A 63,359-nucleotide genomic window follows, 5' to 3' on the forward strand; every position below is an offset into this window, starting at 1 on the left:
TGTTCAACATGGTATACAACATAAGGCAGAGTTTCCCAAAGTAAAACTGAGAAATAAATAAATGTCATGATCTCAAAAAGAACTTTTGAATCGATGCTGGAAAAAATCAAAAGGCAAGCTTATAACGAATGCGACACAGAATATAAAAAAGAAATTGCCACATGGCCATAACATTAAGTGCAAAGAACAAGGGTAGTTCAGCATTTATAAAGAATAGAGGAATAGATCCTCTATGATAAAGTTAAGGGATTAAACAAAGAGGACAGATCAGATATGGGGCAAGATTCTAACGTAATCCCACTGCTACAAAAGCTCCTAATTAAATAAGCCGATACACTCCTATGCTAGGCACTGTGTAGGCAACAAGGCACCCAGACACGTCTGACGCGACTAATTGACTTACATGTCTAGGTGCCCAGATCAGTTTAGTCAAAAACTGGGGAAAAAAGGGAGGGAGGGAGAAGGGGGACAACAAGAAGAAGAAAAGTGAACGGAGGGACAAGAATAAAAAATTGGAAAAAGGCTGGAACTGAAATCAGTACAAGGGATGGGAAATATTTTCCTAAAATATGGTGTTCGACTTGGTTTCCTAAGCACCTGGCAACTGCCATGGCTCACCTTGGCGCCATGACAACTATGATGTACAAAAAGAAAATCTCTTTGCAATGGAAGGAAGAATCCCACTTTTAATTAAATCAAATCAAATCAAAATTTACTTCCTAGATACTAGTGAATTAACTGAACTCTATGATTAACCCAGGAGGCCAGGGCAACTGTAGGACAGCTAGCAATTAAATGGCTTGTACAGCAAATGAACCCATAGAAGTCAATGGTATACCTAATAGAGGCCCATTTTACGCTTTCTGGGAGCCAATTGCATCCAAAAGACCAAGAAAATACTCCCATTATGTAAAAATGATCTCATTTGGCCTCCAAAGTTATTCTGGCGGAGGCTTGCGACTATTTTTACAGGTGAGGTTAAAAGGGTAATATTTTTTTGGGAAGCAGTTCTCTGTCCGGGAGTGTGGCCTACGCCAGCACTCCCATGTGTCTATCTCTCTCCTCCTTAAAACAAGGGGGCAGCGGTGTCTTTTCACATGGGGAGGAGAGAGATAGACTCATGGGAGTGCTGGTGTAGGCCACACTCCCCGACAGAGAACTTTTTCCCTATTTTTTTTATATTTTTCAAGTTAGAGGATTTCAGCTCAGCACAAAATAGGTTAATAAGCATGTTATATATTAGTGTTGGATATAAATGATATTGATTGATTATAGAAGACCAGATGGTTCTAGATAGGAGTATGCAATGAAGGTGTAAAATTGGCTTTATGAAAGTAGTTCAACCTTGGAGAAGAATGAGAAATAAGTGCAAATAACACTGATTATAGCCACAAAATCAAATCTGTTAAAATGATGCACTTCTAACAGCCAGCTTATTCCCAAAGTCCTCACAGGTTTTGGTAGAGAATCTTTCCCTGCTACATTTATGCGAATCCCACATATTGAGTCAAGGGTATACTTACTTTATGTCAATATTTATTGGGGCAAGATTCTAGGAGTGTTATCATTTCTTCTCACAGAAGAATATCACACCAAACATGGACCTTCCCACTAGCTTTTATATCTTTTGATCTTCATGTCATAAATCCTTAAGGAATAAAATAGGGACCCTTTCAATGTTTCTCTAGTTCCATGGAAATGGTTTCGGTTTATCACTTCAAAAGCTACATACCCTTTAAAAACTGAACAAGTGTGTTACATGACACTATGATCCCAATAGAAAAGCATCATTGCCTAAGAGCTTTTCATATATAACAATATATCTTTATACTAACATTTATTTAATTACATAAATGAGACTCCCCCCCCCCCCCTCCCCCAGTTACGAAAAGTTCTATGCAGAGTACAAATTCATCCAAATGATATAGTTAGTTACAAGTAATTGGTCAATCATATATGCAACTCAAATTTTATCTCATAGTGTCCTATGTCCATATTATTACATTAGAAAAAAAAAAAAAAAAAAAACAACCTGAATCCATATAGGTCTTCAGAAAGAGAAATAATCCCCGTTTGGTATCATTATTTCATGAGTTCAACATGTTACCTGAACTAAAAGAATCTGACCATGATATGCTTACAATATCAGAGGAACAACACAAAATTTTCAAGGCTCATATAGATTTCTTTGGGGTCTTGGGGAAGTTGTTGAGAAGCTCGCTATGAAGTAAGTTGCTGTTTAAAATTTTAAAAAAAGATAAATATTTGCCTAATTGAATCATTTTTTAGTGTCCTAGACATCAATATCCTATAGATGCATATTTAATTTCTTCTTTCTAATAAGGCCTTATCACTAGTCATGACATGAAATTTTCAACTTCACTAGGGGGATAGGAGCCATAAACAGAAGAAGGGAAAAGAGGAGTAAAATAAAACAGAAGGCAACTAACAAATATAAGCAAGCATAAGTACATTCCCATTGAAATTAATTTCTTCTTTCTAATAAGACTCTTTTTTTTTTTCTCTCTATTAAGCCCTTATCACTAGTTATGACATGAAATTTTCAACTTCACTAAGGGGATAGGAGTCAGAAAAAGAAGAAGGGAAAAGAGGAGTAAAATAAAACAGAAGGCAACTAACAAATATAAGCAAGCATAAGTACATTCCTATTGAAATTAATTTCTTCTTTCTAATAAGGCCTTATCACTAGTCATGACATGAAATTTTCAACTTCACTAGGGGGATAAGAGCCATAAAAAGAAGAAGGAAAAAGAAGAGTAAAATAAAACAGAAGGCAACTAACAAATATAAGCAAGCATAAGTATATTCCCATTGAAATTAATTTCTTCTTTCTAATAAGACTTTTTTTTTTCTTTCTTTCTATTAAGGCCTTATCACTAGTTATGACATGAAATTTTCAACTTCACCAAGGGGATAGGAGCCAGAAAAAGAAGAAGGGAAAAGAGGTGTAAAATAAAACAAAAGACAAATAACAAATATAAGCAAGCATAAGTACATTCCTATTGAAATTAATTTCTTCTTTCTAATAAGGCCTTATCACTAGTCATGACATGAAATTTTCAACTTCACTAGGGGGATAGGAGCCATAAAAAGAAGAAGGAAAAAGATGAGTAAAATAAAACAGAAGGCAACTAACAAATATAAGCAAGCATAAGTATATTCTGTTGGATTTTTAATTATTTTAAAATTAAAGATTCAAAGTACGATTTTGTTGGAGGGTTGAGTGCTTTCCTAATAGACACCTAAATAGCCAATAGGTGCCTATTGGAAGACTTGTTTGAGTGACTAACAAACAAGCCTTATGGGAAAAGACATGAGTTGGGACATATCTCTTGGAGACATCCCTTAGTGGTGTCTCTTCCTCTCCTATATAAAGAGAGGGGGTCTTGCTCATTCTCTAACAATTGTTTTTGAAAATACTTTTAGAAGTATTTTTAGTTCTTTTCCACTATAATTGATCAGTGTCGATGAGTTAGTGAATATAGCCTTTGGACACCCTTTGTAATCACATTTGGAACTGCAAGCTATGTGATTAGAAAGTTGTTTCATCTTGGAGGTATAGATGCATGGTCAACCCGGATTGCAGAATTGGGGCATCTAAAAACCTTAAGGAGAGCATCGTTTGATGCGACTCAACTCTACCATTTATTATTCGGATTACACAAGAGGATGTGTATTGTTGATGCAGTGCGATACTATCTGCCATACCAATCAGATAAGTTTTGTATTTACTATTTGTTTATTGTATTTCTAGTCTTATACTTGATGCCCATGATGTTTTAATCCTACAATCTTAAGGATTTTAGAATGGTATAAGACTCTTGAATTTCTTAGTTATTTGAAATTCTGATTTCCTATTTGACGAATCGTATGGGGTTTATTGTTATTGCAAGAGCAAGTGTCTCTCTTACGTACTCTGTACATGTATACGTATTGGTATACCTTATCCATTGAACAATGAAATTAGGATTTCATGTGCTTTAATCAATGATGAACAGAGAGAAAGAGGGTGTCTTCCTTGATATTGTTCATGTAGAAGAGTCCGTGAAATGGGCTATTGGGAACAGTAGTTTTAAACTTTTTTACTATGCTCTCCTCTTCTCATGGGAATTGGGTGCTAGCTGCACTCACTTCATTAATAATGCCACAATCGATTGCACTCGCCTAGATTATGTTTATGTCATAATCTTGTGAACCGTTTCATACTCCTGAAATTGTTGCTTCTCATTTATCATCATTCTGTCTTACATTTAATTGAAGTGGGTAGACTGGAAAATGAGGGGTGGGACCAGCTCCTATCAAAGGATGGCTTCACCATCGCCTGCGGCAGGCCAACTTACTTTTTGCAAGGGACAGGTGCTAGCTCTGTCATACCGGTCCATTGTGGGTCGCTTCTCTCCATATTTTACTGCCACCGTTGTGTGAAGATGGCCATATATCGTTTAGAGAGTTGGCACTGGTTCACCGTTCATGGCACGGGCATTGGCACCATTTTATTTACATTAATCTGGTCAGATGGGCTTTGGCCTTAGAGGTATCTCAAGAGAAGAGATCCCTCGGATGGAAGCATCAAAGGTATTTAACCGAATGATTTTCTTCAAATGGTGTTTGCTTCAGAATTATGAAACGGTCTGAGAAGGGGTCTATACTCTTAAGAGGCACATGGCATGGTTTTTAGTTCATAAAAATCGGATACAAAGTTCAAGAAGGCAATTGTATTGGTTGAATGGGTTTTACATGGGTTGTGGTGAGTTATATTATATAATGTTGGTTTTGATTGTTAGGAAATGTGAATCAATGTGTCTTTACACTTGGTCTTAAATAGATTGACTGAGTTACTCTCGGTTCATGAGAACCTCGAAGGAGATCTTTCAATAGCATGGACATCTTGTATAATAAGATGGGTGGTTTCAATAGCATGTATGACTTTTAGTGGTTGTGCTTGACCGTAAGATGAAACGGTTGGACTAAGAGTTGGATATTTTCAAAAGAAGCATTTTTGTGAATCGTTGCAATGTTTCTCTTAATTCATTTTGTTGAGTTAAGATTTTTGGCTAATAAAAGATATTTTCTTTCTTAGTGCCGATGGTTGCACCACAGTTTGTTTTTATGACATTACATTGTATTGTTTATCTACTGTTTTGGTATTTTTCAAGAGACACCACCTCTTGAATTGGGTCATATTCATTATTACCATGGGATATGTCTCCCAGTTTCTATTTTGGAAACTAGTGGACATCATAGCCCATTATTGTTGGTTCATTCTATTTCAGTCCATATGTGGTTTATGTGTTTTCATACTTTATATGAATGGTGGTACATGTTTTAAACACATGTTTATGATGTAAGGTGTTTAAGATATTTTCATATAATCATCATATGTTTGAATGCTTGATTGATCACGTCTAATATTTGGGCATTTATTTTGATTGGGTTATGATAAATCCAAGTACTGACAAGTAAAGCCAGGTGACTGTATTTGTTGATCAAATTGGTTGTTGATAGAGACAAGTGACATTGTATACATATTGGTTGGGTGCTTATTCTATCATTATTTGTGCATAGATTTATGTACATATTTACTTGGGAGCATGAGTTTTATTTGAATGTTATGCTATATTTGATATGCAAGTAAAATTGTATGGGCAAATTAGTATGTAAGTGTGGGGGGTCACAGTTTTCTCACAAAGACATTCTCATTTTGTATTGGCTTATATCTCTGAATGTGAAAAACCCAAAATGTGGGGGTTATTATGAGAATGTGTATATTTACATGTTGACTCTTTTTTAAGAGATATATAAAGTCAAATAGAATGATAATCTCTACTTGGAAATTGAATCTAATAGATATGTTTAGATTCTGATATGTAAATATTTGGAAGGTTACCTTGGTTCAAAGGTAGCATGTAAAAACATGTGTTGGTGGGGGTGATTCATGGAATCAGTAATATAAGCCTAAGTTGTGATTCATGGAATCGATAGTATAAGCTTAAGTTATAGGTTCCACCATGGTTTTATTTTTATGGTTTCATAAGAAAGCCGGATTTGGAGCCATAAAGCTATAACTATAAATGATAGATATATGGTGATGACCAACGCCAAATTGTGTCACGAAATACAAAGGGGATGGTCAATAGAGAAATAAAGACTAATATGTCTTGATTACATATATCTGGTGAGGCTAAGGAAAGTAGTGGTATCAGCTCAGTATAGTTGGGACAAGAATGACTAATACTATTACATAGCCTCTGACCATTATTTTGGTATACATTTAAGGAATGAGTTTAAAGCCTGTGTCATAGGTCATGTGATGGACACCCAACCTATGTGAAGAGGTTTAACTCCTGAATTAGGTTCAAAGGGTACACACGAAGTCACCGATGACCTGACTAGTACTACTAAAATTTACTCATTCTGATTACATCGAAAAGTAGTACCACCACAATGAAATGAGGATGAGTTAGATACTCTTAATCAAGCCAAATCCTACGAAATGTGGGGGTGTGTTAACTGTTGTGCGCATTGGCTGACCTTAGTGGATGTAGGAGGTGAGGCTGCCTACTGATGAGAGTTTTAAAGGCGAACTTTTTAAACGTCCATGAGACCAAGATAGGGGACAAGGCCGGTTAAAAATGTCCAATTTTGTCATGAACGGGTTAAGTCATGTAAGGTCGACTGGTAGGATATGGATGGTGAGCTTGCCGGCTACGCTAATAAGGAAAGGTTCAAGAAGTCTGACTTCACCCGTACTCTGTAGCGAAGTTCATCAAACCTAGTGTAGGTTCAAGTCCGAAAGACACCTGCAACGATGTGTCCTACTATGTCTAATATATTCACTAATTCAGTGTTTTGTTTTATCGGTATTTTGAATCTGTGGGGGATTGTTGGATTTTTAATTGTTTTAAAATTAAAGATTCAAAATACGTTTGTTGGAGGGTTGAGTGCTTTCCTAATAGACACCTAAATAGCCAATAGGTGCCTATTGGAAGACTTGTTTGAGTGGCTAACAAACAAGCCTTATGGGAAAAGACATGAGTTGGGACATTTCTCTTGGAGACATCCCTTAGTGGTGTCTCTTCCTCTCCTATATAAAGAGAGGGGGTCTTGCTCATTCTCTAACAATTGCTTTTGAAAATAGTTTTAGAAGTATTTTTAGTTCTTTTCCACTGTAATCGATCAGTGTCGATGAGTTAGTGAGTATAGCCTTTGGACACCTTTTGTAATCACATTTGGAACTGCAACCTATGTGATTAGAGAGTTGTTTCATCTTGGAGGTATAGATGCATGGTCAACCCGGATTGCAGAATTGGGGCATCTAAAAACCTTAAGGAGAGCATCGTTTGATGCGACTCAACTCTACCATCTATTATTCGGATTACACAAGAGGATGTGTATTATTGATGCAGTGCGATACTATCTGCCATACCAATCAGATAAGTTTTGTATTTACTATTTGTTTATTGTATTTCTAGTCTTATACTTGATGCCCATGATGTTTTACTCCTACACATTCCCATTGAAATTAGTTTCTTCTTTCTAATAAGACTCTTTTTTTTTTTCCTCTCTTTATTAAGGCCTCATCACTAGTTATGACATGAAATTTTCAACTTCACCAAGGGGATAGGAGCCAGAAAAAGAAGAAGGGAAAAGAGGAGTAAAATAAAACAGAAGGCAAATAACAAATATAAGCAAGCATAAGTACATTTCTATTGAAATTAATTTCTTCTTTCTAATAAGGCCTTATCACTAGTCATGACATGAAATTTTCAACTTCACTATGGGGATAGGAGCCATAAAAAGAAGGAAAAAGAGGAGTAAAATAAAACAGAAGGCAACTAACAAATATAAGCAAGCATAAGTACATTCCCATTGAAATTAATTTCTTCTTTCTAATAAGACTTTTTTTTTTCTCTCTATTAAGGCCTTATCACTAGTTATGACATGAAATTTTCAACTTCACCAAGGGGATAGGAGCCAGAAAAAGAAGAAGGGAAAGAGGAGTAAAATAAAACAGAAGGCAAATAACAAATATAAGCAAGCATAAGTATATTCCTATTGAAATTAATTTCTTCTTTCTAATAAGGCCTTATCACTAGTCATGACATGAAATTTTCAACTTCACTAGCGGGATAGGGGCCAGAAAAACAAGAAGGGAATAGAAGAGTAAAATAAAACAGAAGGCAATTAACAAATATAAGCAAGTATAAGTACATTTCCATTGAAATTAATTTCTTCTATCTAATAAGGCCGTATCATTAGTCATGACATGAAATTTTCAACTTCACTAAGGGGATAGGAGCCAGAAAAAGAAGAAGAGAGGAGTAAAATAAAATAGAAGGCAAATAACAAATATAAGCAAGCATGAGCACATTCCCATTGAAATTAAAATCCAGAAAACAAAAAAAATATCAAGGGAAAACTCAGTGTTAATTCAATCCACATGAAGAACAAAGGGAATAATGTGTATTTCCAAGTAAAAATTCAATTCAAAGGACCACAATAGGACTAGCAAAACGCCGAAAATGTTGTATATTTGTAAGTATTTTCCTATTGAGCTCTTGCCAGAACCATTACCTTACCTACCAAGAGGAAAGAACAATTACTTGTATCTTAGTTTCTTGATCCTTGCTAGTCTTTGTAGTTTCTCCAGAGCCAGCAAAAGGTATTAATTTTTGGAGCCCCAATGATGATTTACAGGAATGGTTGGAGAATGATATGTGGAAAGGTCTTACACGTCTTGGGTTCAAAGATAAAGATAAACGTTTTGGGATTTCCAAGGGTGTGGAGTCATGGGCCAAGGGAAGGACGAGGAATGCTGGAGTTCTGATGATTGTGGCCATTCGGAATTTGGGAGAGATGCATGATAGAGTTGAAGAAAATAATTAGAACCTTTATATACGAAGTACTTTTTTGGTACGAAGTAAAGGAAAACTGGAAATGAAACTCACTTCAGAATTATCAATTAGAAGTGATCGGAATGTTCTGGATGGTGGAGAAACATTTGCGTAAAAGCACTTGATTTCACTTGGGTGCATCATGGTTCGTAATCTTGGCATCGGATTGGGTCAGGATCATTCAAACTCGAATCAAATATGACACTTTTGCCCCTTTTTATTTTTAAACCCTTGTCCAGGAAACGTGTGATTTAGACGATCACTTTCCAACCCGGTACTTGGGTGTTGAGATTTTTAAAGGTGGGGTAACAAAGCAACATGTCTTACCTCTCATTGATAAAATTCGATCAAAGCTAAGAAAGTGGAAGGAACGATTTTTATCCATGGTTGGTTGTGTTTTTTTGGTTAAGTCGGTTATAGCAAATATCCTAATCCACTACTTCTCTATGTATTGGTGACCGTCTTCTTTTATTCATTTGGTCAGGAGATCCTTTGCAATCTAAAGCTCTGATGACTAAGTAGGATGACTTGTGTAAACCTATTCAAGAAGTTGGGTGAGGTTTGTTGTCTTCGTGATGTGGATTTTTTTTTTTTTTTTTTTGATGAAACAACAAAGTGTAATCACACAAACCACACAACAATCTCAAAAGGTTAATCGTGATGTGGACATTGTTGTACTTTGCAAACTCTAGGGTCGATGAGGCAGCATCTGCAATCGTCACCATATGGTTGGGAATTTGTAAGGTTTGGCATTATATTATTTCTATTGAGCAGTGAATTATTGGAAATGGGCAATCAATATCCTTCTGGAGTGATAAGTGGCTTTAGTGATGAATCCATTTAGGGGAGTTTACATCTGGATCCGATAATCACCTCCTCTTGAATGCCTTAGTTGTTAATTTTATAGTGTGTTAGTGTGGGGTCAATGGAAGTGTGCTCAGAAGCATCAATATAAACAAGATTTCAAGTTTTCAATCATTTCATGCATTCATGGGGAGGACACAGTCATTTTAGCCCTATCTTGTGTCTAGGAGCAGAGCAGAGCAGAGCGACGGTCCCAGACAGAATCCTTTTTCCCAAGAAATACCTGAGAAATACATTAGAGAAATCGACATTCCACGAATCCACGCCAAGATTCAAGCCAAGGCTTCGTAATTTATTTCAGTGTAACTCGAGCGGGATCATTCTCTTCCTTCTCCATTTCCTGTTGGAGCTTAAAAAGGCAAAAAAAAATGTCGGTTTTGCCGGACGAAATCTGGAGAAGAATTTTGGAGATGGGAATTGAGAACTCGAAACTCGACTACAAAGACCTCTGCTGCATTTCCATCTCTTGCAGACGCCTGAGTAGATTATCCGGCGAAGATGCGTTATGGTCAACTTTGATTTCCCTTGATTTCCCCCAAAGAACAGATGGTGCTTCCCGATCCATGTCTCTCTATTCTAATTCAAAAACCCTGTACAAATCCAGGTAATTAAATCTCTCTTTCTCTCTCTCTCTCTAGCTCTCGCACATGTGGGTTTGGGGAATTGGGAGACTGATGTGAGTCTGAAGCTACTTGACTCAGTTTCGAGAAGGACAAAGCAAGAAAGCTCGCAGCTCATCGTCGTGCTCTTCTAAGATTGGAGAGCCAAGTTTCTGTTTATGCGAAGGGTCTTAAGGACATTCGTCTGCGATTGATGGAGGAGAGTGAGAGAATGAAGGCAGCGGTACAAGAATTATCCAATTCAGAGAAGGTCAGGTACGTACACACTAGGTCACCCCAAAAACCTAAGAAAGATTGCAAATTTATCTATATGGTTATTTTATACTAGTCTTGGTGAATGGAATCCTGTCATGAATAAACACGGCGAGTTGTGATTTCTTAAGTTGTATAGCTCTGAATTGTGAAATGGGATCCTCTAAAGGGAATATGGTAGTATTGATAATGGATATCTTTAGCCTTTCGAATGCTGGTCCAAATTTTGTTTATCAGTTAGGTCTATAGCCAGTTCTCTAATGCACTGACATTTACACTATTCAAAAATAAATGACAGTGAAGTAGTAATCCCTGCTCCTTTTTTCTTGCCGTTTAATTCCAGTTGCCAGAATATCTTTTCAATTAAAAAATTTACCGCTAATTGAGAATCGCTTGCAGTCAAATTAGGCGACTTCTGGTTAGAAGTGGAGGGAAGGGAAATGAAAATAAAACTAATGTAAAATGGAAACTTTTCTAATCATTACCAATATCAGTTGTGTAACTAAAATTTAATAAATTTAGTAGTTAAATATTATTTCAGTTTTCAGCCAAATTACTTGGATTTGAATAGGAAAATATGTTAGGTCTGATTAACCTATTCGAGAATTTGTCCTTTACACAATTGTGATAAAAAGTTTTCATTTTTATTTTTAATATAATTTCATTTCCCTATACTATAAACTAGACAGAGCCTTATTGTCTTTTGCTTTGTATTTCATACAATCTCCCAATGGGTATTGCATCTATGAGACAGTTTATGCAGTAGTACTCATTGAGGATGATTGGATAAAATCTGAAGTCTATTCTCACTAATGGGATGCTGTAACTGCTTTTGGATCTCCAGGCAAGCTTCAGTGGCCTTGAATGTGTGGCAGCCAGAAATTATCCGGGGTAAGCAGAAACAGATAGTTGAACAATGTGGTGTTCCTGTTAATTCTCGTATAGCTGCTCTAAAGATGGAACTTAAGCTTTGTAAGCAACAGATATCTGCTCTTGAGAAGGCCTATGTAAGTGTTGAGCTTGTACCATTTTTTTGTATTTTATTGAATTCAGTAGATTTTGGTGAAGATCTTTATTGCTAATGCTTCTGGCAGAAAGATCAGCAGCGGAGACTTGATGTTTCAAAGGAAGAGTTGAGTTCTTTGAAGTATCATCCCTTACGAGATTATAAGTTGACAGGACCTAGGAGGGATGGATGTAACATTAAACGGAAGAAGTTGAAGGGATGTTAGCAATTGTAAGGTTCTTAACCATTAATACTTGGGTTCTGTTGTAGGTTTCACATGGTAAGGTTGTTGCCGGTCACGGGTTTGAGTTTGGAAACAGCCTCTTTGCAAAAGCAGGGGTAAGGTTGTGTACATTGTGACCCTCCCCAGACTCCACAGTGGTGGGAGTGCAAGCCATCTATTGTTGGTGTCTTGTCAGTTTTGTACACAAATTGATGTCTTTCGTTCTCAGGTAATGTTTCGATGTCAAGAAAAGGAAAAGAAAAAAAGAAAAAAACATAATATGACATGTTGACACAATGATTGATTTATGTGTCTATCTCTCTCCTCAAATTCAAATTTTTTTTTTGAACTTTTTTCTTTTCTTTTCTTGACATCCAAACGTAGCCTTTTAGGTTTTCTTTTCTTTGAAGTTATTGCCTTTGCCCTCCCCCCTTCGTGTTCTGATTTTAAGATTATTGTTGTGAATTGTGATTAATGTGGATGATCCACCAAATAAGCTTGTTTTATTAGGAATAAGTCTAGGGATGGTTCTATACATGTTGGGCCTTTGATCCCATGGATTTTCAATGTAATAGGCCACTTTTATGGACCTAAAATGTATGGGTAATAGTGTTGCATATGGGATTAGCTGTTTTAGTTCCATACTTTGTTTTTATTTTGATGTAATAGGTCATGTGACTACTTAAGTGGTCACATGACCCTTTTTTAATTGAATTAGTTTTTAGTAGTCATGTGACTACTTGAATTAGTCACATGACCTTTTAATTGTTGGTTTTGTAATAGGAATCGGCTAGAGGATTTTTAGTCTCCTAGGCTGAATAGGAGTATGGCCTTTGGCCTTATAAATAAAAGCTAATTTTGTGGGGGCCTTCTTTACCACACAATGTTGAAGTTCTGCTCTAAGCTGTTGCTACAACTTGTCTTCTCCAAGGAGAATTGTCTTGTGTTTGATCAAGGATGGTGGGAGTGGTGTTTGATTCAATCGACACCTTGTGGTGTGAAGCTTGGGTGGTTCGTTTAAGCTCTCTTTGTTCTCCATTGGTGTTCTACATTCAAGTTCTGGTTTTTATTCAAGGATCTTCATTCAAGCAAGCTGCTGTCCAAGAAAGTCTGCAACAACAGTAAGTTTGAATCATCCCAAACCCGAGCCATTCTTCTTCTAATCCTCTAAACAACCAGACCCTATAATCCCCTCCATCTTTTTAATCCTTTTTCACACTCCATTCACTGCACAGACCAATCCAGCCATAGAAATAGCCCCATTCTTTGATCGAATCTCTCTCTCACCCATTGGGAAACTCTATCCAAGTTTGGATAATTCTTCCCATCAAGACCCTAGTATTTCCATTCCCCTTTGTTTCTCAAAACCCTAACCCTAACCACAAAACCTTGCTGCCAAGAACCTTCACTGGAAGAATCCTACTTGCTACCTAGACCAAACCCTACCATCAAACCGTAACCCCCATTAAACCCAAAATCACCTATTTTGACCTAGCCGAACTACCTGTTCAAATCAGATCCTGGTTATTGATTCCTAGTTTGATTATTCAAACCTAGAACTACATTAAAGTCTTACTATTATTTTGTGTCTCTAAAACTATCATTTTTGTCCTTCCATTGTTTGCTCACTAGAAAATATTTGAATCATGCTTGTTTTTATTTTTCAAAACAAAATCTATGTATGATTAACGATCATGGAGCATCTTTTGTTGCATCTATTTGTTTTGAAGATGATCTTGAAAGGAAGCTCTTTAGATTGTTGTTGGCTAGATTCAAATCCCTGGAGATGCTCAGGTGATTAGATAGCATGTGTTTTTGCATTCAGCTGAAAATCTTTGATGGATGCTGTGGGTAAATACAGATTTTTCTTTCCTTTTGTTTGTTTTTTTAATTGATCAGCAATAACTTGTATTTTGACAGTTGGTTGTATTTTGGAATAGGCTGGGCACGACGCCAGGGTGCTCAACATGTGTCATCCTCTTTCCTCCCCTTTTGGAGAAGACCCCCTTGCCATCATGTGTCCAGCCTTGTGATTGGTGTATGCTGCTAGTTTATCGAAAACTGGCGGCCAACCCTCTCCCGTTTCCAACTTGATTTCGGAGATAGAGGAGAGAGGAGTCCCATTAAGGGCATGCAGTAAATTGATGAGGTTGAAGTTTTGCCTAGCTTTTAAGGATCGGTGAAAGTAGGCAGTATTGGAGTCTCTGAGATCCAACCGCGGGATTTTTGATGCAAGAGACTTTCCTCGAGGGAGGAGAGAGAGGAGAGTTCCTTAGAGAGGCGTTTCTCCTCAAGGGTGAGCTCAGGGTTGAGAGAGTCCAACTGGAGCCTAGATTGGACAAAGGAAAGACTGGGCCGACAAGAAGAAAGGCGGGAAGGGATGTTGAAAAGTGGATAGATTCCAACTTTGGAGGGCAAACTTGGTATGGCGAAGTTTCCTAGCTAAGGCGATGAGAGGAAGGGAGGGGGAGGAGACAGGAATATGTCAGGCTTTCAGGATGGTAGGGAGACAGAGAGGATGGGAGGTCCACCTGTCAAAGAATTTGAAAGGTTTGGGACCAAAGGAGGAATAAGGCTGAATAAGGATGTGGCAAGGACAATGGTCGGACAAGCCCTGGAGAAGGAAAGTAGCATGGGAATGGAGAAAAGAGGATAGCCAGACTTCGTTTGTGAGGAATCTATCAAGCTTGTAAGCAATGCGATCAGGCCCCACTAGACGATTGTGCCAAGTGAGGGGGGGAACCTGACCATCTAAGATCATCAATACCAAGATCCTCAATACAATCGTTGAAGGCATTAACAAAAGTAGGATCAATGGGTCTACCTCCAATTTTCTTTGATTGAGACCTCACCACATTGAAGTCACCCCCAACACCCCAGGGAAGGGAATCCAACCCAGATTTAAGGAGAGAGAGATCAGTCCAAAGGGACATGCGGTCGGCAGCGTGGTTACAAGCATAGATCACAGAGAAGAAGGGAATAGGGGAATTAGCAATGGAGAAACGGAGATGGAGGAGTTGGGAAGGGGAGTGTGAAATGGAAATGTGAATTTTAGTGGGGTCCCAAAGGATCCATATACGATCATTAGGGGAATGGTTGTAATTGGAGAGGAGAGACCAGGAGGGAGCTATGGAGGCAGCAATTCGGGCAGCATTCCCCTGGAGAACACAAGTTTCAAGAAGAGCATAGAATGAGGAGTGGGAGGACTTAATGAGGGATCTAATATCCAGTTGCTTAGCCAGGAAATTAAGGCCCCTGACATTCCAAATAAAACCGACGACATGGGGAGCTAGAGGGAGAGGGGTAGGGATCTCCGAGGGGGGTTCTCTTGTACCTTCTACGGAAATAGGCAATGGCCGGGCTGCGACCTAAAGGTCGATGAGGGGGGAGAGGTAGAACCGAACTAGGGAGGGAGGGGTGGACTGTAGCGGATAAGGATGGACAACCAAGAGGTGGGGAGGGGGGCACAAAAATTTTAAGGGGGAGATCGGGGGGTATCCAAGAGGGAAGGAATAAAAGGGTCAGAAATGGATCTAGTATGGGTAGGGGTAGGGGTAGGGGTAGGGGTGGGGGTGGGTGGGTTGGGGTAAGACTTTTGGTAGAGGTGGGGCTGGGGTTTTAGAAAATGGATCTAGTAAGGGTAGGGATGGGGTGAGCGGGTTGGGGTAAGACTTTTGGTAGAGGTAGGCTGGGGTTTGGGAAATGGGGAGGTTATAGGCGAAAAGGGATTGGGGATGGGAAGTGTTTGGATGGGCCAGGTTTAGACGAGGGTGAGCCTGATGGATGGGCCTGGCGATGGAAGAGGGGTTATGGGAAAAGGAATCAGGGAGAGGGGAGTCGTGGGCTGAGTGTGTGGGCCCAAAGGGGGGTTGAAAGGGAGGGGGCTTCAGGCATAGAGAAGGCCATGTGGCAAGGGAGGGTGAAGGGAGAGTTAACTAGGGTGGATTAGGTAAAAAGGGGGAAAAAACAGAAAGGGAGAAGATAAAGGGGGAGGGGGGGAAACTGAAATAGGTAAAAGGGGAGCAAAACTTCACGTAGGAGATAAGACCTTAGCACGAGAATGGCAACTGGAGGCCAAGCATGCCTGGGCTTCTACTGAGACATCGACTGGAGGAGCCAGTGGTTTGAGCAACCTATAAGATAACGTATTAGGGGATGGGGAAGGCAAAACGGGTCTTCCAACCTCAGAGCAAGCATCAACGATCGTCTGCAAGGGCAACAGCTGATCCCTAGCAGAGGTAGTAGGCAGAGCAGTACGATCACCAATAGGATCTTCATGGCTCAAAAAGTCAAACTCAGACATCAGGGGAGCTGACGAAGAAGGAGCTAGAGTAGCAGGTGCAAGGGGAACCTCGGGAGTATAGATCGAGAGCTACACCGTGTGAGGAGGGGAGTTGGAGGCGAGACGATTTTTACGACGGCGACTATGTTAACGGTTACGATTGTGAAGACGATGACCAGTGGCTCTTCCTCGACTTGGGGATCTGGGGGGGGGCCAGAAAAAATGGAGGAAGCTCTGGAGTGAGAAGCATCGGAATGCGACTCATTTCTGGTGGCAGACCGAGGACAAGAGGAATCTGATGAGGGTGAAACTTGAACTAGCGAGTGAAAAGCCAAAGTAGTTGTGGGATCTTCTATAGTCGGAGGAGAGACGAGACCATCGGGGGAAGCCTTAGAAGCTCCAAGCGCTGTGATGGATAAGGGACAAGAGGCAACACAGTCCTTCATGTGATGACTGAATGTTTTACAGAGATTGCAGTGAGGTGGAATCCACTTGTATATGACTGGTTACACAAAGTTGAAGCCATCTTCCTCTATGATGGTAATGTCAGATGGGGGAGGTCCATTGGTAGAGACATCCACATAAAGGCGGGCGTAAGAGAGACGATCCATCTTGAGAGTGTAAGCGTCAGTGTGCAACGGGAAGCCTATAACAGAGCCTAAACGACTAAGGCATTCTTGGCTCCAGTATTGCAGAGGTAGACCAGGGAGGGTGATCCACAAGGGAATAGTGTTGAGGTCGACCTTGTGGAGCCAGAGATGGGGACTCCATTGGCGGAGGAAGATTGGTTTGGATTCAAGTATCCAAGGAGCACCATCAAGAGCACAAGACTTAATCTCATCTGAGAAGAACCTGAAGATGAACACCCTGTTGTCGAGGAGGAAGGTGTCCAGAGAGCTAGAAGCTTTGCATTGCTTGGAGAGGGAGGCTTTGATGATGTTGAAAGAGGGTCTTGAACCAAGGAAATGACCCACTAAACAAGACTGTCATTTAGAGATTTCAGGTAAGAGGAGTGAGTTGGGGCAGAGGGCGAAGGGTGAACCATTTTCAGAGGCTGGTTTGATGTAATGGAGGTTGGTGCCGGCGGAGGAGGAAGGAGATGACAGAGGAAAGAGGGAGGACCACGATTTAGGTCCAGCAGGGGTGGGGAGGGTGGTGGTGGATGGGGGAGGGGGGTTGGAGAAAGTGGCGGTGGAATGGGATGTTGGCGGACTGGTGGAGCTGGAGGTGGTAAGATTGTTGGAGGTCACCGGAGGTAGAGAAGGAGGCGGAGGGGCAGGGGGAGGGGGCGGAGGATTCATGTCATCCAAAATTTATTATAACTAAAATTCTGGAGACAATTCAATGTTGGTCCAATCTCTGTTTTTTGTTGAAAGGATAAGTTGGAAACAATATCCACAATTGCTGGGACAAGCTTAGTACCGTTTAGGAAGCATTACTTCCCTAGTTCTTCCCTGTCAGAGGGAACAGATCAGAATTCCTGATGTTGGTTGTGTTCCATTAGATTCACTAGTTGATCTGGTATTGTGGGCTTCCATCTCTATTATGTGCAGTGCTGATTTGATGGTTGAAGTCAACTAACCTGTAATCATTTTCGCTGATGGGGGAGAGCGATGGAATGGTCGGTTTTATCTTTTTGCCAGATGGGAGTGGGAGATGGAGGACAGACACTGGATGCTGGACAGGACATGACCAAGAGGGTATTGGATGGCCAGATAGACCTTTTTGTTGTTCTTATACTTTGGTTGAGGTTGTGTTGCCTTAGCTCCCCCCCGCCTTTGTACTATTATGTTTTAGTTAACGAACTTTCATTATTCATAGATAGGAACTTGTTAATTTTGTTGATCCTAAAGCTAATAAACTTACATTTAATGTCTGGCAAAATAAAAGTGGGTCAAATTAATTACTAGTCAACTCGGGGGACTGATTCGGTGATACTGATTGGTATCTGCGTCAGTATTTTATGGACGAAAAGATGAGAAGCCCTCAACACTGTACAGGTGATGTAGGACAGGTTTGGGAAACCACATCAAACCACAAACCAGTCCTATTCTAGCCACAAGTATGATTTATTGGGGTTTACGGCCTGCTGTAGTTGAAAAAACAAGTGGAATGCTCTTAGGAAATGAAAATGGAAGTTGGGAGCAATATGATGGAATAAACAACAATGGATTTGGGGGGATCAAACACGGATGATTGGATGGTTTGCTGTAGATATAGAGTTTGAAAGGGAGAAGTGGATAGACAAGAAAGAATATCATCTCGGTTTCACAGACAAGAAGATCATCTTGGTTTCACACCATCTTGGATTCACTCCACGAATTGCATAGAATCACTAAGGAAGTGTTTGGTTCAGTTATTCTGAAGAATTAGATTCTGATTCTGGATCAGATTCCCTGAAATCAGTTTCTGTGGATTCATAACTTTGAAATTTAACTGTTTGGTGACCCTAATTCTGTAACATGAATCTCCCTGAATAACTGTTTGGTTACCCTGATTCTGTGTCTTGATTCTTCCTGAAAAACTGTTTGGTTACCCTGAGTCTGTCAGGTGGATTCATCTGGAATCCGATTTAAAAACTGTTTGGTTCCCATGTTTCTGTCATTTGTTAACTCTTTTTCCAGCCCAACATATGCAAGAAAAAAGAGTTTTTCCAGACTAATTTCCTCCTCCCATACAAACTAATTGCCATTACCTTGCTAATGACACTACCCCACTACTTATGTAATTGTGCCGTTACTTTGCAATCCAACATAAGTAAAAAAAATGTGAACAGTCCACCACAATCACTAAATTCTTACTTCTAATAATGATAAATGTCATTACCCAAAGACGCAACTAAAAAACAAAACGAAAACTGTAATCCACGGAATGAGTAGTTAGTATAGTCCAACTACCAAGTTGTTAAATTAAGTATAGAGAAAGCCGAACACATCAGAAAGCCCACACATGGTTTCAAATACCTCCTTTGTTGAAGTCAAGCTTTTGAACAATGTCAATGACAACTTTTTGTGATCCATATATTCCAAAGAAAGAAATTGATGTGAGAGAAATAAAAGATAATGGAAAACACCACTTGAAATTTTGTAGATTATTGCCATAACTAACTATGCTATGAACAGTTGAATAAAAAGGGCCTCGGTGGATTCGAACCACCAAGTGCTCTACCAATTTGAGCTAAAGACCATCAAGTGGAGCTTGGAATTTACAAATAACCATGAGACCTTACCACAAAACCTTGGCATTCATGATGTTGGGAAGACAGTCCTAAAGTTATAGAATCCAATATATACAATCAGGTATAGTTCAACGGAGTGTAATTTATGAACCAAGTAATATATGGGAAATAGTAACAACCAGTTCCATGACTAAACATTTTGATGCTTTTGACATGAGGGGCTTGATAATATTAATTATAGTAAAATAGTGATTTAATATCACTTCTAACTTCTAAGGGGTCCCCTCACTTGAAGACTTTGTGGGATGGTGTAGATTAAACTGCTATCATTGTAGTCTATTGACTTGAATGCTAGCTGGACGCATCTGACTAGTTTTTATGTAGTAGAAGTAGGTTTACCTAAAATAAACTTAAGCATACTTATATTAATGGCTTTCACTGCCATATGAACTTGTAATAACTTAAATATTTTAGATGTTTATTAACTGGAATAAGATTATTGATAGGGGAACAAAAGACGATTAGACTAAAGCAGTGTATCAAAGCTGAAACCCAATGGATGCATGCAAAGCTGGTCATGCATGTGGGTCCATGCATGCAAAGCTGGACAGAGATAAGGATCATGTTGAGACATGTGCCAGGGATATTGAGAGTCAATCATCTTCAATTTCTATATATTCTTTACGCAAAATCTCCTTCCATTTATTACTCTTGCCAACTTTGTATTTCCTCACATTGATAAACAGAAGCTTTATCCATCAAGAAGATGATCAATGGCTCATCAATTTGTTCTTAATATAACTATATGGGTAAAACTATGTATTGCTACCCAAATACATAGAATACATATTTTGTAGGATCCTCTATGTATTGCACAATAAAAATAGTGACCAATCTTTCAATCCAATAGTCTTTTTTATGTAATTGGAGCTCAACATACAGATTCGAAGATTAGAAACACACGCACCAAAAAAAAAGAAGAAGTTGTCAATAGAATAGGTCAGACCTTCATTCTTGGCCATCTAGTAAAGGGCTCTTCTCATTCAATTTTAAAATTTCCTTTTGGATGTACAGCTTACGGGTGAAGTTTGGGGAAAGAAGGCTGAATATGGATAAGGTACAAGCATATCACAATAGAAAATAGGAAAAACAAGAAGTGGAAGAAGAATATAAAAGGGATAACTAGATAAGCTATCATTACCTTTGTTACTGCAAGATACAACAAGCACTAAAACAAAGCAGTGAGACACAACAACTGAACCTCAACTGAAGAAGCAAATAGCAATCGAATTATCCAACTTCTATTTACCCCAAAAAAAGAACTAATAACAATGCAGGTGGGGATGTATTAATTTTAGTATTAGATGAAAACAGAGGAAACAAGTTTGGTTTGGTAGTTGGAATGTTCAATTTTCTAGTTTGAACAAAGCCATAGACATGCTAAAAAGGTTGGTGCTTTTAATTTTCTGTTGGCATGGAAGCATGGAGGTAGATAACCCATTTTGATAGATGAATGCTTATGGAAGTTTAATCTACCGACCAATAATCCTTGTGTGGTCAGGTTCCACTTCAGATTTTTTTTTTGTTTGAGTGAGTTTTACTGGTTCTCAACAGTAGATGAAGAACCAAATCAGAAAATTATCAATGGCCATAGATGAATTTCAAACTCCAGAAACTGCAACCGTGGAGCAAGAACACCTCCAGAAAGTCCAGTCGCAGAACAAGAAAGCAATGCTAATTAAAAACCCAAATTACTCTATATCCAAACTGCAGCCGTGGAGCAAGAACACCTCCAGAAAGTGCAATCGCAGATCAATAAAGCAATGCTAATTAAAAACCCCAAATTTAGCCTTTTTTCCTTTTAGAAAGACGACGATATTAAGACTGATTGGAATTGAATCGGTACCCAGCAGTTGAGCAAAACCAACTTTGGGGCTTTTTCTTTTTAGAAAAAAAAAAAGGTGATGAAGACGAAGAAAGAAGTTACCTGAAGGCGATCTGGCGGGCTAGAGGTTGAAGAAAGGGCTTCAATTCGCAGGTGACCTTGAACACAGAGGAGGTTGCAGACGAGATGGCGTGTTGGAGGTTGAAAGCGATGCGTACTGGAGGTAGAAAGCGATCGAGTTCCTCTTTGTTCGACTTGCAATCTTGATTTTTTGGAAATAGGGTAGCGATTTGGAGATTTAGGGTTGGAATCAGCCAACTTTCCGATTTATATACGAGGTACCTCAAAAGTGAGTTTCCCGTTGGAATTCACCTCACGAGGTGAATTCTTCTGCGAGTCAATTTTACGTTGAAATGTAGAATCATGTAGATTCCGTAGAATCTTAGTCTGAATCAACCTAACTGTCTTTGTTTGTAAGAATCAAAATTCCGTAGACCTCTAATTCTTTAAAATAATGGAACTAAACACTTCCTAATACCTTCATTCCTTCCTTGCTTCCTTCCATCTCCAAATACAGTCTTTTTAAACCCAAAATGAAAAAAGAAGGAATATAACTCCCTTATAACTACTTTTCCAGCAATAACTACTCCCTAATAACTACTTCTCCATCAATAACTCCCTAATAACTCCCTTACAACAACAACAACAAACTCAGCCTTATCCCAACTTAATGGGGTCGGCTACATGGATCCAATCAAACGAAGTAGGTAAAAATTGCGAAGTGAAAGAGAAGAATGGGAAAATGATATGAGAAGTGAAAAAAGAAAAATGACAAATGAACAAAGGAAAATACAAGAAAAGTGAAAGAGGAAAGAGGCACAAACAAGCAAGTTAGGAGAATCAAAGCTAAATAGGGTCTACTACATGAATCCTTGCCCTCCAATTGGCTCTATCCGAGGTCATACACGACACGAGACATAGACTATGCATGTCCTTTCTCACAATTTCTCCTATGGTCATTTTAGGCCTTCCCCTGCTCTTTTAGCTCCATCAATTGGAATCATATCACTCCTTACTAGGGCGTCCCTAGGCCTCTGTTGAACTTGACCAAACTACCTCAGACGACTCTCTCAGAGCTTGTCATTGATCAGAGCAACTCCCAAGTCAGCTCTGATATGATCATTCCTTACTTTATGCTTTCTTGGTTTTCCACACATCCATCTTAACATTCTCATCTCTGCCACAAAAAGTTTCTCAATATGACACTTCTTAACAGCCCAACATTTTGCCCCATACATCATATCCGGGTGAACAACGGTCCTATAGAACTTTCCTTTAAGCTTTAAGGGAATACGTCGATCACATAGCACTCCGGACGCACCTCTCCACTTCAACCATCCCACTTTAATTCTTTGTGAGACATCATCTTCTATGTCACCTTCCTTATATATGATTGACCCCAAATATCTAAAATAATCACTTTGCGGTATCTCTCTTTCCTCAATTCGCACCATGTCAGTATCCATCATAGTTTAACTAAAATTACACATCAAATACTCTATCTTTGTTCTACTAATCTTAAAACCTCTTGTTTCCAGGGTTGATCTCCATAGTTCTATCTTAGCTTTAACCCTTTCTTTTGTCTCATCTACCGAAATGATATCATCGGCAAAGAGCATACACCATGGGACCTTGTCTTGAATGCTCTTGGTTAGGTCGTCCATGATAAGCGCAAAAATATAAGGGATTACGACTGATCCCTGATGGAGCCCAATCGTAATTGGGAATTCTTTGCCCTGACCTCCCATAGATCTCACACTAGTCACAACGTCCTCATACATATCCTTTATTATATCCATATATTTACTTGATACCCCTGTCTTCGCTAGAACTTGACGGATTAAGTCTCTAGGGACTCGGTCATGAGCTTTTTCCAGATCAATAAAGACCATAATAACTCCCTTACAACATTAGTACATAACAATTCTGGCCCCAAATAAAAATTCAACAAAATAATAAAAGGAACTATACATAATGCTGATCATTTGGTTATAATGAAGTGACATGTGGCTGCATAAATCCCTGAGTGATGTCCTCATCAATTCTCCCCAGGTGGGAAGAATTCACCTCTGGTGAAAATAGGCTCTGATATTTCTCTAATAAATCAGGTTTAAATCAATAGGTGCCTACAGTACACATGTTACCATTTGGAGGGTAATCCGGTTTCTTCTAATGTCTGAGCCTCTGAGCAGTGGTGTTTCTAAATTCCTTGCAAAGTGAAGCCCAAAGATAGCTTTCTTTTTAGACCCTTCTAGGAACTTGCAATGATGGCTCATGAATTTTCATAGCATCTTGATGCAGTAGTGTTAGACTGGTTTTATCAATTTGATGTAGTGTGGAAGCCAAAACCAAGTGATCCAGTCTAAAGCCCAAGTCAATGGACTCAATACTCGGCTCATATAGAGGCCTGTGGTGTGTGATTTTCTACTTTATTCGTAGGGTTAATTCTGTAATTTTTGTTTTTAAAAATTAGTTGCTATTTAAGTAGGGTTGGCGTCCAAGATTAGAGAATTGTTGGGTAGTTGAGATTATTAGTAGTTTCTAATTTTTGGAAGATGTCAAAATTAGAAAGTGTCATGTGTTTTAGCTGAGGTAGTCAACTATATTGGTTTATATATATATATATTTATATATGTAAACTCAGTCAATTCTATAAACTCATTGAATAGAATTGAATGAGAATACAATTTTCGAAAGTGAATATGTGCATGGTGGCACCAAGGAAACCCTGACCTAATCCAGGCTTTTTGGGCTCAATGTGCTGGTGGCTAAGAAGGAAAATTAGGGGTTTGTTTGGGGTTTGAAATGTGGAACTAAGACTATTTAATGAAGATAAACTGTGAAGTCAGAATTAGTGCTGAACAAAGAGAATAGAATTAGAACGAGGACTCAAACTAGTGCTCGGTTGGAGAAAATGGACCTCTCACAAACCAGAGCTTAGATGGAGGTAATACTCAGGTCGAGTTGAGGTGCTGGGGTGGATTGATGGTTGAAATTTCAAGGGATTCTTTCAACTCTAAGGAGGTGCAATGGGATCTGTGTAAGTGTGCTGCAGAGCTACAGAAATAGGGAGGGAGATCAAAAGAGGGGCTATTGCTGCCGTATGCTCTACTCTTACCATTGCTGTTGCAACCACTGCAATTTTGTTCTGCTGCAAGGTTGGTCATGAGAACTCAGTTGAGATGGGAGGTAAAAAGATTAAAGAAGAGGAATGGTTCAACTTGAACGAGGTATAACAGATGGATAAGTTTATCCCTATCATTAAAGACTTTTGAATTTTTAACAAGGGGTAAACCAGGTCTTGTGAGATTTTGTGGAGTCACAAACCTTGTTTGTCACAAACTGAACAATGTTTTGCCTTAAAACAATATAATATGTGTATATATATATATAATACAATGTAATATAATATAATATAATATAATATAATATAAAGATCATTAGAGGGCGGGATAAAGATCATTGACTATGGATCATAGTTTTATATATGGTATACATTTTTTATTTTTTTATGCTAGCTATTCATTTATGTAAGTAAATATAGCTTAATAAAGTGTAACTTACAACATGGAACATGTAAAAAATAAGCCCCGGCCTGGCCCAGACTGAGCCATAGAGTTTTAAGTTTCATTATGAGACCCAGCATGTCCAGGCTTGGGCAGGGCAGGCCTGGGTTGAGGATTGAGGACCCTGGGCTGCGCTGGGTTATCAAAATCCTGGCCCAGTCTGGTCCCATCGCACCCCTAGATGGTCCTATTTTTAATAAGGTTTTGGTATTACGATATATATTTTTTAATTAATTGGTCGGTCTTGGTCCAAATCGATTAACGTGATAGATCAACCAATAACTAACCACATCGATAACCGACCGGTTAGAGGTTTGAAACTTGGCTGAACTAATGACCCGAACCAAGTTTAAAACCATTTAGCCCATGAATAACCAAGTTTGGAGCTCTAAACCATCTCTCCCTCTCATTTATAGACTCTCCTTCCCTTCTCTTCTTAAATTTCCAATTTGGGACTAAAAATTAATGTGGTCTCTTCTCTTAGTAGTTAGTCCTTTCTCCTCGCTTGGACCAAAAGGTTTGTTATTTTAGTCATATGTGACTTAATTTTTTATGTTTTTAAAAAAAAACTTATCTTTATTTTTTTTGGGGGGGGGGGGGAATCTTCAACTGAGTTTTATTCTGTAATGAGGGTTCTCTTTGTTAAACATTGCTGTCCTGCATGTGGTTGTAGCTTATTTCTTCTTGGTGAATTAGATGGGATGATTTACTGTATGCTGCACAGCAGGTATTGGCTACGAGAGCTATGATCCCTTTTTCTCCATTATTTATCCTTGTTACCATATCAAAACCCTTGTAACCAGATTAGAGAGAGAGAAGAGAAGAGAAAGAGAGAAGAAGAGAAGAAGGAGAAAAAAAGCTGTCCAAAGAGGAGAGGACAGCCTGTGGCAAGAATAGAATAACTTTCTGAAGGACTGCTCCCTCATATATATTATTTAATCATAAAATAAACAAAGTACGAAGGACAGAACTACCTCTGTACCCCACGAAACTGTTCATGTCACTGTTCATGTTAACAGTGTCACAGCCCATAAGACCAATTTACCCCTGGAAACTCAACACTCCCCCTCAAGCTGGAGCATATATATCACCCATGCTCAGCTTGTTACAACAATGATGAAATTAGAAGCAAACGAGGACTTAGTGAACACGTCAGCAAGCTGATCTGATGAAGAAACAAAGGGAGTCTCAATCAGTTTCTTCAATACTGCACTCCGAACAAAGTGACAATCCACTTCAATATGCTTGATCCACTCATGAAAGACAGGGTTACTAGCAATGTAGAAGGCTGCTTGGTTGTCATAGTACATCTTCATAGGTGTGGGCACGGGAAATCCCATCTCAAGAAGTAAAGACCAAATCCACATTAACTCACTAGTATAAGCCATGGCTCTGTTCTCTGCCCCAGCAGTGAACCTGTCAATAGTGGTCTGCTTCTTGCTACACCACATAATCAGGTTACCTCCAACAAAGGTACAATACCCCGTAGTAGAGCGACGATCACTAGCTAAACCAGGAGCACCCTTCAAGTACCGAAGGAACTGAATAGCAACATCCCAATGAGCTTTACAAGGGGAATGCATGAATTGACCAAGAATACCAACAACAAAGGATATGTTCGGTCTAGTGACAGTCAGATATATCAACTTCCCAATCAGGCTTCTGTAAGAGTACACATCTTTGAGAAGTTCACCATCATTAACCCCAAACTTCTAATGAGGGTCCATAGAAATATCCACTGGTTTTGATGTAAGCATGGCCAGTTTTAGACAAGAGATCCAAAACGTATTTCCTTTGAGATAGGCTGATTCCCTTTTTTACTTCTAATAACTTCAATCCCAAGAAAGTAGTGGAGATGACCTAAATCTTTGGTCTGAAAATGCTGTTGTAAATACCTTTTCACCTTAGCTACATCATCCTCTTCATTACCAGAGACAATAATATCATCTCCTGTACGACAAACAAACACTGAATGATCTGAAAAACACTGAGAAGCCATATTTGGTCACAGTTGCACTAACTTCTCGAACCAAGCTCAAGGAGACTGCTTCAGCCCATAAATTGCCTTACGCAACCTACATACACGTCCAACATTCTCCTCCTGAGAAACATACCCTGGAGGTTACTCCATATAAACCTCTTCGAGCAAGTCACCATAAAGGAAGGGGTTTTTTTATGTCCAACTGAAACAACGACCAATTAAAATTAACAACCAAAGAGATAAGAAGGCGAACAAAATTCAGCCGGGCAACCGGAGAAAAGGTCTTAAAGTAAGCAGCACCATAGATCTGGGTATACCCTTTGGCAACCAGACGGGCTTTCAGCCGCTCAACAGAACCATCAGAGTGGTACTTAATAGTGTAAACCCACCTACACGGCTACACTTCACCAGGTCCTTACCAGGGAATCCACCAAACTCCAACTATTATGGCTCAAGAGAGCATCCATTTCCACTCAGGAACAGTAAGAGCCTCAGTTTGACTCCGAGGAATAGTATAAGAGGACAAGGATAGAGCAAAACAATTATACGAAGATGGAAGATGGGACAAGGAGACAAATTTGTCAATAGGGTACACAACTAACTACTTTTGAGTGCAAGAGCGTGTACCTTTATGAAGAGCAACAGGTAAGTCATCAATAACAACAGGTAATTTAGTAGGTACAAGAGGACTAGGATCTGCATCAGAGGTGGACGACGGTTCAGGTAGTGATGGAGGTGGAGCAGACATTTGTATTGGGCTGCCCCAATGTCTTCTTGCCCCGATGAACCTGCAATAGTGGTGTAGGGATAGGAACAATGGAAGGAATGGGCAGAGGTTCAGGATCAGCCCACGTGTCCCCAGATAAGGTGGGCTGAGTAGAAAAGTAGGAGGTGCCCTCAAAGAAAGTCACATCAGCGCTAACAAACTATTTGGATAATTGGGTTATAGCAGCGGTACCCTTTCTGAGTCCGAGAGTAACCTAATAGGCTAAAACAACACACTTAGTAGACCGAGGTTCCAATATACCATTCGGGGATGAAGATTGTGAACAAAACAAACGCAACCAAAAACCCAGGGAGGTGAGTGGAAGGGAGGCAAACTAGGAAACAAAACCAAAAAAGGAGACTTATTGGCAAGCACAGAGGATGGCATACGATTAATCAAGAAACAAGCAGTGAGAACTACATCACACCAAAAATACTTAGGAACTTGCATATGAAACATAATCGACCTCAAGTCAATGTCTATTTTTCCATTCTGCTACTCCATTAGCCCATAAGACCAATTTACCCTGGAAACTCAACAATCTTCACACAAATAACGATAGATTTTGGGTTGCTGAGAAGATAAGGGAGAGTCCAACTTTTTACTATTGTCTTGGACGTTCAGGATCCATTTTTATATTCAGGACCAATGTGATGCCAAAAGTTAGTAAAAATATGTGTTTAATGCTTCAGATACTAGAGTTGAAACAATTTACTTCTGCCAGATGCCTCACAAAACATAAGTCGGTCGAATTGATTCAAGTTTATGCCTAGTCATCTCTTGCTGATACCAACTGAATTGTACCAGAGTTTGTTTTTCAGGGTGCCAAAATGGCCGCCCAACAAGACTCATTGTCTAGTCAATCTTTTATTACGTGGCTAGCCAAATGATACTGGAGGCTGTAGCTGTTGGTGTGAGATTCTAAAAGTGTGGTGTGTGTGTGTGTGTGTGTGAGAGAGAGATAAGTCAGTCGAATTGATTCAAGTTTATGCCTAGTCGTCTCTGGATGACCAACTTGCTGATACCAACTGAATTGTACCAGAGTCCGTTGTTCAGGGTGCCAAAATGGCTGCCAAACAAGACTCATTGACTAGTCAATCTTTTATTACGTAGCTAGTCAATGATACTGGAGGCTGTAGCTGTTGATGTTAACTTACGTTTTTCTTTTTTTGCTGGTCTTCGTTGAGATGTTTAATTTGTCCTTAATGCTTCTCTATGTAAAACAATGTTATCATAGATTGTAGCTTTTCACTTGGTGTATTGGATGGGATGATTTTTAAGTATGCTGTTTAACATATATTAGACAGAAAGTGAAAGAACTTATTAAAGAAATTGCATGTTTGATGGGATGCTTCTTATAGTATGTCAGTGACTGGTGAAAGAATTGGTTAAAGAAATTGCATGTTTGATGGATGCTTCTTATAGTATGTCAGTGACTGAGAGCAGGGATGGCAATGATTCCAGTTCAAGGTCAGTGTTGCTGATGCTATTTGTGATCCCATTAGTAACCTGTGTTGCCTGTGTAACATACAGCTCAAAGAAACCAACCCAACCCAGGATGGGGCTGTTGGGGAGTTTTGCATACCAAACCTGACCATAACCCCTTGAGGGTCATACCAGCCTATAGGGGTGGCAAAGTGCCCCAGTTTGACCAGGCTTATTGTCATCCCTAATCAATGGAAATATGTTTCTTGATGTCTCTGGACATGAGCTGCATTTTACGAAGCATCATTTTGACCACCTGGCATTGAACTAAGAGAATGACAACAGAGTTTCTCTACTGCAAGTGGATATGGAATTCTTAGATCATTAGATTTTCTTTCATCATTAGGTTATTCGCTTTTGTGTTCATGTTCTTATGCTTTGCTGTCCTTATTTTCCCATTTCAGTGTGGATGAGCTTATTCAGTTGATTTTTTTTTTCAATTTTGTAGGAGAAAGGTTTTCAGAGCATAGTCCGAAACCTCGCGAGATCTCGCCGAGATTCTCAGTTTTTTCATTTACCGAGTCGAGATGGCCTATGAAACCAAAAAGTGCACTTTCTCACCGAGATCTTGGCGAGATCTCTCCTAGATTTGAGATCTCGGTTTGACATAGGAAAATGCCAATGTAGGTCCTTTATATGAGTGCCAGATCTTGAGATCTTGCTGGAAATTCTTGGTGTACATACACCTATCTAGGCCAGGAACCAAGACAGACACTTAGGCACACACCTATCTATGCCAGGAACCAAGACAGACACTTATTTATGCCTAATATGGCGAGATCTCGGTTTGACATAGGAAAATGCCGATGTAAGTCCTTTATATGAGTGCCAGATCTTGAGATCTTGCTGGAAATTCTTGGTATACATACAGCTATCCATGCCAGAAACCAAGACAGACACTTAGGCACACACCTATCTATGCCAGGAACCAAGACAGACACTTATTTTTTGTATTTGTATTTCATTTACTTAAGATGTTATTCATAAATAAGCAAATACCCCCCCATTTGAATCCAATAACAAGCTAATGCCAGATGCCTAGAAAGAAATTAAAAATACTTCTGTATGTTGAAAGAGATTCAGGATCGTCTTGTCCATTGCCCTCACTTCTAACCCAAAACCTTTACCTCTCAAACAATCGATGAACATTATAAAAAAATCTTGTATTTTACTGCTAATAGACTGATTTACAAGAAATTTTGCATGACGAAGCTCTCAAGTAAGATGGTGCAAATAATAGTGGCATTATTGACATGGAAGAAAAACCAGCTTCTGCTGTCATAGCATTGCTGCAAGCATATTAGGAAGCAGTATCAAGTAGCGACGAGTCCAAGGTTAGAATATTTCCTCCAATCCCTTGAAGATGAGAAAATATCTCTTGCAAACAAAGTAGCCACTTCATCAGTAGAACTATCAGTGCAGAGAGATCTGATTCTTAGGATCAGTGTAGACTTCGATAATTTTCGAAAGAGGACAGAAAGAGAACGGCTTTCTTTGGTGACAAATGCTCAGGTGGAAGTGGTGGAAAGTCTGTTGTCAGTGTTGGATAACTTTGAGAGAGTTAAAGCCCAAATTAAAGTTGAGTCTCAGAGAGAGGAGAAGATCAATAATAGATATCAAAGCAGCATATATAAACAGTTTGTTGAGATTTTGGGATCACTTAGCATTGTTCCTCTGGAGACAGTTGGGAGGCCCTTTGACCCGTTGGTAAGTTCATTCTTTCTGTTTTCTTGAAGTTGAAAAGGAGTGCTTTGTACATTGATATGACATACTTTTGCACCATAGATGTGAAGCATGTGATTCAAGTCAATGGCTTCTACCTAGCCAATCTCCTTGCTGGGATTGGAAACGTATTATGATCAGGTTACTATAAATTCATAACCATGTAGAATAGGATCTTTGTCTGGACAGTTCCCTAGCCATTAACCCCCACCCCAATGGACAAGATGAGGAATGTGGTAGATTAGGTGTGGAATGTTGCTTATATGATGAATCAACAAATCTTGAGAGATAAAAATGTGTTGTATGCCATAGGATGGGTTCCCATGGATCTTGCCATCTTAGAATGGGCACTTTAATGCTCTTTTGATGATGTAGATATATCATTCGATTGGGCTCTGAGGTGGGATGTACTGGCCCATATCCAGGGTTTCTTCAAACCCATATCAAGCCAACATAGTATGAGGAGATCGACATACATATATTATGGGTCCCACGTCCAGCTAGCTTAGAGATTAAGATGAAGTTTAATAACCAATTGCGTGGAGGATTATTTGGCTTAGTTGTAGTTAAATTTTTTTTTTCTATTTCAATTATGATTTGTAATAGCTTTCATAGTTAGAGTAGGACTATTTTAGTTTTCTATAAATAGAATCGTCATAGTCCGAAATCTCGCGAAATCTTGCCGAGATTCTCGGTTTTTTCATTTACCGAGTTGAGATGGCCTACGAAACCAAAAAGTGCACTTTCTCGCCGAGATCTCTCCGAGATCTGAGATCTCGGTTTGACATAGGAAAATGCCCATGTAGGTCCTTTATATGAGTGCCAGATCTTGAGATCTTGCTGGAAATTCTTGATATACATACACCTATCTATGCCAGGAACCAAGATAGATACTTAGGCACACACCTATCTATGCCAGGAACCAAGACAGACACTTATTTATGCCTAATATCATTTTCATTTACTTAAGATATTATTCATAAATAAGAAAATACCCCCCATTTGAATCCAATAAAAATAGTTAAAAAATAAAATTCCAAAAGGAAAAAAAGTCAACCCCCCAGTTCAAGGACAAAAACTGGATTTTCGGCGGTAGGTGCAATTTTCAACTTTCTAATGCTGGGGTTTTATAAATCTTAATATGGTAAAACATTGCTAAAAACCAAAAGTGCGGAAAAATATTCATTTGTTTTGATGTCCAAAAGATTATTTTCATTGAGCGATTTTGGAGATTTGCACACAATTAAGTTGACGACATAACTCTTTCAATATAAATCAGATTTTAGCAATCTTGGACTTGTTATTTGTTTTGATGTCAAAGATTATTTATATTGAGTTGCAAAGAATTAAGTTGAGTACATACTCTTTCAAATAAATCAGATTTTAGCAATCTTGGACTTGTACACAAGTCCAAGATTGCTAAAATCTGATTTATATGAAAGAGTTATGTCGTAACTTATTGTAAATCTGCAAAATCGCTCTGAATGAAAATAATCTTTTGGACATCAAAACAAATGAATATTTTTCCGCACTTTTGGTTTTTAGCAATGTTTTACCATATTAAGATTTATGGAATTTTTAGATTTGAGAAAAACCCCAACATTAGAAAGTTGAAAATTGCACCTACCGCGAAAATCCATTTTTTGTTCTTGAACTGGGGGGTTGACTTTTTTTCCTTTTGGAATTTTATTTTTTAACTATTTTTACTAGATTCAAATAAAGGGGTATTTGCTTATTTATGAATAATATCTTAAGTAAATGAAATACAAATACAAAAGCATTTACTTAAAAGACATTAGGCATAAATAAGACTGTTTGTCCTGTGTCTATCCTGGTTTTTAGCATAAGTGTCTGTCTTGCTTTCTCACTAACTGAAACTCCTATTTGGACTTTGTTTATGCAAAATCTGATAGTGCTATTGTGTTTAAATGGCCTAAAATAGGCTAAATACCAACTTTCAGACCCAAAAGAGGTCTAAAACCCACTGAGATGGGCTTCCGAGTCGGAAAAAAAAAAAAGTGCACAAACTCGGCGAGATCTCGGCCCAACTCGGTTTTGTGCTGGGCCGAGATGGCTCCGAGACCCGAGTTTTCGAACCTTGTTTTAGAGGGGTGATTTTCTGGTGCTGTGAGAGGTAATTATGTCATTCCAAACCTTGCTTTTCCACCTTGGAAGGCAAATGCCTGCTCGTCATTTGGTTTTTTTTTTTTTGTATAGTTGATCTAAAACCTTCATAAACTGTGTCCTTGAATTTGGTTAGTGTTGGAGGATGTTATTTGAATAGAAAACACTTTGAGGATGGATTAGAACTGGCTGAAAGAGCTAATTGCTAGCTTTAAAACTCAACGTCTTGATGCTCTGAAGTCATAATGTGGTTTCTGTGGCTGGGATGTTGGTTTATTATTTTATATTTTATTGTATGGATTATTTACCTATTATTTTAATGATGATTGTATTATATTATTATTATTATTTTATTGCTACTTGGTTTATTTTAATGTTGGGTTGACCCTGTTCTATTAGTGAGATTTTGTATGATTGAATGGCTTAATTTGATTATGCAATGTATTCCTTTTGGTTCAATTTTAGAGGTTGGGGATTTATATTGGTTCATCGGGTTTATTGGTCCTATGTATGTGTTTCGTTTGGTTCTTGTGATTTTGGTTCAAGGTTGGTTCACTTGGTAGCAAGGTAAATGTGAAATTAATAGAAGGGTATCTTAGGAAGTAAGTCTTTGGATATTGGTTAGATTGGTAGTGGACAAGGAAACTTTCAAGGGCATTATTGGAAGATGGCTTTGGGCAAGGAGGAATTACAATTTCTGCCATGAGACTTTTGTGTATAGCATACTTATAAAGCGTCACTGTGGCATCTAGGCGGAAATCTGGGGGTATGGCGATGGGGCGCCTTATGGTATGTAAGAAAGGCGGTTACCAAGGGGTCTCCTAGGTGACCAAGGTGACGCCTTGCGATGCCTTGTGAGCAAGACGGTCGCTTTTTGGTGTTTTTTTTATATTTTTGTTTTTTAAACTTTTTTTATGTACTTTAAGTTATTCTAATTAAAAATATGTTATTAGTTGTACATTTTTTGTTCCATGCTGTGAGAAGCATGGAATCATATGTTAAACTTTTAAAAATATAAAATAAAAAACCTAAATACCAATGCCAAACTCGATTCACCTAATCACCTTCGCGGGACATACTAAAATCAAAAAGAAAAAAACGAAAGAGAAAAGAAGCACCGCAACGGCGACTTGTAGTGACTCCGACAGAGCTCAGCTCATACCTCAGTCCTTCTAGGCTTTGACTCGTTCTCAATCCTCCCTCTCAGTCCCCATCCTCCACAGGCGTCCGGCGAGGCTAATTGTAAGTATCTTGTTTTTTTTTCCCTTTTTCCTTCTAAAATCTAAACCTCTTTCCCCTTTTTAAGTTCTAGCTTCTAACCTCTCCTCTCCACCGACACCCCCATCTCCAGCATCCACCCCCACCGGCGAGAGAAGCAACCTCCACCTCCACCGGCGACATCTCCAGCAATCCAGCTTCCACGATCCCTCTCAGTTCCAGAAGGTTCCCACCGGCGTCCGGTGAGGCACCGACATCTCCAGCCTTGTAAGTATTGTGCTTTTTTTTTCCTTCCAAGCCTAAACCCCTTCTAACCTCTCCACTCTCCAGCGACATCTCCAGCGGTCCAGCCTTAACCTCCACGGGCATCCGGCGAGGCGGCGACATCTCCAGCCTTGTAAGTATTGTGCTTTTTTTTTTTTTCTTCTTTTTTCCTTCTAAACCTAAACCCCTTATAACCTCTGCACTCTCCATCGACATCTCCAGCCTTGTATGTTCTTTTGTTTGTTTCTAAAGAGGACTGTGGACTGTGGAGTAACAAACAGTACCCAAACTAGTAATTATTGAGCTCATACTTGAGTGGGAGTGTTCTTGATTGAGAATTTGAACCTTGGATGAGCTGGGTTTGTGTCTCTCCAAGGGATTTGTGGCTTTCCCAAAGAAGCTCATGAGACTGGAATTGAAGAGATTGAAGAAGGATTTAAAATTCCACAGTTGTGGCTTAAGAATTGCTAGTAAGCTCTATAGATCATGATGATAGGTGGTTTCAGTTTTATTTTTGGGTTTTAAATGGTCCATTGAGGTTTTGCAATCACTAATTTAAAGAGGATTCTCAATGCATGTTGCTGAACACAAAAATGGAGGAAAGAATTTTGAAGAGGATTTGAGCTAAGAAAGTGGGTACCTACAAGTCTTGGATTGAGCAGTGAAATCAAGGGTAAGATATTTCAATTCCTTACTTGATGTTGATTTTAGTCAATTTGATGTTAATGTGTATGTTCTAGTAAGCTCAGTTGTGAGCATTGATGTTGGGGTTCACGAATTAGTCTAGAATGGGGTAGAAACCCCAGGGTGTTCCCTACAAATCCATGGAGGAACTACTCTTACGAGCAGAATTTTGCAGGAACCGGTCGACCAGTTTGTGGAGGCAGTCGATCGGATGCTGCTGAACCCAGAGGGGGTCGGTGGGCCTGTGCTTGGTTGCTCTTTGTGAGCAAAATTTCTGAAAACAGAAAGTTAGGCTGCTTCAACTGGTTGGAGGTGGTTGACCGGACCTTTGTAAGCCATTTGTTAAGGAGGATTTTTTTCTCCAGAGAATTAATAGAAGTTAGAAGAGTTTCCATGGAGCTGTGCAATTCAGTAATCTTGGGTGAGAAGCCTTGGGTGTTATGCCTTGGACAGTGAGTGTCTAAACCATCGGTGAGATACTGTTGGTGGAAAAATATCCAACACTCACAAGATGACGCAGGTTGTGGTGGATGCGGGGCGTGCCAAAACCTTTGACGCAGGTTCAAACGGACTGGGATTGCCGCCTATCTAACTGCCAACCAAGGAGTGTAGGGTTCTCTTGTGCCTGAGTTACCTCCAAGGACCTTTGAGTTAGACTGTATAGGCAATGGTCTCAATGGGATCTACCAAAAGCTTATAAAATCGACCAAGGAAATAGATTGACTCTTGTACACAATGAAATGACTAAATTAATATTGAGAAAAGTACACTAACCAATTACAATTGAAACCAAACCTGTAGGGATGAACGCTCTTCCTGATTCTCCCTCCCAATGATTGGCCCGTTGGGATTGTAAGTACACCCTCTCAAGAAGAAGTACACTAAAGCAAGGCACTAGTAAACAAATGAAAGAACAATAAAGATAATGCCAAGAGCTGGATTGTGTGTGTTGTGTTCTTCTGCGACAACCCATGCCCCTTTTATAGCAATCCCTATCTGGATGGTGGCGGCTACCTCTCTTGGCTTCAAACCCTATTTCCTGTCTCCATGTGGCCCCCTTCTGCGGCCGATTCCGTTATGCTCTCCTGGGCCCACCGTTGTGGTGGTAGTGACCCTCTTCTCTCCCTCCTTAGAAGCAAGAGACGCCTCCTTTGTGGGAGTGACCCTCTTAACCAACTTTGATGGGGTCCACCCCTCTCCCTTTAAACCTGCTGACGTGGCTTATCACCCAACGACCTCCTTGCTGGTGTGGGACCCATCCAAAAAACGGCGCTAACAATTGCCCCTCACAACTTCTTGAGGCGGTGCCACGTGGCCTACCTAGCCTTAGGAGGTTGTGCGCCCTTTGTGCCGCCCTTCCAAGTTCCCAACGCTTCAATCATGATGTCGTTTCCCCTCGCCCTGGGTAAACGTTCCTTTAACCAGTGTATCAGCGTCGTCGGCCTTTGTATCAGCGACCGAAACAAACACGCCTCTTTTAAATTTGAATTTCTATAGGCTAGCGCCACAAACTCCCTTCGTTTTTGCCCTTTTAAAAGCACCAACCTCTCTGGCCTTCCAATCTTCGTTCTCATTCCTCTCCGATCGCCTACCTCTTCAACCTGCGCCATGGACAACCTTACTCCTTACCCTGTGATTTCTCAAAGGGATCGAGAGCTGGAGAAGACCCTGAAGACGAAACAAGCTCAGCTTCCACCTTCCTCCCTTTTTGAGGTACTCATTCCTTCTCCTGACCCCCTATTTCGCGTTAGGTCTTGCTCAGCCCTTCATATCGGCTCCAATCCCCAACTTTCCTCAACACAAGGAGGAGGCTATTCTCATCTGTTCTTCTACCTCGTTTAGCATCAAGCCCAAGCCTTTTAGCCGTTTTTGGCCATCTTTCCTTCTGGATTGGGAGGTGTAGGTAGACCGCGTCGTGGAGGCACATCGCAAGCGCCTTTTGACTTTAGGAATCCTGGATGCCCTAGAAATGTCCAGCACCGCCGCCCCTCCTGACGTTCCCCTCCTACAAGTCGCCTTGCGCTTTTGGTCTAGCTCCAGTAATGTCTTCCTCTTCCCCTGCGGTCCCATGAGCCCTACCCTTCTCGATGTTGGGGCTCTGACCGGCCTCAAAGCCACCGGCCCTGAATTTTATGGGGCATCCCTTGGATCCCTGGAGTCCCGGAACGTCGAGGAGCAGCATGGCCTGGACTTCACTAAAAAAGCCAGTTATAATATGTACTTGTCTTTCGTCCATCAGACTAAGGGCCCTGTCTCTGAGGCCGAATTCGTGGCCTTTCTCCTCTTGGATTTGTCGCTATTTGGCCTGCGTTAAGTCCAACAAAATTGCCAAGACCTATCTGCGTTTGGCCAATGCCCTACCCCAAGGGCATCCTGTCGACCTTGCTTCTCTCGTCCTGGCTTCCCTTTACAGGGGCTGCAGTACCATAGTCGGTTCGAACTTTGATTCTGGTGGTGGCCCCTTCTGGCTGCTCCAAATTTGGTTGCGCGCCTACTTTCCTTCCTTCTACACCCCGTCTCCCATTCTTGAGTGCCACATCATCGGCCTTTACTTTATGCAAGAGCTGGCAGAAGAACGGCCTTCTCTGCAGTACTACCACACCTTCTTCCTTGGGCTTGAGGAGTCCCGTTCTGCTGTGCTGTTCATGCCCTTTCACCTACACCAGGACCTTCCCCCCTGGCTGTCAGCCACCTTACTCAACTCTTGGTCTACCCCTGAGTTGTGGCGCAAGTTCCTGGTCTGTCGGGACCTGCACTTTGGAGTTACCTTGGAGCCCTCTGGGAATAATATGTGCGGGGTCGAAGTATACAACGCCCAGTGTTGCGCCAGCCAATTCGGCCTACGGCAGTCCGTCCCCCTCCCATGATATTTCTCTGAGAACAAAGGCGGGCCAGCCCGACCTGTCTTGAGAGTAACGGGCCAGATCGAGATTGCCGCCAGCATGGGTGACCTCGTTATGTCTCGCTTCTTCCCTGAGCCTTTTGACCCAGAACCCTTTCCTACGCTAAAATTCACAGCCTGGTGGTCCACCTTCTTCGCTACCCTGTCCGTTGAAGCGCTTCCTCCAATTACTGATGAGGCTAACTCTGACTCCGAACTGCAGATGGAGGACGTCCCCGGCAAAGGCAAGGCCCCAGTCCCTCATGCTCTAAGTAAGTCGCTCCTGAACTCAATCCTTCGATACGAAGAGGCCTTTGGTGTCAAGTACCACCCCGACCGCACTATCATGCAGAGACGCCATGACCTGGCTGTAGACCGAATCTGTCGCGAAATGCGTTAAGCATTCTTAGCCCAGCCTGCAAATGCCCGCAAAGTAGCTAGGAGAGCCTATGTGGATATGAGCAGCTTTGACCGCTCATTCAAAGCCTTTATGGACCGGCAGCCTGCTTTACCTGACGTCGGCCTGGGCATGGCCGAGCTTGTCAACCCCCACCTTTGGATGTGGTCTAGTGGGGTTGAATTCGCCGGCTCCTATGCTGATGACTACGAGGTTACTCGTACGAGGCATGCTGTCCAGGCCGTCAATCCTTTCAAGCATGGTACCCTTGTAACCCTGCGTTCTTTGATGCATAGTTATTTCCTAACTAACGGCCTACTATTTTATGTTTCCAGAGGCCCGTCCTACTCGGTCTGTGCCTTCTCAGTCTGCCGGTGTCGACACCTCCCAGAAGCGTAGGACCCCATCATCAACTCCCACCAGTCCGTTGTCCAAGGAGCATCCTCAGAAAAAGTAAAAACAGGTATCAAAGAAGCCCCTCAAAAAGCAATCCCTCAAGGAAGCCTCTCTGAGCGAGGAAGTTTTAGAAGCTCCATCCGGCCTAAGGAGCTCGAGGCGCCGCCTTGTGAAAGTGTACCCGCAATCTTCCCCAACTCTTCTGAATGTTGCCTCAGGTTCAGAGGAAGAAACCCCTATTGCGGATTCTCGCTATGAGGCGGCCTCCAAGTCGCCGGCCCCCGCTGTCTCGTCGCCCCTCTAAAAGGTTGTCAGCATAGCCGAGCAAGTAGGCACCTCCAGTCCTGCCGCAAAGCTACGTCTGTTATCCCAGATTTAACGGCCAACGCTCCCCTGGCTCTCAAGACCTTTCGTGACCTGGAGAAAGCTATCAGTGAAGGGGACGGCCTGTGCACCCAGTGGGAGAAGACCAAAGTGAAGCTCCAGGAATTCAGCGCAGTTAACAAGCGTTTTAAGGACGAGATCAACGCCCTGGGTTCCAAAATCGTTTGCCTGGAGGTCGCACTAGTTACAGCCCGACATGTTAAAGAGGAAAAGGAGCAGTTAGCGAAGCCCTCTTTCGTCGACTTCAAAGCCCTACTCAAGACTGCAGAGACTCTTCGGGCTGCCGCTACAAAGGCCGCCAATCTGAAGGGAGATCGGTCTGTCTAGTTAGCCGCTGCTAACCAGGACATCGCACACCTTGAATCTCAGTGGGATGAATTATGGGGATCGTTCCCCAAGGACGACTTCTCTTAGGCCTACGTGCCGAGTAAAAATCTAGGGCAGATGTCCCCTAGTCCTGAACGATTTCTCTGGTTGCTGTAATATTCCAACTCTCCCCATTTTGTAGCTGGACTACCTGGGTCGGTCTTTACTACAATCCCCTTCTTTGGCCTGACTGTTGGGTCGGCCCTTTGAGTGATTCCATTTGATGTCCTTACCCCAGGTCCCACATGGTGGGATGGAACCTCTTCAGGAATTTCCCATTTATGGGCCTTAAATGAATATCTCCTTCTACCTCTTTTAGCCTATAGGCTCCCCCTTTTAGCACCTGATGGACCACCAACAGACCCTCCCACGTAGGCGACCACTTACCATAAGTTGGGTCCTTAGCCCCTACCGGAAGAACAGCCTTCAGCACTACTTCACCCTCCTGGAAACTCTTGGGCACTACCCTTCTGTTATATAGGGTTGCCACCTTCTCCTTTTGCTCCAAAATCCGGTCGAAAGCCCTGAGGCGCTCCTCGTCCAGGTCCTCCAACTTGGCCAGCATGGCTTCGCTATACGTGGCGGGCGTAAACCCTTGTTGATACGCCACCCTTGCGGACCTGACACTTATCTCCATGGGTAAGACTGCTTCATACCCGTAGGTAAGGACAAACGGCGTGGTTCCGGTGCTTGTGCGCTGCGACGTCCTGACTCCTGAATGCCCATAACACCTCAGACAACAGCTTAGCCCACCTTCTGGGGTTTTCCTCAACCACTTTCGCCAAGCAGTTCTTTAACACCTTGTTGCTTGCTTTGGCCTATCCATTTCCCTGAGCATAGTAGGGCGTGGAATGGGTTATGGTGATTCCATAGCTTGTAGCAAACTCAAGGACCTGGTCCCCAGTGAAGACCTACTCATCGCACGTGATGGTCTCAGGCAGCCCAAACCTGTGGACTATCTGGGTTTTCAGGAACTGGATGACCTCAGTCTGGGTGACCGTCTTCATGGGGACGACCTCTGCCCACTTGGTGAATAGTTTGTTGCCATGATTATGAAGCAATGCCCCCTTGTAGCTGGCGGCGTTACCTTCCCAATTAGGTCCATCGCCCACCCTCCGAACGGCCACGGCTTCACCACTAGGTTAAGTTCCACCGCAGGGGCCTCCTGTATCGGACCATGCCGCTGGCAAGCCTGACACCCTCTGGTGTATCTTACACAGTTCGCCAGAACGGTAGGCCAGTAGTAGCCATGCCTCCTGATCAGCCATCTGATCTTAGGACCAGCCTGATGTGACCCACAAATCTCCTCATGTTCCTTGACCATAATAACCATGGACTCATTGAGGCTAACGCACTTAAGTAACAAACCATCCTTCCCCTTTTTAAAGAGATCATCTCCCATCAGGACGTAACTCAGTGCCCTGTACTTGGTCCTCCTATCCATACTGGGGCTTGGGTCCCTTAAGTACTGGACTACTGGGGTTCTCCAGTCAGGTTGGGTGTCCTCCACTTGATTTACTTCCACAGGGTCCAGGTCTAGGATTGATGAGACCAACTGCTTTTGTATTATGATGGTTTTTTCCAAGCTGTCCTCCTCAGGGCGCAAGCCTGATGCTATCTGGGCCAGGACGTTGGTCGTCTGGTTCCTCAAACGAGGGACGTGCTTTAAGGACTCCTCATCGAACTGGATAACCAAGCCGCTTACCATCATGTGGAGACGGACCAAGTGCTCACTCTCACAACGGTATTCTCCTGCCTCTTGTTTAATCACAAGTTGAGAGTCCCCGCTTACTTCAACCATTCTCGCCCCCATATCGAGGAGGATCTTCATCTCAATAATGAGGGCCTCGTACTCGGCCTGGTTTTTTGAGCACGCGAAACCCAAATGCACCGCTAGTTGGGTCTCCACCCCCTTCGGGGACCGAATTGCTATCCCAGCCCCCGCCGAATGGCTGGTTTTGGATCCGTCAAATGACAACCCATGGTGCCACACCAATGTGTGCAACCTCCCCTGCTTTTTCTTATCCCTCACCCCTATTGCTCTGGACAGGTGGGTGACCGGCGAGGAAGTCAGCCAGAGCCTGGCCTTTAACGGCCTTTTGAGGGATGTACTGAAGAGCAAACTCTACCAGTGCCAACGCCCATTTCCCAACCCAGCCTCTAGAGATTGGCCGGGTGAGCATGTACTTGATCATGTCGGTCTGGCAAATGACCTCGACCGTGGTAGGCAGCAGATAATATCGTAACTTAGAACACGATCAAAACAGCGCTAAACACAGTTTTTCCATTGGTGTGTATCGCTGCTCGGTCTCTGTTAAAGTACGGCTGAGGTAGAAAACTGCCTGTTCTATCCCTGCCTCATTATCCTAGGCCAACAAACTTCCTACTGAATATTCCGTGGTAGAGATATACAATTTTAGTGGTACCCCCTCCCGGGACGGTGTCAGCATAGGTGACCTAACAAGGTAATCCTTGATTGCCTCAAATGCCTTTTGATGCTCGAAAGTCCAGTGGAAATCCTCTCCTGGCTTTAACTTCAGCAGCGAGGAGAACACCTTAGTCTGTCCTGTTGAATTCGATATAAATCGTCGGAGGAAGTTCACCTGTCCGAGGAACTTCTGCAACTCCTTACTCGTTGGGGGCCTGGCTTCTCTGATGGCCTTGGTTTTGTTCCTGTCTACCTCTATTCCTTTCTGGTGGACTAAGAAGCCCAAGAAAATTCCCGACTGCTACTCCAAACGCGCACTTAAGGGCGTTCATCTTGAGGCCGTGGGATCTCATCCTTTCAAAGACCCGCCTCAAGTGACCCAGGTGCTCTTCTTCACCATCAGACTTGATTACCACATCATCAATGTACATTTCCATGAACTTGCCAATCATATCGTGGAAAATGGCGTTCATGGCCCTTTGGTATGTTGTGTCGGCATTTTTAGAACCGAAAGGCTTTACAACCCATTCATAAGTTCCCAAGGCGCCAGGGCAACGGAACGCCGTTTTCGGCATGTCCTCCTCGGCTATGAAAATCTGGTTATACCCTGCGTGCCCATCTGTGAAGGACATTATTTGGCTCCTAGACGCAGAGTCTACTAGCATGTCAGCTATGGGCATTAGGTATTCTTCCTTTGGGGTAGCCTTGTTAAGGTCCCAGAAATCAACACACACTCTTAACTTCCCATTTTTCTTGACGACAGGAACAATGTTGGATAACCATTCTATGTAACGGGCAGGCTTTATGAACCCGGCCTTGAGCAGCCGTTCTATCTCGTCCTTAACTCTTAGGACGACGTCCGGCGCCATGCGCCTGGGCAGCTGTTTTACCGGTCTAAAGTTGTCTTTGGTAGGCAATCGGTGTTCGACCAACTTTCGGTCTAGACCTGGCATCTTAGAGTAGTCCCAAGCAAAACAATCTTTATACTCTTTCAACAAAGTTACAAGTTCATCTTGGAATGAATTGCTAAGCAAACTGCTAACAAAAATAGGACGCTTGTCATCCTCATACCCTAATTAACTTCTACCAATGGATCTTGTACTTCAGCCGGAGTTTCCTCCATCTTTGGTGGCACAGGCCGCAAGTCGTCCATCTTGATTTTAGTTCTGAGTTCTTTCAGTCCTCTTGCCGTTGCCTCGGCCACTAAGCCTTCTTCCTTGGACATCCTCCTTTCCAGGCCAAAAACAGTCAGCCTCTGAAGGATGTTTGTTATTGCTCTGCTGCCGGCTTTACTCATCACTACTGGTGTTAATTGATCGCCCGTCCTGAACGAACGGTAACCTTAGCTGCCCTGGCACCTGTCCGGCCTAAAAGGCTGGTTCCATCACCGTAGCAGACGTGACCAGAGATGTCGGCCGTCCGTACTCATCAGACCCTGCGAATTTGATGGGCCCTAGTCGCCCCCCATACAGAATGGCATCAGCATGACTTGCTTCAACCACGAAAGGCCTGCTGTCTGCTGTGACTACCCTGATATCCCCTTCATCGCTCCAGAAGATGAGGATTTAATGGAGTGACGAGGGCACATGCGTTGGCGTGTATCCAATCTCACCCAAGCAGGACGGTATAATGGGCGGACGTGTCCATGACAAAGAATGCTGTCATAGAGACGCACTCCCCGACTCTTAGTTCGATCGGAAGCACGCCGTGGGGCTTCATGGCGCCACCTAAGAAGTTCGTCACAGATACCTCTACGGGAATGAGATCTAGCTCATCCTTTTCCAACCGCTTCATCATCCTGGCTGGGAGGATGTTGACCACTGCACCATTGTCTACCAGTACTCGCGAGACGAGCTTCCCTTTTATGTGCGTCTGAAAGTACAAAGGCTTCAAGTGCTGGCACATCTCCCTGGAGGCTCTGCCCAGGACGTCGGGCACCCTTTCCCTGATCAGTGGGGTGGGCACCGTTTGTTCGGTCTCCTTGGTGATTACTGTCTGCACGTTTTCTGGCAGTTCCTCTTTATTTCCCAGGGGAACAATTTCAATGTCCATTACGCCAGACGTTATATCGTCCAAAACGTCACCTTCCAAGTGGTTCGCCTGGCCTGGCTGGTATTCAAATATTCGAGGTAGGACGTAGACCATGGAGATCTGTACCTATGCTTCTACGGACCCAAACATTATACTTAAGAGGTCGGCGAAGTCGGCCTCCTCCTCCAGTGTTTCAACCTGGGTGGCCGGCTGGTTCACTTCCCCCAGGTTCGGCTGTTACAACCTCCTGACTGTCTTCCTGGTTCGGGGGTGGTTCTACCAGGACTTTGAAGCCACTCTCCTCGGTCTTGTAGTCAGAGACCTCAGGTTCAAGAGTGTGCTCCTTACCCTCAGGACTCCCGGCTGGCTGCTGTCGTTGAAGTATCTTTGGCTGTCCCCTTGTTAATTGTGCATCCGCTATCCTTACTGCCCCCCGGGAGCGGGCTATGGTGGCCTGCTTTCGTTGCCACCTCCTTCTCTAAGTTCTGATCTTCTCCATTCTTCTTGGTTCAGCGGGGAACTTGGGATGGCGGGCTATAGTCCAGTCGTCAGCCTTCACAGGTTTGGGTACGACTGTCCTTTGCCTGATAGTGGCCCTTGGCTGGTACTGATCGCTAGTGTCGGCGGGGCTCACTGGGTCATACGCCGAGCGTCGTTTGACCGGTGTTCTGCCTAGGCGGTCTCTGACGGATGGCCGCGAGGGAGACTGTCTTTCATCAAAGCTGTAGTGGGTTCTGGTCGACCTCACTGTCCATGGCCAACTGTCGGCTTTGCCCCTGGGAATTCCTGGCTGCTGAGGAGACGTCCCCTTACCGGATGACCGTCTACCCTCAGTGGGTGACCGGTCTTCAATCAATCGCCGGCAAAGGGTGCAGATCCCCCATTGGAAAGCGTGGGCCTCCTCTGGAAGTGGTCGAGCGGGGCCACTACTCCATTCTTTGAACGAACTGAATGGCTCTGGCTGTGGGGCCCTCTGGTCTCCACCTCTTGATTGAACCTCCCTTTCGTACCTGGTCGGCCACCGGCATTGTCTGGGTCTGCTTGTTAGCTGCCCGGAGTACCCCCGTTGTCGGCCTACGCCCCTTGGCCTTTTTCGCAGCCCCTTCTGGAGTTGCCGGAGATGGGTGAAATGGGAAAGGCATGGCTTGTGGGTTAAGGCCGTTTCCCTGGACTGCTCTTGCTTGCGTTGTGGGTCCTGATCCCTGCGGCCTAGTAGGACTAGCCGTAACCTCGCTTCCGGACTTGGCCATTTTGGATAGATCGGTGCTCAACATATTGACAGGAAAAGGATTTTCGTCAACTAGCATCACCCCTTATTCTCTTTCGGGGAACTTGATTCACCCTTCTGTAATAGCCTTCTGCAGAGCATTACGCAAAACAACATAATTAATCGTCATATGCGTGCGAGTATTATGCCACTTACAATATCTTTGGTCTTTCAAGTCCGTACTAGCGGGGATCTGGTGTCCCGACGGCAGTTTGATTTGCTTATCCTTTAAGAGTTGATCAAAGATAAGCTCGGCCTTTGAAATGTTGAAAGAATACTTTACCCCGGCGTCGAAAGTCCGCTAGGGTTCCGGTTTGGTCTACTCGGTCTAACGATAGTTTCCAGCCTGCTTTGCCAAGGCCTTGCAGACATAAGGTTTTTCCTCGGTTATTTCCGCCGCGTCAACCTCACAGTCCACGAAGCTAACCGCTTTGGGCTCCCCGGCCCCTAGGAGCTGGTAGCTGCCCGAGGCTGCCTCCTTATAGTAAGTCCCAATGGGGGACGCTTTGCGTTGTTCTTCCTCCTTTAGCAGTGCATCGTAAGGCGCCGCCTGGATTACTAACTGGCCAAGGTCCATGAAGTTCTGGCCTGCAAACCGTTTTCTAAGTTCAAGGTTTAGCCCGCCAAGGGCCATTTTTGCGTATTCGCCCTCATGCAAGAGGGTCGGGTATTTATACTTGGCAAGTTTGAAACGGTTGACGAATTTGTCCACCGTCTCCCTTGGTTCCTGGCGCATTCGAGCCAAATCCCCAATGGTGGTCTCGGGCTCGGTCTTGTATAACTGCGTATGGAACAACTCCTTCATTTCCTGCCAATTCTGCACCGAATTGGCTGGTAAGTGCAAATACCATGTAAAGGCTGACCCAGTCAACGAGTTGGGGAAAAGCCTAAGCTTCATGGCATCATTTGCCCCTAAGTTCCCATATTGTACAGTGAACCGGGCAATGTGCTCGATGGTAGACATATTGTCCTCCCCCAAGAACTTGGTAAACTCAGGTATCTTCCAATTTCTCCCGAGGTCAATATTGTCTATAGAATCCAGGTATGGCTTCTGGTAAACCGGCCGGACGGCTGACCTGTAAGCAGGGTCTATGCTGTTTTGTATCAGGCGCGCCAACTCTCATAATCGAGTACTCGCCTATTCCCTATGATCAATTCTGGGTTCAAGGCTGGTCTGGGTCCTACCGCGCATGGGCTTGTCGTGGGCCATGCCGTGGCGTATCCTACCCCTCTACGATTTGAGGCTCCTATCGAAGCCTGACCTCAGTACCCTCCAACAGGGATGGCATTTGCTCCTGTCGCCACAGGGGATGGTCGCGTGTTCGTCCCTGATTGGCCGGCCTCGGTTTTGAGGCCTTGTTGTGCCGCCTTTATCCCGAATGAAGCCACGGCTGCCCCTGGCGAGGCCATATAGGCCAATCCGGCCTGAGTCCCGTTTGCCCCTGCAACGTTAGCGAACGACAGGGCGGGACCGGTGCTGGTTTCGGCCCCTGCTTGGTAAAGTGGGTTGCCATAAGCCACTGGGTGGTAACCCGGCACTGGGGCCTGGCTGGAACTTCCAGCAAATGTTCATGGCTGCCTACGGCTTGTTTGGCCTGTATCCAGCTTGGGACCTATAGTCTAGGGGACGCCGCAACCTCTGGCGGCGCGAACCCTAAAGGCTGTACCAATCCCTGTGGGGTGGCCTGCCTCTGGGTGGTCAGGACCATGATGAGCTGGTCCAGACAGGAATCCTGACCGTTAATAAAGCGATTAAAGCGGGCTTGCTGATTTTCGGCAGCCTGGTTCTGAGTCTTAATCAGATTCCGGATGTCCTCGGCGATCGGTCTGATGGTGGCCACCAAGTGCCTCATGTCCGTGGTCATGGGCTCCAGGGCATCATGCATAGCTGCAGCAAACTGATGTGACAGTTCACCGCTGCTACCCGTGTCCTGAGAGTCCGAGCCCTCGATTTCCTGGCCGTCTCTGGCAGCCAAGGGGTTAACCATATCGTTGGCTATCTCTCTCCTAATGTAAGTCTTATTTGCCTTCTTCTTTGGTCCCATTGCAAATCCTAAGTCTATGAGGGTCCCACCGGGCGTGCCAAAATGTGTTGGTGGAAAAATATCCAACACTCACAAGATGACGCAGGTTGTGGTGGATGCGGGCGTGCTAGAACCTTTGACGCAGGTTCAAACGGACTGGGATTGCGGCCTATCTGACTACCAACCAAGGAGTGTAGGGTTCCCTCGTGCCTGAGTTACCTCCAAGGACCTTTGAGTTAGACAATATAGGCAATGGTCTCAATGGGATCTACCAAAAGCTTATAAAACCGACCAAGGAAATAGATTGACTCTTGTGCACAATGAAATGACTAAATTAATACTGAGAAAAGTACACTAACCAATTACAATCGAAACCAAACCTGTAGGGATGAACGCTCTTCCTGATTCTCCCTCCCAATGATTGGCCCGTTGGGATTGTAAGTACACCCTCTCAAGAAGAAGTACACTAAAGCAAGGCACTAGTAAACAAATGAAAGAACAATAAAGATAATGCCAAGAGCTGGATTGTGTGTGTTGTGTTCTTCTGCGACAGCCCCTGCCCCTTTTATAGCAATCCCTATCGGGATGGTGGCGGCTACCTCTCTTGGCTTCAAACCCTATTTCCTGTCTCCACGTGGCCCCCTTCTACAGCCGATTCCGTTATGCTCTCCTGGGCCCACCTTTGTGGTGGTAGTGACCCCCTTCTCTCCCTCCTTAGAAGCAGGAGATGCCTCCTTTGTGGGAGGGACCCTCTTAACTAACTTTAACGGGGTCCACCCCTCTCCCTTCAAACCTGCTGATGTGGCTTATCGCCCAACGGCCTCCTTGATGGCGCATGACCCCACCAATGGTGTGGGACCCATCCAAAAATGGCGCTAACAGATACCATTGTTACTTCTTTTATTCTCCTTTTCTACACTCTATTTTCTTAGCATAAATGTACTGATATCTACTCATCGATTAGCATCTTTGATCTTAAATTTTATTCTCTGGCTTGCATTATATTTCATCCTCAGATCTACTATTAATATTGGTTCTCAGATTTTTGATATTTTCAACACTAAAATCCCTGATCTAATAACCAGTGGCGCCCCTGTTTTTGATCAGTTTTCAACCTGATCTCTTTGACCACCACATGCTGATCTGCTTGGCAGATTAAAAATCACCTAAATTCTGCCTATGTGTTGATACAGATCTGAGTTCTTCTGATTACTTTAAATCTCTCCATAAACTGTGAACCAAGTTTGGGGAATTAATTGATTACCTCCTAGATGAAACTCAATCTGGTTTTGAGGCTCATCTGAGTCTCGGATTCGAATTAATTTGAAATCTCTTTTTTCTGCTGAAATCAGTTTCAGATTTGGAACTCCTCAAATTACTTCCAATCTAACCGTTAGATCTTTCTTAACTTCCGAAGGGTATCAATACTATTAGGTTGTGATTGCTTAACAAAGTTTCACCTTCATCTGAGAAGGTTAACCTTTCTATTGACGTTCTGATTTGGGTGTCACTTGAAGTTGCTTCCTATACCCAAAACTTCTCAATGTTTTTTGTTTATTTTTTGTTTCCAATGAAGATATCGCATGTATAGACTGTAGAAGACAGGGAATGAACTGGTTTGTAACAACTTGCCTGCTACTAATCTGATGCATTAAAATGTAATGTGATGCTCTCCAATAACCTTATTACAATTGTGAACGTTTATTCATAGGAAAACTGGGGAAAAAGTGATGGAGAATGGTTTTTAGTTTGAAATGATTTCCTTCAAAAAGTTTAGAAGATAGTGGGAAGAAAAAAACAAAGATGAATGTATAAAATCAACAGATAGTGAATGAACTTTTGTTTATTTGGGCGTGTGCTCCTTCAATTATATTTTGATACATAAATGAAAGCTACAGAAATCTTAAAATGGTTCCATGCATTTTTATCCTTTTGTTTTGTACCTGAGCTTGGCACATTAATCGATACTCTTAAACATGAAATGTTCTTATTTATTTTATCATACGTTGGGGTGGTTTAATGTTACAAACATAACATATTTTGTTAAACATACCACAAATTGAGATGCTATATTTGCATAAATGAATTATAGAAGATCCTTAGCATGAATTTGTTTGTTTTGGCCCCTTGAGCCCCTTCCCCCCCCCCCCCGGGGGTGGTGGGGGGTTGTTTTTAAACAACTATATACTTCGATTCGATTTTCTTTTCTATGATTGAAGTATTTGATTTTTTCCTCAACAAATTGAGTTGTAGAGTTTTGACAACCAAGTAAACTTCATTGTTGTGGACAGATGGTAACTTTATTAAAGAAATTTTTCATTTTTATTGATCAGCTTGTTTTCATATAAGAAGACCTGGTTACCCTTTTAGTTCAGCCCAGGTCTTGATTAAATTGAGTGTGACTCGCTGAGTTTATTATAGGTTGCACTTTCTAGTATCAACTTAGGTACATGTGCATATTTTATTTATTCATTTATCCTCAATATTTGAGGGGGCAAGACTACTTATGAAGTACTCCATCATCACAAGTGAAACTTATTTTCTCAAGCCAATATATTGTGCTAGTTTAGGGCAAGTTATGATCTTATTACAAGCCCTTATTCTCCTTTTTTTTTTTCCAGATTCATGAGGCAATCATGCACGAAGAATCCACAGAATTTGAAGAAGGTATCATAATTGAAGAATTTCGCCAGGGTTTCAAACTTGGTGACAAGCTCTTGCGTCCATCGTTGGTCAAGGTATCTACTGGTCCTGACCCCAGCTAAGTCCGAAGAAGCAGGCCATCAGAGAACAGATAACGGCAGCTGAACAAGCGACCAGACCAATCAAAGAGAATCGACTTAACTTTTCCTGCATACTTAAATTTAGATTAGTTTTGTAGAAGTAAGTTCTTGGTTAAAGGGGTATAGAGTTTTGATTTTATTATATTTTTGTGAAATAGTTGTCACATAGGTAAAAAAAAACTTTCAAGGTAGGATGTCATTTTGTATTTTGTCTTCGATTAATCTTCTTTACACCTTTTCAGATGACCATGTTTTGGGTTGGAATCTCTAGTCCATCTCATTTTACTTAGTATGCAACATTAAAAGATGTCTGGCTTATGATCATCTATCATTTTTCTTGGGCAAAAGTTTTCATGCACGGCCATGCATGTGCACAATTGGCAATTTGGCATTAAATGCAGTCATATGGGCATAAATACTTACACAAAATGATATAAACACCCCCTGCCATATGGGCATACATAGCCAAGTTATACTTAGCAATTTTAAACTCAGTCGTTGCTTTAGGATCTTCAATCTCAACCGTTGAATATGTAATGCCGTTAAACCTGTTCATCGTGACGGCGGTCTCATCCTCATCTTTTTCTTCTTCACAGATCTACTACTCATTCGAACTCCTTGAATGACAACTCAAAAGAGGGTTTGTCGGGTTCAAAGTATTTTCCTGCAAACTTATAATTTCTTTAACGGGTTCCTTCAGTCTCCATTATCCTTCTCTTCCTCTTCCTTCTTACCTCCTTCTCTCCTCCTTCTCATCTCCTTCTGACCTCCTCTCACTACAACTTCTTTGCTTTCTTCGTCACCTAACAAAATTTCAAAAGGATCTCTGCAACATTAAAAGTCCTGAAATAATTTAATTCCGATTAATTCTTCTCCCGAATAATTCCTAAATCCAAATTTGCTAATTAGGTCCCGAGGTAAGCCCATCATCATCGACCAAACGAAAAATCCGAACGATCTGCTCCATAAACCTTAGAATTTCTTTTGACTCAATATAGAATGATTTCCTTTGAATAGTATTCATTATCTTATTTGTTTCAAAAGATCTAGAATTTCTTAGACCCCTCCACTCCGCTGATGCAACTAGGAGTTTAAGTTTCTCTTCCACTTCTGATTTGAGAGAATTGCTTGCATGTGCAAGGTCTCTGCCAGCCAACATTGTAGCCCCTGATCCATCCCCAGATTTGATTCATGTATTTACTAATACTTCTGCAACTCTTGCTTGGTAGTTTCGTTGTAGGTGCTTTCGGACCTTTCCTGGGCTCCGAAGGAAGCGCCATAGTAAGCACTACGTCTCTCTCATTATCCAGGAAGCCTCTTGGGCATTCGCTATGCAGAAAAACATTGGAGGTCTGGTTACATAGATGGGTCTATTGTTGCCCCAAGCAAAAGTGATCCCAAATATGCTACGAAGTTGGCTACCTGGAACAAATAGTTTTATTTTGTCTTGTTCTCTCTTGGATTATTGGTTCTATTGACCCAAGAGCTGGTAAGCATGGTAACTGTATCGACAGCCTGGGTCGGCGCTTCGCGTTCTATCTAGGTTCCGCTCTTACGTACGCCCCACCTCACATAGAAGAAGGGGAACCTCTTCAATAGAAGAACCCGTGTGAGTGGGAGGGGATTGAATCATTCATTCATCGGATACGTCTTCTTCCGTGATCCGTTTCACGTCAACTCTAATTAGTTATGGACTGAAGCATTAAGAAGTTGGAAGCAAATCTGGTCTTACAATGATGCTTCATATCCTTGTTTGTGAATTGTCTCATCAATTGCCAGACAATGATAGATCTATACAAGTAATCAATTAGGCCTTTTGCTTCATCAAAAATTTTTTAAACCCATATAACAGTCTTATAAATATCTTTCAACATTAAATTAATTCCATGAGTTGCACATCGAGTCCTAACATAACCAATGATATCTCCCTATAAGCATATCAAATGCATTTCCATAATTGGAAGCATCGTCTGAAACTATCTGAACAACATTTTCTGGACCAATACTTTCAAACACATCATGCAGAATATCAAAGATAAATGGACCAGTCACTCTAGCATGAGAACATTCCCCTGACTTAAAGAAAAGACCATCACTCGGTGAATAAGCAATTACATTAATAAAAGACCGCCTCTTTAAGTTAGTCCATGAGTCAGACATAATGATGCAACCCATTTTCTACCAAGACAACTTTACTTCTCCAGCATATTTGTCAAGGCTCTTCCTTGCTTTAGGGATAATTCTACCACGAAGGTTAGAATAACTTGGAATAGGAACACTAGGATCATATCGGACAGTACATTTCAATAAATTGATTAGACTCCAATTGAACAACATTGAAAGGAATGTTGTTTTTAATAAAAAGTAATTCACGGAGGTTGTTCTCCCATGTTGGCTTATCCATATTAGGTATAGCTTCTTCCATTGTGAATTACCTTAGATCACGTGAAGTCATAGAAAAAGAACTAGAACCAATTCCACTTGAACAGTATTACTCTTATGTCTTTTATTACTTATCTCAGAATTAACAATAAGAATGACTTGTGCTTGGACATCATCAATTACTTTTTCACAAGGGGCAACATCATGGCCATTAACCCTAGCCAAATGATACTTAAGCCTAGTGACCCCTCTGTAAAATTGTTTTTCACAAAATTTACATTTAAAGTAACGATTATCTAACTGATCAGCATGTTGCTAAAACTTGTCTATTGGTCTTACCATTTTTCCTATTTGATGAAAAACATAAAACAAAATTCTATAAGAACCATAGAACAAAAATGAAAAGAAAATAACAAAAAATTGTAGCAAAATTTTTGTGAACATCATAAAAAAAAAATCTGTGAACATCAAGAGTCAATCACATATTTTGTTTTGAATAAGCTAGAAACATCCACATTAAATTGAAAGCAACAAAACATTATAAATAATCAAGTGGAACCTTTAGGTGCTGGCTTTCATCCCAACTTACCAAACCCACCAATAGAAAAAAAAAATGCAATGTTCTAAGTGGTGGAGCTTTTAGAGCCAATTCTACCAAAATGTGCTTTCTTGAACCACTTTTAGTTAAAGGCTAATGTGTATGTCATTCTGTAAAATATGTGAAGCTTTCAAAGTTTCTCCTAACCACTTGCTCTCTTCTCTTTCCTATGTAATTTCCAATAAAAATAGAAAAGAAACTCATAGAGTGAAAATCACACAATTCTAAGTAATTCATTCAAATTAAGATGTTCATTTTGTGTATCTTAGTGATGATCAGACTCTAGTAAAACAATGGTACAAATCCAGGTTGAAAGACTAAGTACACAAAATCCTTTTATCAAAAAAAAAAAAAAAAACTAAGCAAGCAAAATTCAACATCACATGTTACAAGGTACGGACACAATTTTAATAGTCTACAGTATTAGGAAAATAAGACTCAGATACACAATCAATATTAAAAGTGGGTAGGTAGGTCTCCTTTCAATTTTCATGTATTGAACTGAGAGAGATCAAATTTGGTAAATATAGCAATTCGCCCCACAGGGGTACCATGTGAGCAAACCATTGGGGCAACATGAGGTGTAAATGGGGTGTAGTTCATGGTGTCAGCCTTACAGAGCCCTGCAACTAATGAAGAGAATGACAAACTGAAGCATACAAAAGATAAATCTTCCGGTACCTTTGTTGGAGATTTGTTGATAAGAACTTCTTACCAAATAAAAGGATCGTTAAGAACTCAAGAAGTTGGGCTAAGCAATCAACATCTTAATCAAAAACTCCAATTTAAACTAATATTGAAAATTTGAAACAAAAGTAAAAATCCCAATGAGTCATTACTTGAAATTAATTTCTCTATGGGGAAATTTGATTGAAACAAAAAGAAAAATCAAAATTCTTGTAACAATAAAATTTTGGGCTTGACCCGAGAGCCAATTGGGTCGCTGGGCAGATCCATTGAGGGATCGTGGAGGAAAAAAAAAATGGAAAGAAGGTAAAAAAAAAAAAAAAAAAAAAAAAAAAAAAAAAAAAAGAAAGAAAAAAAAAAAGGGGGAAAGAGGGAAAGGGGCGAGGAATCGTGTTTGATTTCCTTCTCTATTTTTGATAGGATTTTCATCTTATATACAGAGGAGAATAACTCTTTTAGAATCATCCCATCTTGGCCTGAAGACTTCAAGCATAAGAGGAGCCAAAGAAGATTGGAAAAGGAGAAGAGAAGGGCTAAGAAGAATCACGGTTGAGGAGAGGAGTGAGGACGTCGGCTTGGTTGGAGGTATGTTCCTTATTCAACGTTCTTTCCTTGTTGTGGATTAGTGTTTAAGGTTTAAGAGTCCTTCAAAGGTTAGGGTATGGAGGAAAATTCTGATTTGGGAATCCTGTTCACATATTTGAATGCATGACATGTAAATTAAATTCTGATTTGGGAGTCCATGTTCACACATTTGAATGCATGACATGTAAATTACATTCTCTTTAGGGAATCCATGATATGCAATTCAAAAAATTTCCATTAAAATTCTGCAGTTACGATTTAAATTCTGTTTTGGAGCCTCATCCATTAAAATTCTGCAGTTGCGATTTAAATTCTGTTTTAGAGTTTCATCCATTAAAAATTCTGTAGTTCAGTTACGATTTAAATTCTGTTTTGGAGTTTCATCCATTAAAAATTGGGTAAAGTACACATACCCCCCTAGAATGCATCCAATATTCCTCGTATTCCCCTAAGCGACTCAATATTCCACGTACCACCCCTGCTTTACACCCCAAATGCCATTTAAGTCCATACCAAGTATTAAATGCTATAAAATGACCAAATTACGTTTTCTTCTATCTTTTCTAAAATTTGAAAAGACCTAATTGCCCTGACCTATTTGCTAAAATTTGAAAAGACTAAAATGCCCTCATCTTCCCCAAATCATCATTTCTTTTACATACCCCCACCACCACCGCCACCACCACCCCCCACCCATCAACACTCATCTACCTAGGGTTGGATTCAAGTCGTTTAGGAGAAAACTAAAATTCTCAAATCGATTGCACACCCTCTCCATCGAATCGAATCGACCATCCTCTCTTCTTCCAAAACTCAGAGCCAGACCATGGCGCAAAGGAGCCGAATCCCTCCATCGCTCCGTTCTTCTCTGCTTCTACTAAACTGTTCGGAAATGGCACACACCTGGCTATTTCCCTCAAACCACAAACAAATATATTTTAACGAACCAGACACAATTAAAGTAATCAAGCACCAAATGGATCGTAGCAGGAAAAGCGAAGAGAACTAAAAGACTGAACCTACGACATAGCACCGACGAGTACACCAGGTTGATAGAGGTGCTGATGCTGTAGCAACGCGTGCTACATCAGAGGTTGTTGTTGTTGTAGCAACGCTTGCTACTGCTGCTTCAATCTCTGCTACATTTTCCAAAATCTCTTCATAGGGTCAAAAACAGGGGAGATTTATTTCTGTAGAATTCAATGGAGCAAACGAAGAATTAACAACTCCCAACAAACCCAAAAGAAAGAGAGGAAAACAAAGGCAGAGGGACGAAAAATATAAGGGAAGCAAAGATTTTCACGGATCTCTTCAGAGACCTCCATTGCAAGGGATTTCAAAAATAAAAAATTGAGAGGAAAAAGAAGCCCTAAAAATCAGGGTTTGCCCTTAATGGAATGTCTCTGTTTCTATTTGATCCACTTTCATAACCCAACGGACAATTCTTTCAATCCAGAATTTCATTACTGGAATGGTTCTTCGATCTGGGTTTTACTCGTTTAATCTTCTTGATACGGGAAATCTTACTGTTAAATGGAATAATAGCATAATTTACTGAAACCCAGTTTGGACTCAGGAGATCTATTGGAACAGTGTGTTTGTTGCTGGACGAGAGGTGAGGAAGTAGAGGAGGGGAGGAGAGACAGTGAGGTGAGGCTTTACGGTGGGATGGTGATGGTGTTAATGGTGGGGGGTGGGGGGTGGTGGTGGCGGCGGCGGTGGTGGTGGTGGGTATGTAAAAGAAGATGATGATTTGGGGAAGATGAAGGCATTTTAGTCTTTTCAAATTTTAGCAAATAGGTCAGGGCAATTAGGTCTTTTCAAATTTTAGAAAAGATAGAAGAAAGGGTAGTTTGGTCATTTTATAGCATTTAATACCTGGTGTGGACTTAAATGGCATTTGGGGTATAAAGTAGGGGTGGTACGTGGAATATTGAGCCGCTTAGGGGGGTACGAGGAATATTGGGTGCATTCTAAGAGGGTATGTGTACTTTACCCTTAAAAATTCTACAGTTGCGATTTAAATTCTGCTTTGAAGCTTCATCCATTAAAATTCTACAGTTGCGATTTAAATTCTGCTTTGAAGCTTCATCCATTAAAATTCTGTAGTTACGATTTAAATTCTGTTTTGGAGATTCATTCATTAAAAATTCTGCAGTTGCGATTTAAATTCTGGTTTGTTTTTATACATTAAATTTCTGCAGTTGCATTTAAATTCTGTTTTTTGTCTATGCCTTGTCATGTAGTGTTAAAATTCTGTTTTGGTTTACACGCTCTTATATAACATTAAAATTCTGTTTGGGTTTTATTTCATGTAACAGTTCAGTACACCGATATATTGTTTTAAATCCTGTTTTGGGGTCCATTCTTACGTGATTACTCTAAAGAACTTTTCAATGTTTTACTCTGTTATGTTTTGATAATACATTTGAGCCAAAAGTGGGGCTGGTTTATTAGTCTTTGGGGGTGGCTGCCCAGAAAGATTGATTATGGTCCTACCGATAGAATCCCTTTTATTGCTTCTCACTAGAAACCTCGTACGATGGTATGGGAGGTGGAAAACCCTTTGCCTTTGAATCTAATTTGTTTTATAAGTCCTATACCATCTTATGACGGATATGGAACGGGAATAGGCCGGTATTAGTATTCGTGTCGTATTAGTAAAGTAGTCTAGTGGGCTATACTTGTACCACTAGTTATTTTGGCGATTTTTGCCCGTCTCTATAAGTATTTAAGAAAATTTTCCATGTAATCACCTTGCTTTGAAATGAGATGTCATATTTTGTCGTGGGATACTTGCAATGGCTATTTGCCCCTTTGATAGACAGGCTATACGAAATTTAGTATAGTTGTCATTTCGAATTTGATTTGGATTTTTGAAATGTAATTCATGAGTATCGTATTTTGAAAATTTATACATGTAGAAATTTGCACTTGCATACATTACATTTTGTTACTCAGCTAATCCTTGCACCACTGATATCATGTCTTCTCAAGTATTTCATCTTCTTTATAAGGTAGCCTATTGAGTTTCCAAAACTCAGGCAGAATGTGATGTTTTGTAGATGAGGACTTTGGCCAAGCTTGAGATGAGGGCGTAGATATAGCCAAAGAATTTTGGGGAAGAGTGGTTTTAAGCGTGAGTGATTTGGAAGAGCTTGCCCAAGAGAAATTTTTGTGTTTATCTTCAGAGTAGTACTTTATGTTCTTTGAGTTGGATAGTCCATGTTGAACTTTAACTCTATTTCAGTTTATTTGGTTTGGAACATTGGTTATGTTTCTCCTTTGGAGGACTCAGATATTTATTTCGGTTTTTTTTTTTTTTTTTTAAATTTAATGACTGTCCAAATGAGATTTTATCTTAGGTATTCATTGTGTTGCTTTGAGGATTAGCGGGTTGATTTGAGTTAACAACTCGAAATCCGATCATTCGGGTTTTGGGGCGTTACAGATTGGTATCGGAGCCTAGGTTTAGTGGTCCTAAGGCGATGTGAGAATGGGTACACATTAAGGTTGGGTAGAATAGGTTTCCAATATTTTTGTTTGTGTCTTACTCTAAGATGAATTTTGTTTGTTACTAGGAAACCATGTATGCAAGAATAGCTGCAAATGATCTTCACAGATTGATGAAGGCATTTAAGGATTTCGACCCACGACGGTTCGAAGGAAACCTAGAGCCACGTGAAGCGAATGAGTAGATTATACACCTTGAAGATATCTAAGGCATGCTGGAATGCATGGATGATCAGAAACTTAAGTTAGCGGTGTTCAAACTATCTGGTGACGCCAAGTTGTACTAGAAGGGAGTGGAAAGACTCCGCACTACAGAGAGTCCGCCTCTGACGTGGCAGCTGTTCAAGGATTAGTTCAACAAGAAGTATTTTCCCGTGCATGTTCGGAACAGTTTGGCTAGAGAGTTCATGGATTTGAAGTAGTGAAACATGACTGTGGTTCAGTATGAGTCCAAATTCTCATAGTTGTGCCGCTATGCTCCACACATGGTAGCGACTGAAGAATTGAAAACAGACAAGTTTGTTAGAGGTCTTCGAACATTTTTGAAGAATAAGGTGTCACTTTTCAAGTTGAAGACTTTTGCAGCAGTGGTAGGAAAGACGTATATCGTGGAAAAGGGGGACAATGAGTTACAATCTGTCAGAGCTCAGCAGAACAAGAATCACAGTGGTAACTTTAAGGCTCAAGCTCCACTAGAAAAGAAGCCGAAGGTTCGGGGCGCACCAACAAATGTTCAGAGTCAGCACCCTATTTGTGCTCACTGTGGTAAACGTCATGGAGGGACTTGTTTCAAGCTCACCAACGCATGTTTCGGTTGTGGACAGCAGGGACACAGGGTTAGTGAATGTCCCAACCCAAAGAAAACTTTTCAGCAAGGCAAGCATTAAAACTCACAGTAAGAACAAAATCAGGGCAACAAACAAGGTGGCGGTCAACAAACTTGTCAGGGGAGGCTTTATTCCATGAACCTTCGAGATGTGCAAGCTAATGAAGCTGTCATAGAAGGTACCCTATCTCTTTCTGGTATTACAGCCCATGTATTGATTGATCCGGGGGCAACCCATTCCTTTGTATCTGCTATGTTTGCTAACAAATTGAACAAAGAGCCTAGCAAACTAGAACTTTCCTTAAGAGTAGAGACACCAGTAGGAGGCATAGTGGAAGCAAATTAGGTGTATAAAAATTGCGTTATGGGGTTAGGAGAAGAACAACTTGTGGTAGACCTCATTGTGTTGAACCTAGAAGACTTTCATGCCATATTGGGTATGGACTGGTTAGCTGCGTACCACGCTAAGGTTGACTGTTTTAACAAGTTGGTCACATTCGAGATACCTGGTAGACCATCATTCTAGTTTGAGGAAATAAAAAGATGAAGTGACATTAAGATGAAGTGACATTAAGTTAATATCTGCTTTGCAAGCTAAACAAATGCTAGAGGGGGGTTGTGAATGCTACCTAGCTAGTGTGAGCAAGGTAGACAAAAACAAGGTAAACCTTGAAGGGATACCGGTAGTGAAGGATTTCCCAGGCGTTTTCCCAGAGGAATTGCCAGGCTTGCCACCTATAAGGGAAGTGGAGTTCACTATTGAGCTAGAGCCTGGGACTGCACCTATTTCTAGAGCACCGTACTGTATGGGCCCTTCGGAACTTAAAGAACTTAAGAATCAGCTGGACGAGTTAATGGATAGGGGTTTCATCAGGCCGAGTACTTCACCATGGGGCACTCCGGTCCTTTTTGTGAAAAAGAAAGACGGTAGCATGAGGATGTGCATAGACTACTGACAATTGAATAAAACAACAATTAAGAATAGGTACCCGTTGCCAAGGATTGATGACCTGTTTGATTAACTTCAGGGAGCGGGATTCTTCTCTAAGATTGATCTCAGATCGGGTTACCACCAGTTGAGGGTTAAGGAGGAAGATGTGTCAAAGACGGCATTCAGAACAAGGTATGGACATTATGAGTTCACCATTATGCCATTCAGGTTAACCAACGCCCCAACAGCGTTTATGGACTTGATGAATCGGGTGTTCAAGGCCCACTTGGACCATTTTGTTATTGTATTCATCAATGAAATCTTAGTATACTCAAAATCTAAGGTGGAACATGGTGAGCACCTGAGAACGGTGTTGCAATTATTGCAGAAGAACCAGTTGTTTGCCAAACTCTCGAAGTATGAGTTCTAGCTCACTAAAGTGAGCTTCTTGGGACATGTAGTGTCTAAAGAAGGGACATCTGTGGATCCAATAAAAATTGAAGCGGTGGTAAATTGGACAAGGCCGGTTACAGCATCGGAGGTCAAAAGCTTTTTGGGCCTAGCAAGTTATTGCAAGAGGTTTGTAGAAGGGTTTTCTAAGATTTCAGCTCCGTTAACTAAGTTTTTTTTTTTAATGATAAAACTCCGTTAACTAAGTTGACCAGGAAAAATGAGAAGTTTGTGTGGACAGTAGAGTGTGAGGAGAGCTTTGTGGAATTGAAGAAGAAATTGACAACAACCCCTGTACTTACCTTACCGTCCGAAAATGAAGAGTTAGTGGTTTATTGTGACGCATCAAAGAGGGGTTTGGGTTGTGTCCTGATGCAAGAAGGAAGGGTTATTGCTTATGCGTCAAGGCAATTGAAGACACATGAAGTCAATTACCCAACTCATGATTTGGAACTTGCAGCAGTGGTGTTCGCTTTGAAGATTTGGCGACATTTCTTGTATGGTGAAAAATTTGAAGTCTTCACTGACCACAAGAGCTTGAAGTATATCTTCTCGCAAAAGGAATTAAACATGAGACAGAGGCGTTGGGTGGAATTCCTTGAGGATTACGCTTTTTTTTATTAATTATCACCTTGGCAAGGTGAATGTGGTGGCCAATGCCCTCAGTAGACAACCAGCTGCAAGATTGGCAAGCTTGATGAGTAAAGAATGGAAACTACTGCAAGGGTTTAGTGAATTGGGTTTGCATGTGCATTATAGGAAGGAGAAATCCCTGATTGCGAGTTTCAGAGCACAACCAACTGTTATGAGTCAGATTATGGCAAAGCAGTGTGGAGATCCTTTCTTGGAAAAAGTTAACTCTAACTTAGCTTCTCATCCAGATTTCTCAAAAGGGGAAGATGAAAGTATATGGTTTCGAGGAAGACCCTATGTTCCAAAGGATGTTGAACTGAGGAGAACAATTTTGGAAGAGGCGCACAACTCTAAGTATACTATCCACCCAGGTAGTACGAAGATGCACAAGAATCTGAAAGGAACCTTCTGGTGGGGTAACATGAAAAGAGTGATAGCAAATTTTGTGTCTACCTGCTTGGCATGTCAGCAAGTCAAGGCAGAGCACCAGAGACTGGGAGGGTTGCTTTAACCTCTTGAGATCCCGGAGTGGAAATGGGAAAATATCTCTATGGACTTTATTATGGGGTTACCAAGGACAAGAAGTGGCAGGGATGCTATTTGGGTTATAGTTGATCGACTGACTAAATCATCACATTTCTTGACCATTAAAGAAAATTGGTCTTTGGAGAAATTGGCAGAGATTTATGTGACGGAGATAGTTCGATTACATGGGGTTCCAGTGTTGATCATATCCGACCGAGACGCAAGATTCATCTCGGGATTTTGGAAAGGTCTTCAGAAGGCTATGGGGACAAGACTAGATTTTAGTACCTCCTTTCACCCTCAGACTGATGGTCAAATGGAGAGGGTTAATCAGATAGTGGAAGACATGCTCCGCACCTGCATTATGGATTTTCACGGAGATTGGGATAGACATTTGCCATTGGTGGAGTTCTCGTACAATAACAATTATCAGTCTAGTATTCAAATGGCTCCCTATGAGGCTTTGTATGGGAGGCCTTGTAGATCACCAGTGTGTTAGTTCGAGGTTGGAGAGGGAAAGCTCCTTGGACCAGAATTAGTACAGCAGATCGCAGATAAAGTTGCACTCATATAGGAGAGGATTAGATCAGCTCAGAGCAGACAGAAGAGCTATGCAGACAACAGACGGCGGAAATTGGAATTCCAAGAAGGCGGTCAAGTGTTTTTGAAAGTCTCACCTTTCAAGGGGATGATGAGGTTTGGACAAAAGAGCAAGTTGAGTCCAAGGTACGTTGGGCAGTATCGGATCACTCAGAGAGTGGGCAAGCGAGCTTATCGGTTGGCGTTGCCTGCAGCAATGTCAAGGATGCATAATGTATTTCATGTTTCTATGCTTTGGAAGTGCAATATAGATCCAACTCAGGTGATTGACCCAGAACCGATAGTCATTCAAGAAGATGGAACGTATGAAGAGGATCCTACTCAGATCGTTGATCGAAAGGAGCATACCTTAAGGGGCAAGGTGATTTCATTAGTTAAAGTGAAATGGTAACATCATGGAGCAGGAGAGGCGACATGGGAACGTGAGGAGGACGTAAGAGCAAAGTACCCAGAGTTTTTTGAATCAGGTATGATTATTTAAATTTGGGGACCAAATTTCTTTTAAGGAGGGGAGAATGTAGCGACCCAAAATTTTGGGCTTGACCCAAGAGCCAATTGAGTCTTTGGGTAGATCCATTAAGGGATCGTGGAGAAAAAACAAATGAAAAGAAGGAAAAGAAAAAAAAAAAAAAGAAAAAAAGGGGAAAGAGGGGAAGGGGAGAGGAATCGTGTCTGATTTCCTTCCCTATTTCTGATGGGGTTTTGGGTCTTATATACAAAGGAGAATAAGTCTTTTAGAATCATCCCATCTTGGCCTGAAGACTTCAAGCATAAGAGGAGCCAAAGAAGATTGGAAAAGGAAAAGAGAAGGGCTAAGAAGAATCACGGCTGAGGAGAGGAGTGAGGATGTCGGCTTGGTTGGAGGTAGGCTCCTTATTCTACGTTCTTTCCTTGTCATGGACTAGTGTTTAAGGTTTAAGAGTCCTTCAAAGGTTAGGATTACATGGAGGAAAATTCTAATTTGGGATCCATATTCACATATTTGAATGCATGACATGTAAATTAAATTCTGATTTGGGAGTCCATGTTCACACATTTGAATGCATGACATGTAAATAAAATTCTGTTTAGAGAATCCATGATATGCAATTCAAATTCTATTTTGGAGTTTCATCCATTAAAATTCTGCGGTTACGATTTAAATTTTGTTTTGGAGCTTCATCCATTAAAATTCTGCAGTTACGATTTAAATTCTGTTTTGGAGCTTCATCCAGTAAAATTTTGCAGTTAAGATTTAAATTCTGTTTTGGAGCTTCATCCAGTAAAAATTCTGCGCTTGCGATTTAAATTTTGTTTTGGAGTTTCATCCATTAAAAATTCTACAGTTGCGATTTAAATTCCGTTTTGGAGCTTCATCCATTAAAATTCTGCAGTTACGATTTAAATTCTATTTTGGAGCTTCATCCATTAAAATTCTGCAGTTACGATTTAAATTCTGTTTTGGAGCCTCATCCATTAAAATTCTGCAGTTACGATTTAAATTCTGTTTTGGATATTCATTCATTAAAAATTCTGCAGTTGCGATTTAAATTCTGGTTTGGTTTTATTCAATAAATTTTTGCAGTTGCATTTAAATT

General features: G+C 41.4%; 1 protein-coding gene, 1 long non-coding RNA gene and 1 pseudogene across 3 annotated transcripts; 2 read left to right on the forward strand and 1 right to left on the reverse strand.

Moving 5' to 3' along the window:
* Positions 1–10,090: 10,090 nt before the first annotated feature.
* LOC122647370 (F-box protein SKIP24) lies at positions 10,091–29,548 on the forward strand. Of its 2 annotated transcripts, none has more exons than XM_043840791.1 (5): positions 10,091–10,383; positions 10,481–10,654; positions 11,496–11,658; positions 11,746–11,888; positions 29,532–29,548. In XM_043840791.1, exons 1-4 carry the CDS (start codon positions 10,148–10,150, stop codon positions 11,881–11,883), a joined length of 711 nt encoding a protein of 236 aa, XP_043696726.1. In that variant the 5' UTR covers positions 10,091–10,147; the 3' UTR covers positions 11,884–11,888; positions 29,532–29,548. The 2 variants fall into 2 exon arrangements, with proteins under 2 accessions (XP_043696726.1, XP_043696727.1); XM_043840792.1 differs by lacking the exon at positions 29,532–29,548 and adding an exon at positions 17,041–17,070.
* A 600-nt stretch (positions 29,549–30,148) lies between these two features.
* LOC122647374 lies at positions 30,149–50,318 on the forward strand (annotated as a pseudogene).
* On the reverse strand, positions 33,085–50,679 carry LOC122647377. The gene is made up of 3 exons (XR_006330859.1): positions 50,668–50,679; positions 40,273–40,275; positions 33,085–33,189 (listed from the first exon to the last, which is right to left on the reverse strand). It is a non-coding gene; the product is annotated as an uncharacterized LOC122647377 (long non-coding RNA).
* Between the last annotated feature and the right edge of the window lie 12,680 nt (positions 50,680–63,359).

The sequence above is a fragment of the Telopea speciosissima genome, unplaced genomic scaffold (genome assembly GCF_018873765.1).
Source record: "Telopea speciosissima isolate NSW1024214 ecotype Mountain lineage unplaced genomic scaffold, Tspe_v1 Tspe_v1.0036, whole genome shotgun sequence".
Classification (NCBI taxonomy): Eukaryota; Viridiplantae; Streptophyta; class Magnoliopsida; order Proteales; family Proteaceae; genus Telopea; species Telopea speciosissima.

What these genes read in the sequence shown, in the direction of transcription:
- LOC122647370 (XM_043840791.1), top strand. Translation starts at nt 10,148, where the DNA reads ATGTCGGTTTTGCCGGACGAAATCTGGAGAAGAATTTTGGAGATGGGA. An exon ending in AAAACCCTGTACAAATCCAG is followed by an intron (nt 10,384 to 10,480) that starts GTAATTAAATCT and finishes TACTTGACTCAG; the next exon opens with TTTCGAGAAGGACAAAGCAA. An exon ending in TCCAATTCAGAGAAGGTCAG is followed by an intron (nt 10,655 to 11,495) that starts GTACGTACACAC and finishes TTGGATCTCCAG; the next exon opens with GCAAGCTTCAGTGGCCTTGA.